Below are 69,495 nucleotides of genomic sequence, written 5' to 3' on the forward strand. Positions count from 1 at the left end.
GCCTTTGGCATGGCAGAGACTACAGTAAAAGACCAGAGTAAAAATGACGAAGTATCCTATTCTAACAAATTAAAATTATCATTAATATTTTCAAAAAGGGTATTGATTACATCCATAAAACAAAATGCTATTTTTGTTTTTGGAAATTAAAAAGGAGCAAAAGTTTTAGCAGCAGGATCAGACAACAGAGTTGAGGACATCTCTCAAAAAAAAAAAGACTAGGTCAGAGAAAGAAAAAAACGTGCTGAGTGAAAAACTTGGGAATTAGAGGACCAATTCAATAGCTTAGATAGCTCAAAAAAGAAAATGAAAAAGAGAAGGTGTGGAGACATCAAAGCAACTCAGGGCCTTCCCAGAACCGGGGGTGAGACTCGGGGTTCTAGGGGCAAAGCGCTCCGTCTGCTCAAAGACATAGCAGTTCTTGGCCGTCACACACCTACCTCTCGCGAGCAAACACCCCACCAGCTTCTCCCGCTGGGGAACACTCTGAGAAGTGAACCCAAACCTAGACTCCACAATCGAGCCATCAACTAAACCTAAAGATGGAGTAAAAACATGGAAATCCTCCCCCGTGCTTTCTCAGGAAACCGCCCTCCGGCATTCTCCACCAAGAGCAGGTGGTAAATCAAGAAACATAGAAGACACAGACCGCAGGAGATAGGACACCCAACAAGTAGGTGAAGGAACCTCCAATGTGATGTAAGGCTCTGGGATGCAGCTGTGCAGCCCTGTCCACACTGGAGATCTAAACCTGTGCACGACGCCCCAACCCGTCGAGACCATTCCCACTGCTTCTGATAGTCCTGAGATGAAATTAGACAGCCGGTGGCGTTTCAGGGTGGGTTAGTGACCAGCATGAAAAAAAAGACAACGTTCTCCAGTAAAAGACCTGTGAGGTGAAGTGACCACGTGTGCTCGCTGTGTGACTTAGCAGCTCGGTGCTAACACCAGGACATGGATCTTCCCAAAGGCGAGCCCCACTGACACAGTAAAAGGCCAGGCCTTAGAGTCTACATCCCCTAGGAATGGGAAGCCTGAACTGATGCCACGTGGATACAGGGTGCCGCCAGGACTTAAGGGGCTGGAAGGCCCGTTGTATCACCCTAGCCAATCACAGGGAAGACAGGGTCCGGGCCATATTAGGCCACATGGTTCCCCCGAAAAAAAGCCGAAACTCAGAGGGTCTGCACAGAACCCTCAGCTCAGAGCATGGCACCAGGTTCCACTTGACTGTGGCCCCCTCCCTCTTGTGAAGCCACAAGGTACATCTAGCAAGCCCTGAAGGCTGAAAATAATGTCCACTCCCTGATAACACACAGACTCCCTAAAAGCGACAGACATCCTCCAACCTGTTTCATCAGCTGTAAAGTAAGGGCCAGACCCGCTGCAGGTGTAGAGGACTCCACGTGCGCAAGCTGAGTATGGGCCTAATGTAAGCAGGAGACTCTACAGCGTGCCCTGACCAGTGGTCTCAGCCCTTGGGCACAGGCCAGGCAGGTAGAGGCTCACCCTGTCACAGGCTGGCTGTCAAAGAGCACCTTCCTAACATCAACTCTCAGGACAAGAACTGTCATATAGTTTGCAAAGCAACACGCTTCCCACAAACTGTGCTGACCAGGAGAGAGACAGTGGTTGAGACCAAAGAAACCAACACTGAGGATTTTTAAATGAAGCTGAGCCCCCTACACACACACACACCGCCCGCCACCCATCTGAGCAACCACAGAGCTAGAAACAATCGCAAGCGAGTCAATTCGCACAGGAAAACTGCAGCTGTTGAAACCGGTGAGTGTATCTGCATGTGCCACTGCTGAGAATGTCGAGGTTCTGCTGCTGTAAGGAAAGCTGCCAGTGCTACACAGTCCCCACTGAAGGACCGTGACAGGGGGAGTGAGGACCTGAAGCTGGTACAGTCCCCACTGGGTGAGATACTCTGTCTCCTAAGCACATGAGGCCAACCAGTCAGGATCCCAAATGCTTCCGATTTGAATAAACACCAGGAGAATGCAGTTCCTAAAAACTGTAGGCCTTTTATTGAGTGAAGAGGTAGACAGATGGACATGGCAGGCCGGCGCATCTAGCCTGCTTGAGCTCACACCCGCCTCCTCCTCCGTCCGCTCGGCCAGGAACCAGGACCACCAGGCTGCAGCGGCCTTTCATCTCGCTGCCCCATAGCACTGTCGGGACTGCTGGCGGAGTCACAATGCCCTGTCACTGCACCCAAGAACACTGCCCCCAAGTTCCCAAGGATGCCAGCAGAGCCTGCCCCCACTAACAGGCAGGGCGATGTGACTGCTTCTCTATGACTACAGGGAAGCTTCAGGCATATTTTTGTTAAGTCCTGTGCGTGTGCAGCAGAAACTGGTGACACCACCAAGCAGAGCACTGTCACATGGCTCTGAATGGTGTTTTAAAAAAAAAATCACAAGTTATCATTAGAGACAACATCAAAACACAATGGAATGGAAGCTGGATACAAAAAGTAGAGAAGTATGTACAGGAAGTCACAGCCAATGAGAACCAGTATAAACCTGGCTATTTAGCTAATTTTGAGACACATGGTATTTAGCACAAAAGCAATTGCAGCACAAGCAACACCTCCTCCCACAGGTCCCACACCTCAGAGACTGTCCTGAGGCCTTCTGAAACCCTCGTCGCCCCTCAAAGGTGCGGAATGCAAGGTGGCTCAGCATGGACACAGTTTCCGCCTCGACCTCAGGCCCTCGGGATGGCATACTTGAAGACCGCCATGATGGCAGCGCTGATGACACCGGAAATGGGGACCGTGACAAACCAGGCCACGAAGATGTTGCGAAAGAGCCGCCAGTCAACAGCCTTTTTGGACCGAAGCCAGCCGACGGACACGACCGAGCCCACCTAGGAGAGAGCGGGGCAGGAACCCGTCACAAGGGCAGTAGTGCTGAGGTGGAGATGCATGGCTTCACGGACATGGGGACCCAGACTGCCAATCAAGTGCTCATAGGAAGAGGAGGTAACATAAAAGCCAGTCCTCAAGCCTGCATGGACTGGGGTGAAGCACATCGAGAAAGAACACCTCCTTCCCCTTCCGAGCTACAGGGATTAAATGAAACTATTAGTTGCTTTAACAGCAAGTCACTTTAAGTTGTAGGTTTTCCAAAGATGATTCTAGAAAAAGCTTGATATTAGATCTCATAGCCAATCACTCTAAGCCCCACAATGAGCCAACTTAACTCCACCTCAGGTAGCATTTCTTCCCTCCCCCAAGGTGACCACATGGTCACCAAGCAACCTTAGGACACAGCCCCGTTTCTTAGACCTTCAGTCCTGAGAGGCTCTGAGCTTCTATGTTCTTGTAGTCACTTGTCCTGAATGTGTGGACTCGATGTCCCACTGCATAAACTTTCTAAACCAAAGCTTCGAAGAAAAAACCTCATGTCACAAACCATCTGAAGGGCACGGCGCATGACATCACTCACTTTACAGTGCGTTGTGCTGATGGGCAGGCCAATGTTGGATGCAATCACCACTGTGAGGGCAGATGCCAGCTCAATGCTGAAGCCACTGTGGACACAAACAGGTGACTTGTCAAGTACGACATCTGGGTTTGATGAGCTGAAGCCACCCCAAAGTCAAAGCTGTCTCGCTACCCCAATGGTAACAAAGCCCCCACTTCGTCTGCTAGAGCGCTAGGAGCCCACTCCGTTTAGGCCGTGGCTGCCATGCTCCCTCTTCTCTAGCATTGGAGATTTAAGGTTTTTGGAAGCCCACGAGTTCACTAAAGTTTAAATGTCAGTCTCAGCTCCCAAGTAAAACACATAAAGGCCAAGTACACATAATTCATTCTTGGCACACCCTTCCTTAGAATAAGTGACTGCACACTGAACCCACTGGAGTTAAATCCGTGAATGCCTGACAGACAACGCATGAGGGCCAGACAGGAAGTAGTAACTGACATTCACGGCAGCAAGGACAGCCTAAGGATCCATAACCCAGTCTAAGCTTGGGTTGTGTGTGCAGGTGGCTCACCTGGAGGGCGTGATTGGCGTCAGGTCCTTGCCCATGGTCTGGATGACTCTCCGGCCCCACACCCATAGGCCGGCGCAGATGCCCACACCGCCATACAACAGCAGCCATATAGGGGTTGCTACTTTTGAAGACACATCTCCCGTGTCATAAACCAGATACAGAGCAACCAGAGGGCCAATGGCATTACTGAAAGAAAACAAAGGCAAGGATAGCGTTTCAGCACAACTAGAACCTGGCCAGCTCCAGTTTGCCAGGCAACTTGCTAGTTATCTCAGTGAAGCTCAAAGCTCACCTGGCAAACAGGTCTGTTTTACAGGGAATGAACAGGCCCACATGCACAAGAGAAGGCAAAGGCGCTCATCAGTGGATGTCATACGTGCAACCTCAGTGTCCCCAAGGGAGATCATGAGGAGTTTACAAAGCACACAACCAAGTCCACGGCCTACAACCCCCTCCCACACAGCCAGCAGGTGTGGGCGAAGAACTGGTCCTGCCTAGACAAAGGCCTCTCTGAAAGAGGTCTGTGAGGTGGAAGACATGCTCTGTACTCACTCTAGGGAGAAAGACTTCACTGCCCCTTCCACTGTCAAGTCTATGCTCTCATCCCACCAGACCACTTGGTAACAAAGCCCCCACTTCGTCTGCTAGAGCACTAGGAGCCCACTCCATGGCCACAAGCACAGCCTCATGGAGAGCAAGAGGCATGAGAACAGAACGAGCACCGCGAGAGCCCACGTCACCAACCTGACGTCATTGCCTCCGTGGGCAAAGGACCCAAAGCAAGCTGTGAGGATCTGCAGGAATTGGAAGAGGAGAGACACCTCTGGCTTATCCTGGTCGTTCCACTCCTCCAGAGAGCCGCTGCTTCCCTTTCTGACCCCCAGAGCTGCCTCGGTATCGGTGCCCACGTCCACCTCAGAGGCCGAGTGGAGGTCTGCCACAGCGTTGCAGTAGCTGGTATAGCTATCCATGCGGGCCCGCTTCCTGCTGTCCGCACCTGGCCATGCCGGCTTCTCCATCTCCTCACTCTTTGGCTCACCATCCCGGCCACGGAGTGAGTCCAGGGGCATGCCACAGATGGCCATGGTATAGGAGGTGTAGCTGTTGTTGCGTCTCAGGGGCCTGTCCCCAGAGTCCCCCATGCAGTCGCCCACCTTGGCGAGATGCAGCTTGTGCAGCAGCTCCTTGTACAGGCCTGAGTCCTTATGCACAGTGTGGTACTGGGAGTGACCACTGACAGCCAGCTGGCTGCTGACAGCCTGGCTGAGCTGGACCAAGTTCCCGCTGGGCAGCTGCACCGCACCTGGCAAAACCCAGAGGACACTCAGTACCAAGTTCCCAGGTAGCCCCAGCTGCGCATGTGCCAAGCAGTCCCACTCACCATTCCCAGTGCCATCCACGCTGGTCTCCTCCCTCAGGTCTAGGCTAGGGAGCCGCTGGCGCTCTGGCACTTCCTCTAAGTCCCCCAGCTTGAAGGACACGGTCCTCTCCTCCACTACAGCCCGCAAGGGCATGGTGGCAGGCCCCACCTCAGGAGCAGGGCTCTGGGATTCGATGTCACCGAGAGACATCTTGGCTTCTTCATGGTCTTCCTTCAAGTTTTTCTTCTTCTCCATTAATGGGCTTTCTGAGGGACTACACTTGATTTCTCCTAAAAAAAGTTTTTTCTGTTACATACTAACCACAGTAACTTGTTCCACACCTGCCCTTCACCATCTCAACATCAGACAGACATCGATGACAACATCAGTGAACGTGCAGGACAGTCCTGTCTGCTGTGTGGCCATGTCTCATCCTTCCGGGGAACAAGCCCATAGCACAGAGCACTGCGTCAGGGCGGCACTCTCTCAGCGAAAGCCCGAGAGCAGGGTTACGTGGGCTCTGCTGTGTCCCCTGCTCTTACAAGCCTTCAGACATACAGGATACTCGGCTACCTCCCTGCTGACCGGGTATTGAAAATGTGGGCCACATCTGGTTCATGCTTAAAAAGGAGCCCAACCCCCCTCCGTGAGTTTAGGCCGAGCAACAGAGCTCAGTGCAGGCAGCTGGAGATGACACTTGAATTTCTGCCTCCAGCTAAGGTCACGCCACCCTCAACAAGCCAGATCTCGTCTGATCTCAGAAGCTAAGTAGTGTCAGGCCTGGTTAGTACTTGGATGGAAGACCCCCTAGGAATATCAGGTACTATAGATGTTAAAAAAATAATAATTTCTGCCTCCATAAAAAAGGCGTGCCTATGGCTCTCAATCGCAAGGCCAGGCAGGACTGTCTGCTGCCCATCATGCCCATGCTCAGTGTGTGCACAAGTTCATTCCAGCACTGGTGGAGCAAACATGAGTGAAGCCTGTCCCATCTTCCCCAGAATGAGGGCAATCAGGCCAGCAGGCCCGACCCTCCCTCCCAGGGCCTTGGGGCAGCTGTGTGATGCAGCACTGCCCCCAGTGCCACTGCAGCCCGCAGCCTCCCATGCGAGGATCTTGTGCACATGGGAAAGGTGGACGGTGGCCTGTGAGGCCGTAAGTGAAGGAGGAGCGCAGGGTCTACAGAAGATGGCGCTGCCATTCACCCAGTGTCAAGCGTGCAGAATGCCTAAGTGATGCCTTCACATGGCACTTGCAAATGTTCACCTCTAGAACTTGTGCTGTAATTCTGGAAGCTGTCAAGTCAGACACGTTAGCCATGGCCTCGCATGTCTGACTCCAAAGCTACACACAGAAGTAAAGCACACGTTTCCCTCACCACCACCCCCCAAAGCACTGTGTGCCCATCCCTTATTTTTCACTAAGGTCTCTTTAGTTGTCTTAAGTAGCTCATTTAAGGTAGGCCCCAACATCTCTATCATCGCTGGCAACCGCTTCAGATACAGTGAAACAGACCAAGTGCCTACCACGTGCCTATAGCACAGGCCATATGGCCCTCCTGACCAGTCTCAGGTTACTGAGTCAGTAAGATGACTGTTTGGACAATAAACTCATATCCTCAAATGTCCTCTTAAAATTTTTGATTCTGCCAATTTACCCCAACAGTGGGTGTTAATAGGTAGCCAAACAAAAACAAATAAGCACAACACTATAAATTAAGTTTCTGCTACATGTTACTTACGTTCAATTTTCCTCTTCATCCTGGGACAGACAAAGAACCAGACGGTAAGGGCACAGAGAACCGCACAGCCCACCGAGATGAAGACGGTACCCCACAGAGGAAGTCTGTCAAAGCCCAGCACTAGGAGATAAAATGGTGCATCTTGAAAACCCCAGGGCCACAGCCCCTGCAAAGATGTGTAAACCCGCCTGTGAGGACATGGGTTCCCCAAGCCAGGCCCGTCACCCTTCATGGAAGTTGCCAGCCTCAGGTTCACAGATCTACTGTGCTCGTGCAGATCTGGGAGAAAAATCCAGCAGTCACCTGAAACCCATGCCAGTCCTGCCCACCTTCAACAACCACTAGACTGCCGTCCCCCAAGCTGCTTCATAAACTAGCCTCAGCCTGGTTCTTGCCTTGCACAATGGTGGGATTACTATACCCTGAGAATCTGCAACTAGTTGTGAAAAACCAGAACCGCCCCAGCCTCTAGATGGTGGCCACACATAGTATGGGAAGGTGGTCCTTGTCCATCAGCCACACCAATTTGATTTTCTGTGCAGCCCTGGCAGCCACTGTAGTAGCCTCCAGCAAAATCCTCTAATAAGATAATCTTAAATTCACTATCAAACTAAGATACAGAAAACATGGATATTATTTATCAGAAGATAAAAGAGTTCAAAGGGCCATCTTTCACAAAAGGAAAATAGTTTCAGTAGTTTTATCCACAAGCCCTATCTTAGAGAGACTTATCTACTTCTCACATGGCTCAGGGACCATTACTATTAGTCACCATCTGCTTATCATTAATTTAAATGCCAAGCCTCTAGCCTGTATCAACATAGCAAAACACTATAGAATCCTGTTTAAGCCTAAAAAAAAGTTCTAAATTATAGTTTATCCCAGAACTTAATTACTTCTGGCTGTTTTGCTTATTAGAAATTAAATCACTTATAAAATAAAAACCCTACTGCCTCTCCCTAAAATGATTATTGTTTAAATATAACAGTTTAAATGGCTATATCTTCATTTTAATACTACTTGCAACAATCTCTCTCACAATTTAAATTTGCCAAGTCAAAAAAATCAAAAAAGAGAAATGAGACTGATTTTCCTTGTAAATGATCCACAAGGATAGAACAAAAATAGCCAAGTTGTTTTCAAAAATGATGGAAAATTTAAGTTTCTAATTTTACTGCTACCATATAAAACACCAGTGCTTGGAGCTTCACAGGACACTTCTTGGTTTAGCATCAAGACCCTAATTTACAACAGAATGGAAAAGCAGCGTACAAGCTAGTCCTTGCCTGTACTACCTGGTAAGGAGGCTGGTGTGCCCAAGGAAGACCAATATTCCCAAAGAGTTGTCCATTTTCTCTCCCGATTAGCCCAAGAATAAAGACAAGGTTAAAAATACTGAGCTAACTCCATTTCTGGTTCATGACGCTGCCTGGGTGAGCCTCAAGCAAGTCAGAAACGAAATTAATTTAGTGGGCCAAGATGAACATGATAAAACTCTAAAAAGAATATCTGAAAATGTGAGTGTAGAACACCCACTGTGGTTCTGTAGTCCCCATATACTACCCCAGTCCCCTGTCCTCCCCTCTTTGCTACATGCACGAGTGTCCTGGACATCTGGACAACAATGGACACAACATTCTTCCAGCCTGTGAACCTAGACAACACTGCTGAGCTGATGCCCCACAAGCTACAATGTGTCAGTCCTGGCAGTCACTAAATTAAACATGTATCATAACCCACAGCTGCCTGAGCCCAAACATAAAGTAACTGATATTTCAATCTTTACATTCTCACAAATTATTTTCCTCTTAGCTGCACTCTTCTTCCAAGTGCACTTAGACTAGGTGTTAAACATCCCAAGTCTTCTCGTTCAAGCAGATTCAGAGGACTAAATTTAGCACTTAGAAAGAAAAGGAATTCCATGCATGTGGAAGAGAAACAAGAACATCCAGCAAAGACGTCCTAATTGGTTGATAACCGAAGATCAAACATGACTAGGGGCTCTTCAGTGGTCAGCGGTGGAGACTAGGATTGAGTGCAGTGTTTTTAGCACGGACAGGAGAGAGGGAGGGAGAAGACCATGTACCGTGGGTCCTATGAAGACTAAAGAGTAAAGGCCTGCAGGGACTTAGAATCTGAGCAGGTCTCTGGTTGAAAGCCTATCTAGGTTAACTCAGCACACACTAGCCTGCAGCCTTCTGAAATGGGTGCAGGCCAGCCACCTTCTAGGAGATTTCAGCCCTGTAAAGCAAAAAGGGGTAAATTGGGCATTTAATGAAAGTTTTGTAAACAACTTTAAATTCACATCTAAATATTCTGACGTGTACTTACAAGGTGCTCCTGTATACATGATGGAAAACAGGTTTATCCCAACCGTGCAGGCATAAAACACTGGCAAAGCTCGCAAGCCGTTAGGGACTGGATCCGCCTGTAAAATATCATTGAGACCAAGACCGTAAAAGCTCTGAAAGCCACCGGGGACCTAGATCCTTGCAAAAGAGCATCTGTGAGGATCCCAGCACCAGTGACCGCCTCTCCACTGAAGCCCCCAAGGCTAGCTGGGCATCTCTGACACCTGCTCCAGGAAGTCTGACAGTCAAAGCAGATTTCTACACCTACTTGAAGTTAAGTGTGTGTTTGGCTTTTTGTTTTGTTTTGTTTTTTGGGTTGCTTTGTTTCGGTCTTTTGCAATTTTTAACAAGGCTACCTACACCAGGGACTGGTGGGTAAAGAGTTTCAATGCCCAGTGTTCTGAGGTGCCTGCCATCCAGATGTAAATCTGAGCACACACCTGAAGATGATCTAGACTCCTGAAGAGCTGTCAAGAAGAGCCCATCAGAGTTATAACGTTCCTGACTTTTATTACCTACAAAGAATTCTTAGTAATACAATGTTCAGTAGAGTATACCTGTAGCCACCTTGCCTAGATACCTGATAAACATGCCATTATCAGTAACTCATCCAAGCACTAAGTTAAAAAATCAATCGTGCACTGGTTCGTCCCTCACTCAACAAAACACCAAGCACGTTTCTGAGCACTGAAATATGGGAGTGAATGAGACACAGGCGCTGCCCTTGAAACTGATATTTACATTCTAGTATGGAATAACATAAAGTTCTAACAAATGCTATGAAAAAAACAAAGAAGGGTAAGGGGGCGGTGATGGAAGGGGGTTCGGGAGCAAGTGTCAGTGGAGGAGAGACATGTATGTGTAAGTCACCAAGCATGCACCACCTAGGGGTAAAGAAGGAACCAGCCACCTGGCTACCTGGGGAGCATAACATTCCAGACAGATGTTAGCAAGAGCAAAGGCCCTGAGGGAAAAACTTGAAATACTTAAGGAACAGCAAGCCAGCTTGACTAGAAACAAAAAGAGTCTGAACTGTAACAAACGTGTATTAATTGTATAAGAAAACAGAGGTCAACACCTAAAGAACGAGAGCCCGGACCCCAACACAGAGGAGGGCTAAACTACAAAGACCACAGCCTAATGTTTACTGCTATCTTGATCACAATCCAGTGGAAAGTCCTGGGGAGGACGAGACAGAGGAAAAGGCCCAAACGTGATTCTAAAGTTCTGACAAGAATAACTAGTATATTGAGAAGACGGTGGCAGTGGCTTAAGATCCACAAAATAAGAGAAAGTACAGGTGCCACTCCCAATCAGCAGATGCCCTCCCACCCACCCCCGCCCCCACCCTCTTGAAAGGCTGAGTTGGAGAGACTGCTAGACAGACAAGCTGTGATAAGAACAGTAAATGCCCTACAGAACCTAGGCACCTGAGCGATTCAGCCATGTGGGTCACACCCGAAAGGTCATCAACGGTATGAACCTGAGGTACTTATACATTTTCCTTCTGAGGAAAGTCTCCAAGGGACCTGAGAGCTCCTTTAAGAGTCCCCAATATCAAAACCCAGAAGGACTTTACAGACAGAAGTAGGGACTTCCTGTAACAGATTTTCAAAAACGATTTGGTGTTTTGTTACCAGAACAAATTGTAATTGGTTGGTCAGCGTACAGAGAAAGTAGGCCAGGTGTTAATATTTCTATACGGCCTCCTCACATATTCCAAGGTACCCAGTAATAAATTAGCTAGGGACAGGGTAGAGAGTGAATGACACTAAATTTACCATAAAATACAGGCTCCTGGCTTTAAAAAGTTACAGTTCGTCTATGGCCATGCCACCCTGAACAAGCCCAATCCCATCTGATCTCAGAAGCCAAGCAGGGTCAGTCCTGGTTAGTATTTGGATGGGACCACCTAGAAAGACTAGGTGCCATAGGTGCAAAAAAATTTAAAAAACAAGGGATTGTAAGCTGACAAGGTCCTTGCAATCTGTGAGGTCAACCAAGGGCTGACTCGCCTAAAAATAAATAAAAATAAAAAAATAAATAAGTCACAGTTCACAAGAGTCTAGGAAAAAGAGAAAACATGAGTAGTCCCTCTCCCCTTCACTCCCTCCTGACTCCTCAGTCACTTTCAAGAGGTAACCAGGGCTGACAATTTAATGAAATACTTACTACCATAAGACCCATCAAACACTTTATCTGGAAATAACGTAGAGACCCACCCTCCATTTATGTGCCCCCTTCTGAATTCAACCAGAGCAGTTCATGTTCCACTCACTCAATGCTCCAGGGAGCTTCGTCGTAAAGAATCTGAGCTTGAAAACATGTCCTAGGTCTACCCAGTATGCTTCCTGGCAGAAGGAGCCACGAAGGCCATTTTCTCTGACTGGATCTACTGCTTATTCCCTGTCCCTAACAGAACTACCTCGCCTCCATTCTGCCTTTTGTGTGCCCTAACAACAGACACTCGGAAAACAAAAACTAATGTTAACTTTAAAAATGGACACTTACGTTGGAAGATTTTAACAGCCAGGACCCCAAAAGTTACTAGTCTAAGGCTATTTTCTTGAGATTTAAAACCCAACTAACCAGAAACAGTCACACTCATGGGCTGAAAACTCACTTGCTATTGAAAGGTTGGCCTGCCCCATCCCCCAGGGCGGAGGGTGAGGTCGGAGGACTGAGATAAGAAAATCCTCAGTCAATATTGTGGCAAACACTATTTCAGTCATTCTCAGTCCTGCCCACCCTCATACCCACATCATGAAGGGAGCTCAGAAGTTAACATATCTAAGGAAGCACTCAGGAACTGGGGTAAGGTACCTGGCAGGCCTTCCTCAAATGAGAGGTCTGGGCATCTCAAAATCACCCTCTGCACCATCTTCCTCCAGGAAAGAAGACAAGTTTGTTTAGCACTGGGACACACAAGGCACCAGGACCAAGTGCTTCCCAACAACAACGGCACAGAAGCCCAGGACGAGGACTTGTGGGCAGGTGGACCCCAGCAGGACCCTATCAAGTCCCCCAATTCTCCAGTGTGAAGCAAGCTGTGTGGCTCTGCTGGTGGACCCCAGCAGGACCCTATCAAGTCCCCCAACTCTCCAGTGTGAAGCAAGCTGTGTGGGCTCTGCTGAGAATGCTGAAAGGCCTGGTCTGGGCCACTAGTAAGCCTGCCACTGAAGCACCAGTGTCACACATGACAGCTCTGAGGAGTGGGAGGGCCAGTCTAATCATACCCCTTCGCTGAATAAACATCACCAAACTCTGAGTCAGTCAAGGTTCATGAACTATTTACTCTCAGTCGCATTATGTCAGGCTGCAAATACATCAAGCTTTCCAAGTATTAACCTGCTTTACTTTGCCAGACTCATGGCACGGAGAAGGGGTCGACAGCCAGTTTTCCAGCCAGTGTCTATGCAGGAGAGGAAGAGTCCTGTCCTGAAGCAGCAGAACAAGAGCAGAAGTGGATCTGTGCAATCTTATCCCTGGGGATCAAGCTGCCATCGGCCTTCACTCAAGATTTCTATAGTTTAGGAGCATTTTAAGAACTTACAATGGACAGTTAAGAGCCATTCACCTCAGAAAAAGGACAACTCTGTTTTCTGAGAAAAATGCATTTATTCTTGCTGTAACTCAGTCCAATGACAACACCCCTTGTTGACCACTTTAGAGCCAGTATCAGACTTCTTGATAAAAGAAATGCTATCAGGTCCCTGAAAAGGGATTTTCAAATGGACAGGAAATTAAATGGTTGTCTAGATTATTTATTATTTTGACAAAGAAAAACAAAACAAAAAGTGCTTTTGCTGGTTCTTTTTTCCTACTCTGAGAAATCAGTCCCATTACTGTGAGAGATGGAGTCCTCATCAGAAGCTTATAAACGGGTCATGCTAATCAGCACTACCAAATCAACTAGGCAGACCCAGACACTCCATTTCACTGGCACGGGGGACATTGTGACTTGCTTAACCCCAAGCTTACAATTCAAAACAGTACGTGTGATGGCGATTTAAAATAGCACGCAGCTAGACAAAGCTACCCTAATAAATTTCCCTAATTTTCCACTCCCAGTCTCCTCTATTCCTCGGGCGCAACATGTTGTTCAATTTTCCATCCTGAACGCCCTCTTGAGTAGTGAAAACTCGCTTTTTTCATTCAACTTAGCACACAAAAAAGGTGTACAGAGAACATAAGGAACTATTTAACTTTCCAGGACCACATATGTACACACCAATCACATTTGTAAGGGTGCTATTTCAATGCCATTGACTACGACTCATTAAAGGCCATAAAAGGGATCTGGAAAGAAAGATTACCTTATGAAGGATGAATGCCCGAACGAGGAAGAATAAAATTCCAGACATGATACCAGAAAGCAGTGGAGAGACGAACCAAGACATCACTGGAAAAAGACACATTAAAAACAAAAGTCAACTAAAGAACTGGGTACCAAAACACACTTTAAATTTCAGCAGTCTGCCTCTCCCTTTCACATAACACACTCCCACATGTGATGCCATGAACATACCAAGGAGAAAAATTAAGACGCCATATACTTAGATGCCATTTAGAAGTATACGTACCAATCTTTACCAGCTCAGACCACCTGACACCCTCTTGACCCTTCGCCACAAGGGAGAAGCCAATGGTGGCACCAACAATACAGTGGGTCCCAGAAATAGGAAGCCTCAGAAATGAGGCCACCAGCTGCCACGCAGCAGAGCCTGAAACAGTCAAGTTTTAGAAAACAATCAAGTTTTAGGAAAGAAATAGCAAAATTCCACTATGCATTCTAAAGGAATCCTGTGAAAAGTAGAGCCGGCAACTGCTGCCCACCCCTAAGGTGGGCCCACTGCAGCCCAACAGCCCACCACTCACCGAACATGGCACTGACAGAGCCCGCCATCAGCAGATCCTGCGTCGAATTATACATCTCCACGTCGATCAGGCCCTTCCTGATGGTCTCGCTCACTTTGGCCCCGAGCAGCACGGAGCCCACCGTTTCAAAGATGCTAGCCAGGACGCAGGCCTGCTTCAGGGTCACCACTCCCGAGCCCACGGCCGTGCCAAATGAGTTCGCTACGTCATTGGCGCCCACGGAGAAGGCCAGAATGAAGGCGATGACGAAGCCCAGGACCAGCATCCACAGCGGGCCGCCGGCCGCGGCCACCGTGCTGGCCACCAGCGTGGCGGCGGTGGACGCCATCCCCACAGCAGCGACCTGAACTAACAAGCACTGCTGCGCGGCTTTCAAGCGTGTAAACAGGATGAGAGTATGAGGTATCACAGATGCTCTAATAAATATGTATACTATATGATATTAAATACTGTAAACGTAAACTGCGGCAGACATGACTGGTCACTGCTATACGCTGCGCACGGGCATCTGCGGTCCGGGGCGCCTCGAGCTCCGGAGGGCTAGCGGCGCGGCGCGAAAGGCCATGGCAGGGACGCGCGGGGACGCGGACTCATCCTGAGGGGACACGAGACCACAATGGCGCGCGCCCACCGCCCCCGGCGGGACGAGCGGATCGCACGTGGCAGACTCTCCCCGCACCCGCCCGCCCGCGCGCGCCCTCGGCGGGCGCCTGAACAAACCTCTTCTGTTCCCGCGCGCCGGAGCCACCAAAAAGGCTCGCGAGCGCGGGTAGGGGGGACGGCACGAGGCCGGAACCCCGCCCGCCCGGGGAAAAAATGCCTGTTCCCGCTGTGCCCCACTCACCACAGGAGACGAGGACCGAGAGCGGACAAGGAGGTCCAGGCGGTGAGCACTCCGTGCACAGGGCAGGGTCCTCCGGGGAGCAGCGCGGCGCCTCAGATACTGAAAAGAAAGAACCAGCACGGACCGGCAACCATCACTCGGGCGGGACGGGCCACCGCCTCTCCTTATAGCTGGCGGGCGACCCACGTGACGCGCCGCGCTCGCGCGCGCGCGCGCATCGGCCCGAAGCCCCGCCCCGGTGACGCATGCCCGCGGGCCCGACGTTCCAGGCTGATGAGCCCGATGGCTGTGCTCATTGGCCTGGCGACCGCTAGCGGCCACGCCCCCAGGGTATCTGGTCACGTGGGCAGGAGACCAGCGGCCGCGCCTGGGCGTTTCCTCTGGGTCGGGTCGCGCCCCCAGCTGACCGCGAGGGTCGTTGGTGAGATCGTAGAAGCCGCGACCACTGTCGTTCCTGGTTCTTCCCACAGGCCCGGATAACGGAGCCAGCCGCGCTCTAAGCCGCACTAGGAGCGCATCTGGAGTCTGCAGCGCCCGGAGATCACACCCGGCTAGTGACGCTGCGGGGAGCTCGCACCCGGGGCTGCGGGTACAGTCCCGTCAGGCTGTCGCCCCTGCGATGCCCTGACGGGCGCTGCCCTGAGCTGCGGTAGGTAGGGGCTCACACGGCGGCCTCGCTCCCACAGTCGCCCACCCAGTGGAGGCAGAGTGGACAGTCACGAGAACTAAGCTGTTCCTTGGAGGGCACGGTGACCCAGGACGCTCCAGATCACCGCCGCCCCGAACGCCTGCGATGCCTGCGCCACGGCGGTGCGCGGGGTGGAGGACACCAATTGCGAGTCCAGTCCTGGCTCCTGATCGCTGCAGTGCGTCACTTAGAGCGAGTCCTAGAGCTCCGACTGCGCCCTCCCAAAAGTGAATTGTTAGCGGGAATTCATTCCCCCCGTGTGTGTGTGTGTGTGTGTGTGTGTGTGTGTGTGTGTGTGTGTGTGTGTGTGAGAGAGAGACTAACTAGAGCTCAAGGTATTCAGTTCAGCAAATGCTGACTCCCTATTTAGCTCTTTTCGTGAATATTCCTGTTTTAGAGTGCAGAGAAGGATGTAAGGGCTTGTTCTCTGCATCCCGGAAGATGAATTGTTTTCTGGTTCCTACATGGTCTGTAATGCAATTTCGGTATAAAATTTGCTCTGCACATTTGGGGGCATTTCATTATACAGCTTGAGATCAAGATGAACCGATCAGGCCACGGGGAATTATGGTCTGGTTTCTTGTCAGGGTTGTAGTGAGATTAAAGAATTCCAAACAGAAAACCCCACCATGCTTAGAATGTTCTGGAGCCCGCCCCTGCTATCTCTAGCTGCAGAGCATGGACTAACAGAAACCAAGGTGTTGTAAACCTCTAAGTCCTTGCGATGTCGGAGTCTTCTGTGGAGACTGAGCCTCCTCTGACCTACCTACAGTGGAGTTCTATGGGTAATTTACAAAGTTCTGGGGCCCAAGGTCATGTCAGAAAAAATGCGTGCCCCAGAGCATTGACCCTGAAGTGCAATTTGGATGTAATTCTGGCACTTTTGAATGTACCCCTCTCTCTACCCTAACTTTATTCCGAGGTTATGAAAAACTTGACTAAGAGGACTCACCTGTTAAAGGTCCTTAAGAGTTCCACTATTTAAAATGATTTTCAAAGTAGATGTTTATAGGGAAATTGCAAGAACTTTTCCTGGTATGTTTTCTCATCCCGTCCAAGGGCATACTCTTGCCTGTCTGTGGTACAATTTCTTGGAGACAGCCCATCCCTCCTGAAATCAGTGGGGCAGCTGAGTTGCTGAGAGCTGGGGAAGCAGACAGGCCGGCCCCTGCAGGCCCACAGGGTGGCCAAACACAGGAGGCAGCACCACTGTGCAGAGCTCAGAGAGACTTGCAGGCCACAGATCTGAGGTCGGCACTAGATAAGCATGAGGCCAGCATCCTGAAGATAGTCCATGAGGAAGGAGCACTGTGGTGGGGACAGGGACACAGTGAAACCAGACCGGGATCAGAGGCCATTTCAGAGGCCGTCCATAAGGACTTGGGTGGGAGCAGAGGAGATAAAACCCAGGGAGGAGCCTTGGAGCAGGGAGAATCGCCTCCGCGCCACCCTCTCTGCCCTGCACCTGGCTACAGCTCCAACAAGCAAGGCGGTAGTGACTGCCAGGCACAGTTTCAGGCGCTCTGTACCTATGACAGTCTCAGTGCACCTCTGATAACGTGCTCTCACCTTAATTTACAGGTGCAGAAACAGGCACAGACAGTAAAGCAGCAGTTAGACCAGCGAGGGACCTAGGGAAGTTCAGCCATCTGAGTGCCTTTTCCCTGACTGTCAGTAAGTGCCAGGCAAGTGTGATGCCCTTAGGTGCTAACTCTCATTTGCATTTAACACATTTACTTCCCCTTCTTTCCTCCTCATTTTTATTAACTTGGGTTGCTTTTACAGCCTGTATTTTAAGCATCCTCAAACCCTGTTAGGATAGAAAAAGACATTTCCAGGAGACCTGACTCTACAATTGTACCCAGTTTCCCCGGGGTGAGAAGAGGCGGGAAGCTAGGGCACATGTCCTCTCCAGAAATAAAGCTGACGAGTGGCCTGACCACGTCTTAAGTTTATGGAAAAACTCTGTTTTCTTGAGATTTCTTAAAAAAGGAAATTCATCTTGCACCCCCTGCAGTCAATTCCTACAGGCAATAGGTTCAAAATAATGCCTCAAGGACTACATATCACCATCACTGCCACCCTTTCCCGCCTGCTCCAGATATAGCCAGCCCCTGTCTTCAAACTTTCCTTCACTCCCCATCAAACAGCACTGGACACCCAGTACCCTTGGCTCTTCCCCCAACAAGGTCCACATAAAGTTCCAGAAAGAGAGAGTGTTAAGAGGAGGGCACTTTCAAGCAGCCAGACAACCCGGCTTTGGCACGGAGACTCAGTGGTTGCAGTGGTTTCAGACCAGCGTCCCACAGCAATAAAGACCTGGATTTCAGTTATGCCAGGCAAGCTGGGTCGTCCCTCCACCAACACAAGCGTGGGGACTGGCCCACCCGCTCCAGACTTTATGCGCCTCCCCCTGACAGCTCATCACCTGGGCTCTTCCCTTTGGTTTTGAGGTCACGCACATGGGAGCAATGTGGCATGGGACTCAGACCTGGGGGTGTGTGGGTGGCGGGAGTCAGAAGCACAGCTCTCAGAACTCAAAACAGCCCCCGCGTCTCTGGTTCCCCTCTGAGCCAGCCCTGTGTTCTTGGCCACTTCTTCAGAATGACCTCTCTGGAGGCTTAAACCAAGACCCCCGTCTTCTCCAAGGCCCAGCTTTTCGGCTCATACCACGAAAGTGGGGGAGACAGGGAATCTGCTGGAAACCTAGGAGCCTTGTGTAATGACAGTACTGCAGCAAAAGGGGGTGGAGTTGGCCCACTGCCACCACCCCTGGACATGTGGCTGTAGACTGAGTGGACAGCAGGACATGAGTCACTCACAGAGCCATCCGATGGGGTGGAGGTGGTGGCTCTAGGTATCCCGTCACTCCCTGCTTTTCCATTCACTCCCTTGACACACGGTCTGCCATAAACCCGGTGAGTCAGCAAGACTGACCAACCCTGCCCTCCAAAAACAGACCCCTTTCCACTAGAATCTCACAGAGGACTGGCCACAAACACCAACATGGAGGAGCAAAGTCGACTCCCATCCTAGCCACACAACCACGCTTCCAGGAAGTCCTTATTCATCACCAGCTGTCCCAGCAAGCCTTCCCAGAGCCCCTGACTCTGTGCCAGGACACCTGTCCCACAGCCTAGCCCCAATGCAGAGCCTCCTGCTCCCACAGGATGTCCACCCCGGCCAGCTCAGGAGCCCCTGCTCACTTGTCTAGGCCCTCAGCATGGGAAAGCTCTTTGAGAAAGCCTGTTAGGGCTACTGGGCAAAGTTGGGAAGAGCTGTCTGTCTCGGGGCAGTAACAAGTGCCTGGGCCTGCACCTCAGCTTTGCAGACCCAGAAATCCAAGTCTTTGGGGGCTCAAAGTGAGGCTTCCACTGTTGGGGGCTGCTTCATGGGAGACTGAGGTTCTGAGCGGAACCCACCTTCTGTTTTCAGTGGAGAAATCTGTTTCCAACGCTGGGGATCCCCTTGCCTCTGCCTAGGGCCTTGCTCCTCCAAGTGTGGTCAGCTAGCCAGCAGCCAGGCAGCATGCAGTCCCTGACTAGAGCCTTTGGGGCCCACCCAGACCCGTGTGTCAACATGAGCCCCTGCGACTCACGTATGTTACAGGTGGGAACACCATCACAGCCATGCTTAATGATGGGGATACGTTCTGAGAAACGCGTCATTTGGCAATTTTGTCATGCAAACATCAGAATGACCTACACAAACCAGGATGGTCTGGCCTACTGCACACTCAGCCTGTGTGGGACGCCTGCTGCTCCTGGATACCAGCCTGTACATGTGTTCCCACCCCGAGTGCTGTAGCAGCTATGACACAACATAAGTAAGTACTTGTGTGTCTATACACATCTAAACATAGAAAAGCTACCGTGAAAATACAGTGTAACAGATAAGACACCCGCAAAGGGCACTCGCCATGGATGGACCTGGCAGGACTGGAGGTCGTCTACTGAGTCAGTGGGCGAGGGTGACTAGAGGTGATGGCCTAGGACACGACTGTGCACAACTGCAGGCTTTCGACGCACTGCACACCTAGGCTGCACTACATCCATAAAAAATATTTCTTTCTATAAATTAACCTTGGTCTACCATAACTTTTTTTACTATGTAATTTTTTAACTCTTTGACTCTCATAATAACACTTAGCTTAAAATACAAACACATTGTACAGCTGTAAAAAATAAAAAGATATGTTCTTCTAAAAGCTTTTTTTACCAAAAGTTTTTTTTTTCTTTGCTTTTGAAACTTTAAAACTAACACATACACATTGGCGTGGGCCTGCACAGGGCCAGGTCATCAAATCAGGGCCTCCCACTTCCAAATCCTGTCCCAGGAGAAGGTCTCAGGGGCAGTAACAAGGGTGGAGCTGTCACCTCCTGTAACAACAATGCCACCTTGTGGAATGCCTCCTGAGGACCTGCCTGAGGCTCTTCTCAAGGTTTCACTCTTCCCAGAAGTATGTCCCTGGTGGTTGTTTGACTTTTTTGTTTTCATCACAGATTTGCTTGTAAGCAGACAAAGCACGGTGAACATTACTGTCTATTAATGAAAACCTTTCTGGGTTGGATCCATGTTTTCATGCTTTGTAAGGAGCTTATCACGGTCTGCAAAGGCTTCTGCCAACCCCTTCACTGTGCATTTTCTTGGGGGTTCTGCAGTTTCCTTCTCTCTTGCCCCATCTTCAGTCAGCAAAACACGGCACAGTTTCACATCACGTTTTTTATACATAAATAGAAGGCATACATGCTAAAATCATGATAAAGTTATAGTAAATACACTAACCAATAACATGGCCACTTAACGATCATCAAGTACTACGCACCGCACAGAATCATACGCACCATACTTTTATATGACTGGCAGCACTGAAGGTGAGTGCACACCAGCATCACCAAAAACACGTGAGCAATATGTGGACATCACCAGGCGATAGGACTCTTTCAGCTCCTCTGTAACTCTATGGGTCCACCATCACGTGGCAGTGATGACATGACAGCTGTGACATTGCTGTGCAGTTCATGGCTGTACAACAGAGATTCTTGTTATCTGGTAAGTTTAGAAACTATATTAACATGTACTTTTTTCAGTCGGATGCTGAAAAATCAGCACCTTTTCTTATCGAGTCCTATTTTCGTGAGCAAGCACTGCTACTACTTTGGCCTGGGCACGTAGGCTTGGGCAATGGAGGTGGAGCTTTGGCTCCATCATTTACTGCTATGACCTTGGGCAGGTCACTAAACCTGTCTGAGCCTCTCATCCCTTCTCTGCAGTTGTGGATAGTGGAGCCGCAACGAGGACCAAGCAAGCCAAGTGGTTAGCACTGTACCTGGCGTTTGGCAAGCACCCTCCACCTTGGACACTAACTGGGGTTGGGAGCCCCAGGTTTCCTATAAACTACACTTGCCATCTTTTAGGGTGAAATGCTCCCGTGACTGCTGGTTTGTCCACATGTCCTTCCTAGATTTACTTTCCGAAAGAGACTTTATTCCTGGGGGCAACTTATTGTGACCCCATAATATATCCATTTCAGGACTGCTCCCTTAATTTTTTCCATACCCACCATCTGCAGGAAATTGAATTTTTAGGTAAAAAAATTCTGTGTGCCCCACGCTCCTTGTGATAAAGCCTCTGACCATAATTCATGAAAACCTTAAATTTGGGAATAGGGCTCTCATCCTCCTAGTTCCAGGCACCTTCAACACATTGTTCCATTTCACTTTCACAACTGGATTAGACAAACCGCATGCTCGAGTGTTCTTACTGGTCTTAGGTAAGCAGGAGTGGGCCTGGGGGCCTGGCACAATCCAGACACAATGGTGTTGGATGAACTAGACCACAGTCCTTCCTGCCCCCTGTTGCCTCCAGATTTAAACCACAAGAGTGACTCATGGGGCAGAGGTGTCTGGCCAGATAAGGGTGAAAGAACCCCTCTCAACAGGGCAGCCTCACTGCAAACATTCTGCTCCATTGTCCCCATAAGAACTGATATTGACCAGATATAGATTCTGAGTACTCAGTTCAAAATATGGTCACACAGATGATCCGTGCTCGTCGTGAACGACACCACACGGAGGATTATCTGGTCAAAAGTGACCTTCCTCAGGACGCTGACTTTCCAACCTAATACTCAAAACAACCACCGCTAATCGTTCTGTGAGCTCATCGCGTTGTATACATTAGATACATAAAAATGGTCGCATGTCAGTCACGCCTCAATAAAGTGGCTTATAAAAAATTCCTGCAATGGGTACATGCAAACATGTAAGGTGTCAATGCTGCTTTTCTTGTGTTAGAAATGGGATCATGCCGTGCACAGACATGTGACTTGCTTCCTTCTCTTGACCTCGTGTCTTAGAAACTCTGCACATAAGAGCCCTGATTCTCATCTTTTAACATGTGCACAACAGCCCAGAATGTGTGTTCTAGCGCGAGGGACCTGCTGGGCCAGGCACTCTGCAGAGGTTTTATTTGTGTAACATCACCAAACTGTACCAGCATAAACACTCAGCCAGCTAGCGCAGGAGAAAGTGGCAGTTTCAAGGCTGGGGTGCTCAGATCTGCCTCAAGCCACACATGGTGGGGGTCTCACAGCCTGCCCACAGCTATCAATGCCAGCCCCTACTTAGCTGCAAAGGCATAAGGCCTATTCCTTCCAGCTCTGTGCTTGTCTGCTTTCCCACTATCCCTCCCAGCTCCATCAGATCATCTTTCCTCACTTTGCCATCATCCTGCCAGTCTCCAGAGTCTCCTCGCTCAGCCGCCAGCACCCCCTTCCTTGAGGCCTATGTTTGCTTTTCCAATGAGGTCACCCTCACAGCCACCTCCTGGCTGTGCCCAGTTCTCCCTCCACAAACCTGTTGGCATGGTGGTTGCTGGTGGGGCCAGCGTGGGTAACCTGGCCCTGAAGAGCCAGCCTTGGCCACTCAGACCTTTAATTCTGTGGTAGCTCAACACCTCAGTGAAGGCTGGCGGAGTGCCTGCGGCCAAGAGCTGGGATGACTAGGCCAGCTCTCGCCCTCCCTTCCTCCTTACCCACCTTCACTTCCATCTGTCTGCTTGTGCCTGAGGCTCCTAAAACAGCCGACAGAGGGCAGCACCACGGTTCACAGCCGTAGACCGAGGACTACAGGTTCTGATGGACCTTTGATGGAGAAAGACAGGCCCCAGGGAAGAGGGAGGGGAGTCACTGCTGGTGGTCTGGGTCCCAGACAGTACCCAGTCTGGCTGACGGTCTGGCTTCCCTCTGCTGCTACCACAGACCCAGGGCCGGGGCCAGTGGGTGCCAGGGCCTGGCCCCAGACTGAGGGGTACAGGCATGCCCATCTGTACCGCCTCCCGCAGGGCCCTTCTCATTTTCTCCGGTCTTCTTGGCCGAGTCAGCACTTCTCTCACTGCTGTCTCCATCCCTGCTGCCTTCAAACCCATGTGCTTCCTCTTGTCCCCACTGTCACTTCTGTGTGCCCCACGCTCCTTGAGATAATGTGGGCATCAATCACCTTCCTTGCTCTCCTACTGTCCCTGGCCCTATGAACCCCTCCCGCAGCCTCTGCAATAGAAAGTGCTGGTCGTGGCCTTAGGGTCATTCACAGGGAACATGTGCTCCCCCTGCCACTCCCTATGCAGACTTCCTCCACACCTGCACCCCCAGGTCTCCCTGGGACCCTGGGTCCACAGTTCTAACTTCATCGAATAGGACATGGAACATGTTCAGACCGAAGACCCTCTGCCTCTCTCCACCAGGCCACACCTTCCCCTGACTCAGGGTCACCAACTACAGCATGTCTCTGAGGCACCAGGGGCACCATATCATGTCCTCAGAGCCCTTCTGTCCTTCCTGGTGCACTGGCCCCTCCCAGATGGGCACCTCATTCCAACTCCCGTCACCACTTTCTCCGCTTTCCACTTTCTGCTTCCAACCTCACCAGGGTGGAGGGGGAATAGCGGCTCTTATCTAGACCCCACCAAGACCACGGTCTGGTCTGCCCACACCCAGTCTGAAGCACTCAGTTCCCTTTCCTGCTTAGGCAAAACCAGGCAGTAGAAACGGAACGAGGGAGGTTGGGTGTAGCATCATAGGAGGCTGTGTGAGCCAAACCAGACCCCGCCCCTCCCCCAGGGCCACTGCCCTGAGAAGTCTGCCCAGCACCCCCACCACAGTCATTCCATGACCTGCTTTGGGGCTGACTCTTCAGAGGAAGTATCTGGTGGTGTGGGGGCAGGTGACCCAGTTTTCTTGGCCTGGAGTCGAGGGAACAGCGGGCCCCAGTGCTCATAGGTGTCATCTCCTCTTCTCGCCCTGTGGCTGTGCTGCCCCTGCTGTCAGGTGCTCCCACTTGCTCCAGCTTCCTGTGAGGTCTGACCTGCAGCAGCTTTTCTCACTGTATCTAGAGAGAGGGCTCCTGACCTCCAAGGACCATCCCGTTCCTGACCGCAAGCCTCTCTCACTCCTGACCCCCCAAAATCCCTCCCCTCCTAAGCCCCCAAGGCCCCTCCTACTCACAACACCCCAAAGCCCCTCCTCTCTTAACCGCCCTAACACCCTTTGCTCCTGAGCCCCCAAAAGGCCCACTCACTTATGATGCACCCCAAGCTCCTCCCATTCCTGACTCCCCAAACCCCCTCCTGCTCCTCGCCCCCAAAGCCAGCCAGACCAAGTCAAACCGGGCTGCCCCTACCCCACACACACCTGCTGGAAGCATCTGTCATCTGAAGTACTTACATAGCCCTTTTAGGCACTCCAGTGGTAGGACACCAGAGGCTGTGAGGAGGTGGGAACAGAAGACATGGAGGACAAAAACAAAGACACAGAAAGACGGGGGGGGGGGGGGGGGCGGGGAACCTTGGCCAGACCCCTCCTGTGCCCTGCCCTTGTCCTGCTTCCCAAGTTCAGCCCTCACTCCCTGACCACTTAGCCTTCCCCACCACCAGCTTCACCCCACTTCCAACCAGCCTCACGGGGGCCACACCCATCTAAGCCATCACTTTCATGAAGTCTCCCTGCCACCGCTGTTGACAGGATGCAACATCCAGGGACCCTGCAGCAGGGCCTCCTCTGTCCACCGGCTTTATTCTCTACCAATTCCCAATGGAAAAGAACACTCTGTTCCATCTGGCTTGTCACCACCCCTCTTCTGTGTGCTGAAGCCAGTGCGCTTGTGCGGTCACCCAAGGTGGTTCCCACTTTCTCCTACATATCAGCTGCTCCCTGCACGTCTCCTTGTTCCTGCCTTGCTGCAGCCTGGGAAACAGTTAGTCATTGCCCAAGACAACAGGGCTTGCGGGGCCAAGCCATGTCAGTCAGCCTTTGTACTCTACCCGAGGGGCGTGCTTACTGTCCCTCCTTAAATGCATGGGCTCTGACACAAAGTTTCCCACCTGGAGTACTGCTCTGCCGGAATGACCTGTAGGAATGGGGTGACCGCCCTTCCCCATGCTGTGCCACTCACTGTGTGCTCAGGGCGGAGCACAGCAAGTGGGTAGGCGCTCCAAGGCCCCAGGGTTGGTGGCTGGGAGCAATGCAAGTCACATATGGGCTCTCAGTGCCTGGCCCTGGGTTGGGTGTCACCTGCAATTCTTATGGTTTTCCAGGGAGTCCAGTCATGAGAACCTCTTCTGAGGGCCCAAGTTGTCCCTGAGGCCAGGTTTGTTGTCTTAGTTTTTTAATTGTGAGGTTCTATGCAACGTGAAGAGATAGCCGGGCTTTGTTGAACCGGTCACCACTCTTTAGCCAGCAGCTCCTGCCACCTTGCTCCAAAGCAGCTTCCCAGGCTTGCCTCTTTCTGTGGCCCTCTGCCGAGCAGTGATGGGGACAGAAGGATGCCTGTGGACCCAAGTGCAGCCACTTAGCCACACAGAAGGCTCCTGCTTCCCCAAGGCAGGTGCCTTCCAGGATCTCAGCCAGCAGCGGCCATACAAAGGACCTCCATGAGGATCTAGTGCAATGAGAGGTTTCCTAGCAGCAGAGAAGGATGCTTTGTGACTTGGGCTGGCTGTGAGCAGCGGGGAACATAAGGGGCTAAACAGGAAGAGAGCAAAGGACAGGCACTGCGCTGTGGCCTGCAGCTGTGGCCCAGACTGCACTCTGACTTCACAGGTGGGGGCTTCCTTCCTTTGCAGCTTCTCCTAATCTGATCTCCTTGAGGGGAGGTGGCAACAGCTCCCTTTGTGCTTTATGACCTGGGCTTCTGCCTTCCACTCCCAACAAGCACTTACAGAGTGCAAACACCATGTTATTATTCCTTGTCACTTTTGTTCTGTGAAACCTGTGTGTACAAATCTGTGTCAACTGTGTCACATGGCAAAACATTTCTCATGGAGGGTTGTGCTGAAACAGTTTTAGAAACATCGCTGTAAAGGAGACTATGACATTGTGACAGGACGTGAAAACCATGACAGAGGGGACACTGGGAGGAGGTGGCTTGTGGCAGGTCCCTCAGGGTGGCTGGGGACAAAGAGGGAAGTGGTGTCCTGCTGGGTGTGAACCCAGGGCTGCAGGGCCCATGGTGAAGGGCAGGGGTGACAAGATCAGAAGGGACCAGACAGTGGCTTTATCCTGTTGAGAGTTAACTGATGGTTTCTGTCACCTCAAAGGGGGTGACACAGAGGGCAGCACCTTTGGGCCACTGTGGTGTTTGTCTAGTCCGAAGATTTTTTGGGTTTATCTGAACATGGATCCTGATGAAAACTTAGGACGCAGTCTGACATGAATGTCTATCCTCCTACCCACTGTCCAGAGGGCCCAGCTCCTGGCTCTCTCATTTCCTCTCACTGTCCCAGCTGGGGAGGGGACAAGATGGGGAGAGGCACTTCCCCAGCACCTCTTGTCACACCTGGAGCAGCTGGCAGGGGGGAGCTAGTTGTGGCTGGTGCACAGGGAGGTGGGCAGAAGAAGTGGGGCGCCTCATTGGGGGACCGGCTGGGCAGTTGGTGGCTGGAAGGGACTGTCTTGGAGTCAAGCTGCTCATGAGCTAGCAACAGGAGGCCCCGGGTGCTGGAGAAGGCAGCTTTCTCCGAAGGGTTGTCAGTCAGGGATGGGAATGACGTGACCCAGGGCTCATCAGTGACAGTTAGGTTGACCTACAAGGCCAAGCCACTCAGGACCACTGCTCCGTGTCTGCCCTATGTTCCCCGCACTCCCTTTAAGGCATAGACATGAAAGAGGCCAGAGTTTGGTGGGGGAAAAAGGGAGCCTTTCCTGGATACCAGTGTCCCAGCCCATGCCCACGTGTCCTTTCCTCACAGTTGGAGAAGCGCTGGAACCCAGAGGCTTTTGCATCTAACCTTCAGCAGACTTTGTGACTTTGGGGTCTGCTGTGTGGGAGATTGCTTGAAATGGGGGTTCCTGGCCCAGCAGCTCCCAGGCCCTGCCAGGAGCACCTGCCTCTAAGCACAGATCACTGAGTAGACATGGGCGCAACAGGTGCCGGGCTGGGAAAGGAGTGACCCTGTGTCCCAGGAGACTGGCAAGGTGTGCCTGGGAGGTTGCTGCGACCTAGGGTTGCCAGGCAGGACCTTGCAGCTCGCAGACTTCAGATGATCTTTCCCTGGTTTCCTGTCTCTCTGGAACAGGTGCCACCCGCACAAGGGCTCTGTGTCCATCTGTCCTGTCCCTGAAGTAGGTGCTAGCATGGGAAATGTTAGGGATTGGGGTCAGCAGATAATCTCTGGGGAAGAGGCACCCAGTCTAGCTCCTCAGCTTTGCTGCCACCTCCCAGGAGGCCTGGCATCTCCTCATGGTGTCAGTGTCCCCAACAGGTCTCTGGGCAGACAGTCTCAGGCCACTGAAGTCTTCTGTATCAAAGCAAAGTGGCTTTTCTGGCATAGGTGGCTGGCAGGATGTGCTCGGTGCACATTTACTTGGTGATTGAGCAGCTCAGCAGTGACTGTGGTAAGGGCTGTGGCTTTGTTCAGGACAGCAGTGACCAACTGTCAGCTCTTCTCCTGAAGTCCCCCTAGAGACATGTCCTTCCTAGCTCCCTTGCTCCAAGCTTGTCCAATGGCTAACCAGCTGAAGCATCTGCTTAATTCCTCTAATTCCTCCCATAGATGTGCTGGCAAATCAGTCAGAACTGGTTCACAGGCTTCTCCCTCTTTGTGAGCCTGTCCTCTTGTCTCCCTTAGGATACCTGGACTCTCATTTGGCCTTCAGTTGTTGGATATCAAGATGGTCTCTCTTCCTCCAAAAATACTAACTGCTGTTACTTGGCCCTGGTAAATGAGGGTGCTGGTAGGATGGGCGGGAGCCTGTAGGATCCCTAGGTCAGCCTGGGAAGGGGCCTTGGGCCTAGGACACGGCTGCCATGGCCACACCAGGACCTCGACAGACATGATCATCTCCTGGGCTGCTCGGGCTCTCACAGCTTCACCAGCAACCCAGCCGTGATGGGTTTGAAGTTCTATCTCTGGGAAAGCCGACACCAGGACTCAGTTATGTCTTGGTTTATGAAGTGGGGCTTAGCATGACAGACTCCATTTTGGGGCTATTGTCTTGTTTTTAACCACTGGGAGGCAAAGTTCAAAGGCAGAACAGTCTGTGAAAAGTATGTCTGCCCCCACTCCTTCCCTACTTTTCTGCCTCTTCTGGACTCTTATAGAACGGTGTCCCTGGGGCTGGGGGCTGGCCTCGCAAGTCAGCATATAGACCCTCTGAAGCAGGTGTGGGGAGGCCTCGCCCACCCTGGACCAGAGTCTGTGACTATTGCTCTGGCTTTATTCAAATATGCTGAAACACTCCACCATAATCGTCAGTGCACCCTGTGCCCAACACCACCTGTGGGCCAGGTGGAAGCACAGGCCTTAGGCCCCACCCTGGTCCATGGTCAGAGCCTAGAACACAACTCTAACAAACCTCAGCCCTGGCTCCGCAGATGCACTCACAGGTTGCAGCCTGCCTGCCAGGGTCCTGGTCCAGGTCTGGTACAGTCCTGCTGGTGTCTGAACATCTCTTTCAAATTAAACTCAGACCAGGGATGCAGGTTACATATTACAAAAGAAGTGATAAATCTTATAGCTCAATTATTTGAAGATAGTATCCGGCCACCTGACCCTCTGGCCTGAGACTATCCAATCTATGGTGGAAGAATGTTCACTCAACCCCAATGGCTGACCTCATCCAAAACTCCTGTCCCTAAATCGTGTGCTGTTAAAAACAGCAGCCCTTGGAAATAAAAGAGGAATCATGAAAAGGCACAAAGCGAGTAACTGAGCTACTGACAGTGATCCATACTTCTGTTTCTTGTTAAGCATTTCAGAAGAAGTAGATGGCATTGGTGGCCTTGGGCTGGACTGTGGGTGGTCGGCAGAGCACTCAGCGCATAATCTTCCCATGGCCGCGCCAACAGCCAACAGTTGGAAGACTGTTTCTGGCTTTAATTTACAGATGACCCAATAGGCCCAAGACCTTGAACGTCCTGCCTGATCAACGGCTGGCATGAGAGAGGGGCAATCAGGCCATCTCACTGACAGCCACGTGTGTGGGAGCTGTCCCTGAGCCTCACCCCTGAAGCTCTGTGACACCAACCAGAGTGGCCAGGGGGCCAGAGCCCACCCTGCCAAGGTTTCTTCCCCTGACCAAGGGGTGAGGTCTGTTACGGTGCAAGTGGCTGAATGTGGTCCTTGAAAGGGCCTCCTGCAGCCACAACAATTATCTCAAAGCAATTCTCAAACCAGTGCCCCTGGGCTGCTGTAGAAATGAGTGCCTTAAAGATCTGAGAGACCTAGGACAGGTAGACTCTACCTCTGACCGACCTTGCCTGCTGGGTCAGCATGAAAAGCACGGTGCTGGGTGCGGGGGTGTCAACACATACTTCAGGGTGGACCTGCTCACCCTCCGACTGCACTTCTACATCTTCAGAGGGGCCCCTCCACGGAAAGGGGGACTTGGGCTACTTGGGGGTTCACCTCCCGGGTCCTCCCCTTTGGGGCACAGCTGCAGCCTCCACCACCCATGTTGCTGTCATGTGGGCCCACGTTTTGTTGTCACCTCTGACTACTCATGTTGCCTCTCGCCACAGAAGTGGCGAGCTGTCTAATCTAGAAAAGACCCTTTGTTCCTCACTGGCCTCCACATCCTCCAGGCCCTGCCTTGTGCTTGACCCTTGGCAGCTGTAGTGACTGTGTCCAGGGCCGACTTGGCCACTTGACAGGAGGGTCCTGGGCCAGTCAAGGGGGAGTATATACCAAAGAAACAAAGGAGGATGCGTCCAGGGTGACCAGCGCGTGGTGAGGGCAGACATAGGACTGGACTGTCTTTGCATTGTGTGGAGGGGGACAGATGCAGGTCTGAAGGGGAGGGTATTGGTGTGGGGATGCCATCCCATGGCCATGACACCGCACTGGGGAGGGCATGGCCCGCATGCCTGGCACAGAGTGCCCTGGACCCACCCGTCACTCCCCATCCACAGACTAACTGGGAAGGATACGCTTGGCATTGGAACGACCCCACGCGGCCCTTGGCCTGTAAGGACAGGTGAAGAAGAAGCCTTTAAAAGTGCCTCTCGCAGAAATAATAGGCCAAAGACAGTACCACATGGGGGGCACAGACCAGTGTCTCTACAGGTGGGACTGCAGAGGTGGCCGTGCCCACTGCCTCACTGAAACTGCATCTGGCTGCTGCACAAATGGAAGCACAGGCATCCTGCATCCCTCCTTCTCTGGGTCTCACCACCCATGGTTTGTTACCTGCAGTCAACTATGGTCAGAAATCATTAAATAGAAAATTCCAGAAATAAAAAATTCATGCATTTTTAAATGTGTGCCATTCTGAATGGCGTGAAGGAAACCTTCCTCCCAGAACGTGGCAAACTTGTCATCCAGTGTGTCCATGACTGTGTGCAGGACAGGATGATACTGAGACAGCACCCGCATACCCTACTACGGCAGAATGTCACAATCATCCTCTTTGAGCATCAGTTATTCCTGTTACTTTCCTACTGTGTGCTGAGTTATACGTTAACCTTGATCACAGGTATACACGTGTAAGAGAAAGCAAAGTACACATAGGGTGCGGTACTGCCCAGTCTCAGGTGTCCGCGAGGGGTCTTTGGACAAGGGGCAACCACTATCCTAGCAGAAGACATTGGGCAACTGTAAATGCCACTAAGAGCAGCCCCAGGCATGATAGTGGCCTTGCCCAAAGCCACACGGGATGGCTTTCCCATGGCTTCAGCGGCAGTCAGCAGTGGCCTGGACTTTGCAGCCCTGGCCTGGGTGGAACTCTCCCTCCCTTCGGTTATGGCCAAGGAGAGGGGGGAGGAAAGAGGGCCCTAAGAGCAAGTCTGGGTAAGGGAGAAAAATCTCAAAGGATCCTCGGCAGTAGACCAGCCAAGGGTACGGAACTGCATTCAGATGCCACACAGTGGTGCCACCTCCATTTAGGAAACAAGTCTGGGTGATGTATGGAGGGAGCCAGAGAACTAAAATGTTATCGCAGCTACACTCAGAGACTGGATTGTGCTGGGCAGCCCTGCAGCTGGCTGGGAGGACACCTGTGAAACAAAGGAAGATTTCTGCTGGGATTGCTAACAAGCCATTCCCCAGACCAGGGAAGGGGAAACAGAATCCTTAAGTGGAGCCCTGCACAAAATAAAATTGTTCATCCCTTCAGCTAAAACCATGGGGAACCTAAGGATTAAAGGCTGGGAACTGCCAGCAGGCAGTTCACACTAGACATTCTTACCTTTTCCTGCTATACACTCTCCCCCACCCCTTCCTACTGTGTGTCCACACCAAAGATGGGTAAGCACGGTTTTATTTTTTAAGCAGTCTTTAAATGTAGCTCACGAAAACTAAGAATGACATATACACTGAATTCCCCAACACTCAGTCCCTCTCTCTCTTAGGCCTTCTCACTCCCTGCCTAAGAGGAGACCACACTGTCTGTGGAGTGTCACTCCTTCTCGAATAAACTCCCCTTTTGCCTCTAACGTTGGCGCATGTGTTGAACTCTGCATTCTCTACCAAAGGACTCTCTTCCCTTGGCGCAGGGATTGTTTCCCCCAACTTGAGAACCTGCCCCTGGGGACTACTGTTCACCTCTAACACCCCCAACCTCCCACCCCAGACAGACCAAGCAGGAGACCTGGAAGACATAGAAAGGCTACTTCTGTGAGCCTCAGCCCAAGACAACATCCTCCCTTACCCCACCCAGCCCAGGCCTGCCCACCCTCAGCATCTTCATTTAAGTAGAACCCACTCCCCCGATCCTGGTCACTCCAGGGGAAGCCTACTCCTTCCTACCTAAAAGTGAGGGGACCTCCGGCCTCTTCTTCGTCCCCTCCCCCACAGCCAGCATCCCAGGAGTCCTGACCCTCAGCCCCTCAGCCCCAGCCTGGGCTGCCTTTCAGCTGCCCTGGGCAGCAACGTGAGCCTAGCAGACACAGGAAGTCCCCAGAGCCACCCAACTCCTTCTAAAAGGACATTTTAACCTTCCTCTTGAGATGGCTCCTGGCTCAGTCTCAGGCCTGAGTGACCCTTCAGGGTAACAAGTTATGATGGCCAGGGCAGCCTCTGGTTCTAACCAGCTCAGGTCTCTCCTACATATGCGCTTTCTCCGTCACCTGTAGACAGGTACTTACACCCCTCTCCACACGATTATCACACCACATTCTGATGTTGGAATGACATATGACCCTTCGTTGTTTTTCTTTGTCAAAAATGTTTTGGCTGCTCTTGGCACACCTTTTTTCACCTGAACGAAACTGAGAATGGGTGGGGCGTGTCACCAAACACTATTAACGTCTCTTCCTGGGTGGCTGCACTATGTTCTACTCCACAGGTGCTCCCAGGTATATGGACCCAGCCCTATATGTAAAATAATTACAACCCTTCCTTTGCCACGGTTACAAACCAGAATGTGGTAAAACCCTTACAGTTGAATCTTTTGCTGATTTTTAGAATTATTTCCTTATAATGGATTTCTAGATGGTGAATTGCTGAGTTAAAGTTATTGATATTTTTCTTGCTGGGGTGTTTTCCCAATTCATACTGTCCCCTGTGCTTCTTTCGCATTTCATGACACTGACGTTTTGGCTGTTGGGAGGTCAGTGTATGAATAGCCCCCCACCCCTTGAGTGCAAAGCAAGCCTCCTATCCCCAGAGAACCACACTATTACCCGCAGTGATGACTGCCTGACAACCCTATGTCATTGCCCACCACCCTCTAATACCACCTGGGAGCATCTGCCAAATCCTCGTGTATAGTCTGTTTCTGAGGGCCCTGAGTGAAGACGGTGGACCACAAACCAAGGATTCACTCGAGCACATTAACAAAACTGACCAGATGCCATGAAGTCTCAAGGTATTTCAAAAGATTGGAATCATAAAATACGTTCCCAACTAATTGCAACTAGACAAGACAGATAGAAAAACCCTCATGTTTAGAAATTAAGAAATACAATTTCAACCCTCCATCTGGGAATCAGTGAAAAAAGAAAAATAGCAAGCCATGCTCTGTGGGACATGTGGGTGCAAATATTAGAAAAAAGCTAAAACAGTGAGCTAAACGTTCATGTCAAAAAGGCAGAAAACAGAAAATGAAATCTGAAGAAAAACAGTAACAAAGAAGAGAACTAAGATAAAAACACCCACAAACAGAGCATCAACAAAACCAGCGCAAATACTGCAATAAGAGTAATAAAGTCAATAAAGCCTTGTTGAAACTGAGGAAGGACAAAGGAAGAGGGTACAAACAAGCAACACCAGGAACGCAGAAGGGGCTTTCTCTAGATTCTACAGATCTTAATTGTGGTATTCTCAACAAATTTACGAAAATGTGAAAATTCAGATCATGGGAAACACTCTTAGGAAAATACAACGTACCGACACAGACACAGGAATGGACATTAGAAAGTCTTTGTGATAAAAAGGAGTAAAAATTCCTCATGGTTAAACGCTGTCGTGAGGTGCTGTCCCCGGTTTGGACTGGCCTGGGACTTGCCTCCACCAGCAGTGAGCTCCCAGGCACCAAGCCCCACACAGGGAGCTGGTCCAGCCATCAAGTGGGGCCTGGGTCTGGTGTTTTCTTATCACATTTCAGAACCTGCCAGGCAAGGTAGGGCTGGCCGAAGAAGCAGACCAGGGAACCCAGCCTTCTAGGGACCACAGGCCTGACCTGTGCTGTCCCCAGCGGACATTTGGACTTCCACCTTCCTGCCATGTGTCTGACTGCCGTCTTAGTCTCGAAGACCAACCCTCCTCCTCGCCGCAGGGCAGACTCCAGCTCATTTCTGAGTGAGGGCACTGGCCTCAGGTCTCAGATGGCCAGTCCAGTCAGCACTGGCTGGTCACTTCCAACTTTCGGAGGTTTGGAGTCAAACCTCTGGGCGAGTGGCTGGTCTAAACAATGGACCTCCCACAGACCTGCCTCTGCTGGAGCCTGTGCATACCAGCTGTGGTACAGAACCCGTCACCTGCTGAGGGACGGGAAGAAGCCACCGCCCGGGCTGACTGCGCACTTCTGTATGCTGAGTACAGTGTATTCAACCTCCTGCTCAAGGCAAGAGACACCGGACCTCTGAGTAGGTGGAGTGCTAGACAGTCAACACCCACGAAAACAGCCCTCAGTGACAGATTAAAAGCTGCCCCCAGGAGGCTGACTAAGGCATGTCCTGTGAAGGCTCCCAGAAGTCCCAGTGGGACTGGGCCCCAACTGTCCCATCTATTGTTCAATTGGCTCTGAATTCATGAAGAAAAGCAGTGTGTTTTATTGTTCCCAAAACCTCGAGGAAACACCTGCAGACCTGGCAAATCCTGGCATGGCAGGGAAGAAGGGCCTATCCCACATCAACGCAGCAAGGGGATAGGAGATGGCTGTTGACAGAGTTAACAGGATAGAAGGATGGTCTTAGCTCTGGAAAGAGGCCCTTTCTTGGAATATTTGGTGACTCTGGGGCACAGAGGACAGGCTTCTGCCCAGGCCACCTCCCAGGACCCTCGGGGCCAAACGCAGGACTCAATGTCTGGGGATCCGCGTTTTTATTTATTGTGGATTCTGATGTCCAGAGGCCAGGCCCACATCTGGGGCCTTCAGGATGATATCTGGCCACTCCTGGGGGTTGGGAGCATCAAGCACCAGACACTCCTGCCCAGTTTGCTATAGTCCGAAGTATCCTCAGGTGCCAGGAAGTGGCTCTGTCTGTGGGAAAAGCACATCAACATCTACCAGCCTGTTCTGTACCCAGGACCACCAGGGGGCTGTGGACTCAGCAGAGGCTGCCCTTAACGCACACCCGCTAGGGAAACAGTGTCCGGTGACAGCCTTGGCCATCTGTCATGTAAACATGGGATGTAGTGAACTGTCACCAGCAGCTCTCCTGTGTACTGAAAACCTGCCGTGTGCTAGCCACTGCACAGGTATCAGAAACCAGCAACGGATACAGGAGGCACACCTCCGCCTCTAGAGAGAGGTGGACAGCACACAAACAAAAATATGTCACCTAATAACATCTATGAAGAAAGCTGTCAGAGAAAAATGCGAGTGTCTCAGTGACACTTTGACTGTCGCTACATATATCGTGTTTTGTGAGATGGAAACAGGAGGAGAAGGAGCAACTGGCCCTAAGGTGGGAAGGTGCGGTCTTTGCTGTTCAGATGCCAAAGGCCTTAAAGGAAAGAAACATTACCAGCACGATAGGGAACATGCTAGTGTGACTAGCATGTGGTCACTGTTGAATGTTTCCTGGGGAGGATGGAGAATCCTTACCACTAGTGGCTCTTGGGTCTGAGCCTTCTCTTATCCCTGCCTCATGACACACGACTATGGGTCCTGGTGACAGGACCTCTGAAACAAGAGATAGGAGGGCAGCAGTTACAAGGCGGTGACACATAAGCCATGGTGAAGGAGCTCGGGGACTGTGGAGCCTGGACAGGGCAGGGCCATCAAGGAGGTTTTCTGAGGAAGATGACAGGTACGCTGGACAAGGATTCAGCCAGAAGGACCAGTCCAGGTGGAAAGAAACATTTGGATAAAAGCCTGGCAGCTGCGGACATGCAAGGGACTGCAGTTCCCTGGGATTGGGACTTGGGACTTGAGGTGAGGAGGGGAGAGGGGGCCATAGGAGCTGAGACTGGACCTGTGGAACACGTCGGATTTCCTTGGGGACTCTCGGGAACTGTCACAGACAACCAATGAGTTGGAAGGGGTAAGAGAAGCAGGGAGGCCCCAGAGAAGATGGGGCTGTAGGAACAGGCATGGCTGATGACAGGGTGCCAGAGGGGCTGGTGTAGAGCCAACCTTTACCTTTACAGCCATATCCACGAAAAAGTGACACTCTTAACTCATGGTCACCTTCTGCCACCAGGCTCAGGGGCAACCCCACAGGGCAGGTGACAATGAGGGAGGGGCTGACAGGTCGCCTGGGGAGAACCAAGCGCTATCGCCAAGCCTGCGGTTTTGTTCAGAGTGGACGGGAAACAGTTGAATGCCAAGCAAAGGAGTGGCATCGTTAGTCTCAGTCCTTAATGCTCTCCCACCACTGTAAGTAGGAGGCTTCAGCACAGGGACTCAGGAGGCCGAAGGTGGGGAGGGTGGGGCTGAGAGTGACCCCAGGTCTCTACCTGTATGGTGGGTGGGCCTGGTGGTGGCACCTGCTCCGCACACTGAAGAAAGCGGCGCACCTGCTCCGTGCAGTTGCTGGTGGCTGCCTCGTTCTGTCGGAGACACTCCTCGAAGGCCTCGAATGGCTCTGCACAGGCCTGGCGGATCCGACGGATGATGGGACTACAGAGAGGGCACCACGGGTGTCTAGGTTCTACTGAGCAGCTCACACCTGCCCTATCTGCTCTCTACTGTCCTCCCTCACCCCCACACTGTCCCCCGCATTATCTGCCACTGTACTGCCCACCCCGCGCTGTCTCCTGCATTACCCACTACCTGCAGTGCATTGAGCAGGTGCCGCAGTCAAGCCCACCCACCTTGCAGGGACACTTGGGGTCACCTTCCGCCAAGCCCTCCCCAACACTCTCCTCCCCCCAACTGTCCTGCACTCACTGGGAGGACGTGCATCGAGCAATGCTCATCTTGAGGTGGTGACAGTCCCGCTGCCAGGACTCGGGCTTGGCCGCCACACACTGGCCATACTGGTCCAGCTCCCGGCCACAGTGGCGAGCAGTGATCTCCAGGGCTGCCTGCCTGCAGGGCACAAAGGGGAAGGTTTTGACCTGGGTCCGCGTGGGGTGAGAGAGGTAGGGGGATCCTTAAACAGGTGTACAAAAGCCTGTGACCCTGGCAGAGGGCTACGGAGCGCGGTCACCCCCCCACAGATCTTAGAAGCAAGGACCCAGAGCTGGGGGGAAGGGGCGCGGGAAGCGCAGGTGCGTGTAGGGATCCAAGAGGTGGGGTCTGGGGTCCCAGGAAGGATCTCCTGACCAGTCTTAGAGTGGAGATCTGAGAATGGCGTAATGGGGTGACACCTGAGGCCCTGGTGGGTCACGATGTGGAAGAGCGAGTGGCCCTACAGGTGAATTTTGGGGACAGATCTGGAATGAGTCTATGGGCCTGTCACTAAGGCCTGAGGTCCGGGACACATACCGAGGGGAAGGTGGAGTGACCCGGGGGGCGGACGGTGGAGTTCCAAGGCTGGGCCTGGATTCCTGGGGGCAGCTTGGGTGTCAGTGGACCTTAAAGTTTTCGGTTCCTAAAGGGGGAGTGGATCTGGACACGCGAGGGTGGGGAACGGAGCGAGTCCTGAGGATCAGAGCAGCAAGAACAGATACGACTCCACCTCCTGGGTTCCGGCCTGGGTCCGCGTCACCGGAGAGAAGGCGTGCACGGCAAGCGCAGGGCATGCACTCCCGTTACTCACATGTTGAGGCCGTTACCGAGGAGTCAGTCAGGGAGGTGTGCCCGCCTTTTCCGGTGTTAGATTGTCAAGGAGCCTCCCAGGCCAGCCCTCCTATCTCGCTTCTTCCGGTCGGTCGCACAGCTGACAGACGACCAAACCATCATGGCGGCGTCCTGACTGTTCTGCCCCGATCTGCCATGGCGACGCCCTGCTGTACTTCCGGCCCCCTCTTGCAACGGCTGCTTCCCGCTAGCCACTTCCAACAGTAGCCTGTAATGGCGGCGCCTGGACAGGAACTTCCGGCCCGTCTGGCTCGGTCGCCTTATTCTATTTCCGGCTTGCTCTGGCGGTCCCCACATTCAAAGGAAATAATGGGAAGTACGGCAGTGCCTCGGCACGAAGGCGAGCGTGGGCACTGTAACACACGCTCCATCACCCGACTGTAGCTAGTGGCCCGCACCTATCCTTTGCTGCAGTCCCTCAACACGTGTCTCTTAAGTCTTGGCGGGGTGCCCAGCTGCCGTCTGCTGTGCGCATGCACTCACTGTCCTTGCGCCAGACACTGGCTCTTGCGCGTGCGCGGAGCCAGCCGGAAGGGGCGTCACCCCAGAGCCGTTTCCTGGTTTGCGTTACCCAGATGCGTCCCCTAGCGGAAGCCTAGAAACCGGGGACGGGAATTTTCACCCAGGCTCCTCTGCAGTGCCTCCTGCTGTGGTGATTAATCCGCAGTGAGTCTGTGTCCAGGCTGCTCCGCGGTAGGAGGTGGGGCGTGAGTGTTCTCAGTCCGAGCGGGGCACCGGTCCCGCAGCGAGCACGCAAAGGCCCTGGCCAAACTAACCCACGTGCAGTTGTCGCAGCGTTTCAGACAAAGCTGCTTGACAGCCACTGACACTTGGAGCTTCTGCGTGCCCGTCTGTGAAATGGATGTGACAGTGACACTTTTCCCTGGGGCACAGAGCCAGGTCTGTCCTTGAGCCTAACAGCTGAGCCGGCCACGGCGACAGGTTTGGAGACACATGCACGGAAGTCCTTTCACCCAAGGCCCCTGCCTTCTCCTTCCTGCAATACCTTTCAAGTATCTTTTGGGTTGGAGGAAGGGATAATGGACATGGGACTCTGTGGCATCGAATGTAGACCGAGTCTTCAGCCATCCGTCCCTCTCCTGGGACAAAGAAGTCAACCTGGCCTTGTCCCTGAATTGCATTCTCAAGTCCAGGTACATCACATGGGTTCCCACAGGAAGTGGCTCACAGAGCTGGGCCCGTAAGTAGGCACCATGAAGTCCCTAGCGTGGGGACACTGCTCTTGGGAAGGGTGACATGCGAGCCCGACTTCTGGTTGCCTTTTGGCCTTTACACTCTGGAGATCAGGCGTCTAGGTGATGTAGGGTTGAGGATCCTGTGTGTCCAGAAAGAAGGCAGACAAGCCACTTAGAAGATAAGCAAAAGATGCAAGAGTCAGTCACTGCCCAGATGCAGATAGCCCATGAGACGTACAACATCATCAGCCGTCAGGGAAATAGGAGCACTATCAAGTGCAGGTCAGGATGGTTGGGTGGACAATGGCACAGCCACTGGGAAAAGTTTGGTGGTTTCTTCTAAAACTAAACTTGGCAAGTTCATTCCTGGCCATTTGTCCCAGAGAAATGAAAATGTCCTTTCACAGAAAAATTGTTCGTGAATGTTCAGAGCAGCTCTGTTTGTAGCCACCAAAACAGGGAACCACAATGTGTTTCTACAGGTGCCTGGTTGAACACTGCCACACCCACACATGGAGGACACACAGCTGCAAAAAGGAACCAATGCCTGATACATACAATGGCCTGGATGCACTGCAGGGAATTGTCACATGGACAAGGCATCTTAAAGGTTACAAACTATGATTCTATTTATATAATACTCTTGGAATGACAAAATTACAGCAATGGAGGGCAGACTCATGGTTACCAGGAGTTAAAGATTGGGTGCAGACAGATATAAGGGATCAGCACACGACAGCCTGTGGAGACGGAGCAGCTGTCTCGTGTTGGTGACAACAGTGAACAGACCCCCTACAATGAGAACGTGTAAAACTGATGAGGACTCAGCTCTGTAACCTGTCCCAATATCAGTCTCTGTTGTGAATCTGTAATTAAAAAGCTAAAAAATTTTGTTTTCACTATTTTTAGTGCTGCTGAAAAATACTGGAAGAACCTGGACAGACAGCTGTGGGGCTGAGGCATGATGACTGGGGTGGGGTGGGGCAGTCCAGATTGGGTTCTGATGGGAGCATCAACCAAGAGTCAAAGTGTTTTTCCTTGTTTTTTTCAAGAGTTTCAAGAAACAAAGCCAGGATACATCTTGGATACTTATTTCTGTCTAGTCTTATCTGCCTATACTTAGTGACAGACACCTAAACCCAAACTAAGAAAAGAGTGATCTTAGGAAAGGTCTTCACAAGAAAGAGCATTTGACACTTACACAAGTATATGCAACAGTTATTGCCAACACTGTGAGAGTCAAGAATGGGACAGCCCAGACGTCGCACTGGACAGTAAGGTACAGTGGAATACAGAAGAAACAGCCACTGGTTTTGAGAGACTGTGAAAAAATGTAAAATATCTCCATGCATTTTAAATATTTACTATATGCTGAAATGGTATTTTATAATAGCTATATTAAATAGCTATAATACCTACATTATAGTAGCTATATTAAATAAGGTGTATTATTAACATTATTTCTAAGATAAACTACCTTAATGTCCCTCAAGAGGGGAATGGATAAAAAATGTACTACATACGTATGATGGATTATTCAACTTAAAAAATGAGACCCACATGGATGAGCCTTGAGGATACTAGGCTGTAATAAGCCAGTCACGTCAGCATCTAAAATAGTCACTCAGCAGAATGGAAGGGTGGAAGACAGGGGCTGGGGACGGGAACACAGTAACCTGCTGTTTATGGGTGTGAAGTTCTTGTACAGGGCAAGTGTGTACAAATCTGCTTGCAGCATGGTACCTGTGACAGCGCTGCACTGTCCACCTATGAGTTCCCTCAGAGAGCAGATATCAGGTTCACACACATTCCCCAAAGGGGCAAGGACACAGAGGCTTTTGGAGGTGGTAATCTCCCAATGGTGGGAACTTGTGCATTAAACATGTGCAGTGTTTTGTACCAATTCCTTCAATAAAGCTGTTAAAAATAGTTATACTTTAATGTGGATGTAAGAAAATACAAAATCACACATAGCTTGTGTGACATTTGTACTGGACTGCTCGGCTCTCGATGACAGTGACAGCTACAGCCTGCTGAGAGTGACAAACACCCCAGGGTCGGACTATTTACCATACACCCTCCTTGTCCTAGGAGGGTCCCTATGGGACATGAGAACCACGAGTGGAACTCAGCCTTGGCAGTCCCCACTCCAGAGGCCAGGCCTGGTCAGAGCACAAACCACCTGGGGACTTCACAGCGACCTGGACATGCATCCAGGGAGTTTCCTTTCATTCCAACCTGGCAGCTTTGACCAGAAGGCACACCTGGTCAGACCACATCCAGCTTCACTTTGATGTTCATAGCCGCCAGTTCTGCTACAAAGTATCGGAAGACATAGGGCACAGACACAGTGTCGATGGTGTCACTGCGCTGACACACAGTGCAGCTGTACTTCCTGTTGCGCATAGCTGACCAGGCAGGAGGTGGCTTCTCCAGTAGCGGAGACAGCAGACTGCCACACCTGACACACACGTGGGCCACTGAGCGGTCAGAGCAGTTGAAGAGGCGGTCGTGGAGCAGGAAGGACGTCCCGTGGGCCAAGAGGGCGTCTCGCTCCATCTCCCCAAAGCGGATCCCGCCCTGTACATTCCGGCCCCCAACAGGCTGGTTGGTGGCTCTATCCCTGGCCCCTGTAGTTCTGACCTGGAACTTGTCAGAGACCATGTGGCGTAAGCGCTGGTAGTAAACCACACCTATGAAGATGTCTGCCTCCAGCTCCAACCCACTGATGCCGCTGTACAGCCTCTCGGTGCCATAGAAAGCATAGCCAGCAGCCTTCAGCATGTCGCCGAAGTGCCGCAAGGCTGAGTTCTCCTCTGAAAAAGTGAAGGGTGTGGCATCCTGGCAGAGCCCATGCAGGGCCGCCGACTTGCCAGCCATGCTCTCGATCAGCATACCAATGGTCATGCGCGATGGGAACCCGTGAGGATTGAACAGGATGTCAGGGACCATCCCACTCTCAGTAAAGGGCATGTCCTCCGCCGGCCACAGTCTGCTCAGGATGCCCTTCTGCCCATGGCGGCTGGCAAACTTGTCTCCGATGGTCGGGTTCCGGGGAACCCTCACTGTGATACAGACACACTTGAATTTCCCCGTGCCGGCGTCGTTACTGCACACTTTGATGTTGTCCACGATGCAGCTCTCCTTGCTCCTGGAAAACATGGGAGTGACATTCAGATGGTCAGTTCCTCGTATGGGTGTGTGCAAGATAGGCTGAGCTCCATTTTCCAGTCTCAATAGAGCTGGAATCCCTGACAGTGCCCAGAAGTGATGGTGCTGGCTCCGTTCACCACAGAACTAAAACAGTATTTTCAGTGAGAGGCCTGATAAAACCAACGTGTTGGCTAGGAAACTTTCCCACATCACCGCTAGGGGGAAGACCAAGTCTGAGTAAAAGTTTTAAAATAAACTGGGCCTTACATCAGCTGTTAAGAGTAACAAGTAGGAAATCAAAGGCAGCATGACAGATAACACATGGTCTCACCTTGGAAAAGCACACTCAATCACCACGGAGTCACTAACAAGTGTCACTTATCCCCCTAAATGCCCTGCCAGACTCCTGCGACGACTCACGTGTAGAGCACCACGGCACCATCCCCACCGTGCAGGCTCACGTAGCTGTAGTACGGGTCACCATAGCGAAGCCATGCGCCCACGAATGGCAGCCCGTCGCTGTCCAGCTTCTGCGCCGTGCGCGGGTCCCCCGGCTTGACTCCAAACACCAGGCTGTCATCCCCCTGCTTGACTTTTTCTGTGAGGTCTATGAACTCAGACTTGTAGACACTGCCGTGGGCAAAGCCCCGCTCCCAGGAAGCCTTGCTCACAACCTGTGGGGTCGCAGGGTTGTTAATCTAAGGGCCTAGTGCCAAGGGAGGGCTTTCAGAGATGGGTCATTAGTGCGCTGGGCATTGGGTGACTGACCAGCTTTCGATTCAGGGCCCGCACTCCTCGCCACCTGGGTGGACTACCAAACCCACCTCCAAACGCCCTAAACTCTGACTGTGAAGGTGCGCCGAAGGCGATAATACCCAGGAGCCTTGCACGGACATGACTCAGCTCTGCCTGGAAATGCGCAGGGCACATGCGCGTCCCAACATCTAGCGCCCACCCGCAACGCTACGGCTGTGACTGGGACATGGAAGGGCTACGTGACATTTGGCTGCATGGCACCCTGCGGGGAGATGCTCTTGGCACAGAGCTCACCATGGCATCTTCCATGTCGTAGCCAGTGTAGGAAATAACAGCGACGATGGCATTGGTCCCGATCGGGTAGTTGTCCATGTCGTAGTGATCATACATGCGTGGCCTCACCAGGGGGCTCTGCGGAGTCTGCAGGCGGTACAGCTTGTTATCTGACCGGTCCCGGTACGTGAGGAGAGGGAAGCCCATGGTCTGCTTGCCTACAACGGAGAAAGCGCCTCAGCATGTCTTTGGCCTGGAGGTGAGAGGCACGACTGGAAACTACTAGATATGTATGCACCACAGGGGAGGCACAGACCCATCCTAGGCTGCCTGCAGTGTGACAACGAAGCAGGCCTAACCAGGTCGGCAGTGTCCAGACAAAAAAGGAAAAGGGATGTAAAGAAAGGGTATAGGATATCAATGCTGGGGGCGGGGTGGGGGGAGGGAAGAGGGGAGGGCCAGTAACCATATCTGATCGCTTTCTCACAGGCATAAGGCAAAAGATCAGCATTTGTTAACCCTGGACACTGGGTAGGCAGGACGCTACCATTTACAGAGAATCACTTCAAGAAAAATGATTCTAGGATGTGGTTCCATAGTGTAGTAGTTAGCATGTCTGCTTTACACGCAGAAGGTCCTGGGTTCACTCCCCAGTGGAGCCACGGTCCATGTTCTACAGCCATGCCACCCTGAACAAGCCCTATGTCTTCTCTCAGAAGCTAAGCAGGGTCAGCCTAGTTAGTACTTGGATGGGAGACCACCTAGGAAGACCAGGTGCTATTGGCATAAATAATAATAATTTAAAAAGGAAAAGAAGATTTTAAAAACTAAAGTATATATGCACAGTGGAATTTTTTAAATACGGAAGACTTCCAACTCCCAGTAATAGCTCCTCCTATACAACCGTCCTCAACACACAAGACCTAGAAAAAAAAAAAAACCAAACCACCATACACACTCACACATGAACACACCCATCATATGGACACATACTCCTAAGAGTGCTGAACAGAAACCAGAAGCCGGAGGCATTTTCACTAAGGCAAAATAACTGCACTGGGTGAATCTCCAGTTCAGTTTTGATTCTTCTGGCCTGATGGCCCAGTCAGTGTGGTGGCTACAACTTAGAAACGCAGTCTCACTGGCCTGAAGAAGCAGGCACAGAGTTCAGCACAACAGCCACAGAGTTAAGGGGTTGGAGCGGAGAGCCTTCGAGTCTGTACACAAACCCAGTCCAGGTCTTTGGTGGACCCCAAACGACATATGCAGTGTCGCTCCCCACAACCCCAGAGAGCGTGCTTCAGCTGCTGTGTCCAGCTAAGTCGTCTACCAGTTAAATTACAAAACCAATCCGCTTCAGAGGAACATAATGACGGTCCTTAAGGCATATCATCCCCAATATCTATGACATGATCCATTATCATCAGACATACAGTCAATTGATGAGCCATCCTGAGATGGCCCGACCAATGGAATTAGCAGACAACACTCCTTGGAGAGCTGTGCTCAAAAATGTAAAGGAAAATATGTTCACAATGAAGACAGGAATCTCAAAGATAATAAAAATGATAAAAAAGAAACAACTGGGAATTCTAGGTTGAAAAATGAAATATCTAAAATAGAACAAAAAGGCTGAACATGATGATGGATCAAGTAAAATGATCCAGTCCAAAGAGAAAAAGATAGAAAAAAGAGAACAAAAGCCCAGCGGCCCACGAGGCATCAAGGGCCTAAAACTATGTGAGGCACAACTGAAATCTCAGGAGAGGGAATGGGCAGAAGTGTTATTTTTAGAAATGGCAGAAAACTTTACACGTTTTATTAAAAACTATTTTAAAAAACAGATTTAAGAAGACCAGCAAACCCCAAGCAAGATAAACACGATATCGCATTTGGACACACTAGTCAACCTGCTGCTAACCAAGAATAAAGAAAAAAATCTTAAGGACAGAGGAAAGGTAACACTGCATACAAGGAAACGACCCAGTGGCCACTGACTTCTAATGAGAAACAAGAGCCCAAGAGGATACAGCTAACATCTTTCAAAGGCAGGAAAAAAACCCTGGTAAGTTAGAATTACATATCCAGTTCAAGTGAAGAGAAAATAAAGATATTTCAGAGAAATAAAAACTCAAGAGATTTTGTAGCCACCAACCTGCAACTGTAACAAATGCTGAAGAGTTTTCAGGCTGAACGGAAATAAACTCCCTGAAAACTGAAGCATCAAGCAGGAGTGAACAGCACTGGTGACAATGTCGTGAATGCTTGTAGTCATCACAAATGGAACCACAAGACTGCAGACAAACCCAAGTCACAGAGTTCTACAACATAAATTACCTGTTTCTTAAAAAATGTCAAGAAAGACAGAGAAAGGCTAAGAATTTGTTCTAACAAAGGAGACAAAAGAGACACAACAACTAAATATAGTGTGTGTAACCCTGGACTAGGTGCTACATAGACAAAAACTGCCATTAACATATTTTGGGTACATATGGTCAACATTAGAATAAAGACTATAAAATGGTCTTATAATATCCATGTTAAACTTCCTGATTTGAATTATAACTGTCCCTGGTTACCCGGGTAACCAGACCTGTCAGGAAAAACACAGTGAATTCCCTAAGGGAAAATGGAGTGCAGGCCTGCACCCGACCTTCCAATGGAAGACAGTACAAAAGAACAAAACATGAACAGAACAAGGTCAAGGGTTTATGGGAGTTCTTTGCCGGGTCCTGTGACTTCTCTGAGCTGGGAAGGACCCACAGACAGGCCAACAGCACTAGGGGTAGGAGGCGCCTCCCCATGCTCACCCATCTGGCACTGGTACATGTTCCGCGGACTCTGGTTGTGGTCTGAGAAGGGGATGAAGTTGGCAATCACGCTGAGCAGGCTGTGAGGGAACAGCTCCTGATGTGTGGTCACCCCCGCCACCACCTCGGCCTCAAACACAGCAATATTCAGGAAGACCTGTGGGGGTGGGGCGTTACATGCTCATGGGGCTCAGTGCGACTTGTAGGGACCCACCGGAAGCCTGCAGCTGGTGACCTCCACCCCTACATTCCACCCTCGCCTACCCAGGCCAGAGTGTGACCCGGACAGGGGCAGGGGTGTCCATGCTGCGCAAGGCCCAGTCTGCAACTTCGAGGGCTGTGAGTGGGTGGAGGGTGGTGATACAGGAGTCGGGGGCAGGGAGGTAACCCTGACTCCTCTGGCAGCGCAGTGGGCAGGGACAAACTGCCCCCAGCCAGGGGAGTGGTGAGTCTCGGCTTCTGCCAAACACCGAGCTGTCCCGAAACCATGTGGACAATGATAGCCAACGAGCGGGCTGGCACAGACGTGACAGGCCGTCCTGTAGCCTCACCTGCTCCATGGTTCCGACCAACTCCTCGTGGCCCAACTCCACATTCTGTACTGGCCGCACCAGCCTGCAGGGGTTGGTGAAGAGGAACAGTCCCGGGTACAGGCTTGGTTTCCCTGTCATGGGGATGAGGACCACCTCCATCCACGGAGGGATTCTTTTCTCTCGCAACACCTGTTTCCAAAAAAGAGAGTGGTCAAACCAGAGATGCTTCTTCACACCAGCCCTGCGTGGGAGGTGGCTATGGACAAGGGGGTCAAATAGGCATAGCAGCATTTTAGGAAACTGGATCATTTACCAGGACAAACCCAGCGCCCTGCTGGTCTGTCCCTCACGGATGCCAGTCGCCTGGACCAAGAGCTAGCCAACTCCTACTTTCTTGGGGTCTCTGCCCCACTGTCAAAGACCAGTAAGGGCTGTGAGAACAAGAAAATGTAACCAAGCTCATGGCTGGAGACAGGATGGGCAATTCTCTTGTCTAAAACATGCTGGATTACTGGTCTTATGCTAAAGTATATTTAATGAATAGACCTTCTACCTGGGAATTAGAAAACAAACCAACCAAACAAACAATTCATCAACTCCTGGGTGATAGAAAAAATAAAAACTAACACCATGGAAATTTAAAAAAAGTAATGAAACCTCCTGCCAAACCTTACAGGGATTCACAAACACATTATCAATAAAAATGAAACAATGCAAATAAGTGACCTAAATGCTTAAATCAAAAGTTAAAAAAACAAAATAACACCTCCAAAAAACACAGGTAAAGAAGTTATGAGGAAGATAAAACCTGAAATTAAGAAATACAGTATAAAAAGAGAGTCAAATAAATAAACCAAAATTCTTGGTTCTTAAAAAAAAACCTCCAACAAACCAATAGTTAACCTAATCAAGAGAAAAAAAAGGGGGGGGGGGAGCCCACAAATACACTAAGAAATGACGAAGGCGAAAAAAATCCACTGAAACAAAATTTCAAAAACATAATGGGTCTGTTTTGTATATCTCAAAGAAACCAAGATGAAATACATAAAATGGAGGTTGCCTAAACAGATCTCAGCAGAGGTAGAAAGCTTAGAGACAACCGACTTCCACATTAGAAATAGGAGTGTCAAGGCCCAGAGCCAGATGGTGTCATGGGAATTCTTACAGACCTGCCACCAGACAGACCAGTGCTGTCCAAACTGCACCAGAGCATGGAAAACTAAGGCAACTTGTTCTTTTTCATAAAGCCAAGATTTATGTGTCGATTTTTAAAGTCCTAATAAATTATTGATATTTAAGAAAGTATTAGCATTTCTTAGAGAAAATAACACACTGACCAAGTGAGGTTTATTCCAGGAATTTAAGACTTGTTATTCATCACTATTATTCAAGAATGGTCATTATTAGGGAATTACTATGCCTAATATCTAAGGGAAAAATCTTATAATTTTCCCCAAAGACGGCAATAAATTAAACACAGAATCAATGTACAACCACAATCACACTTCCAGGTGGATGCCCCAAAGAACTGAAAGCAGGGACGCTGACAGATACCTGCACATTCAAGTTCATAACAATGTGAGTCACAGTAGCCAAAAGGTGGCAGCAGCCCAAGTGTCCACCGAAGGATGATGAATGAACACAACGTGGTCTGTGTATATTTATATACACACACGATGGAACATTATTCGGCTGTACAAAGGAATGAAGCCCCGACACATGATACAACATGGATGAACCTTGAAAACACTCTGCCGAGTAAAATAAGCCAGACACGTGAAGACAAACACTGTGTGGTTCCACCTATAAGGCACCTCGTAAAGTCAAGTTCACGCAAAATGAAAGTAGGACAAGGCTGCTAGGAGCTGGGGAGGCCGGACGGGGACTTGCTATGAATAGGCACAGGGCTTCAGTTTGGGAAAACAGAGAGTTCGAAGGATGGATGGGCTGATGGCTGCATGACAATGTGAATGCACCTAAAGCACTGAACTGTGCACCTGGGCATGATTAAAATGGTAGATTCTGTTACATAGATTTATAAAAACAAAACAAACCCCACAAGGACCAGTCTTGGAGGGTCAATTTCTGACACAACAGGCGCATCAGAATGAACACTTACAGTAGAATCCTCACGAAATAAAACTATCATCAGTCGGTAATCTCTGCCAATGTGAATAAACAAGCAAGTAAATAAAAGGGAAACTCTCCCTACACAGCACAACCAACACACACAGAACAACTGATGGCCAGGAAACAGCTATCTGGCAGCCATCGCAGCAATAATCAATCAGCAAAGACCATTGATGCAAGAGTCACCATCCCCCAGAGCATTCATCCACTGGGGGTGACAATTTGATGAGGAAAAGGGCTTTCTCCTAGCTTCCAAATATCACTCCAGAAATCACTTATTAGGGAGAATTTGTAACAAACGGTTTAGTAGACTAACCTAAAGAACACAGTCTCGATCAATGCTGACATCACCAACCACAGGACAAGCCAAATGTCACTCCAGAAATCACTTATTAGGGAGAATTTGTAACAAACAGTTTAGTAGACTAACCTAAAGAACACGGTCTCGATCAATGCTGACATCACCAACCATAGGACAAGCCAACATCACATGCCCCTGAATCTCACTGTGAGAAAGTGACACAACATAAATTAAGGGGACAGTCTATTACACAGTAACTAAGAGAAGCCAAGATATGGAAGATGGAGGGACCGTTCCAGATTCAGGAAGGCTGTGTGACACAACTACATGGAAGAACATGGGATCCTGGACTGGGTCCCAGACTCAGAAGAAAGGCACAACTGTAAAAGCCACCATTGAGACAGTGGCTGTGCTCTGGGTCTGACCATGGTCCTGGCCAACCTGTCGCCTTAGTTAGTAAGTGCACTGCAGCTGCTGAAGAGGAGAAAGTCCTTGTTAAAGAAAATACACTGAAATCTTGATGAAAAGGGGACATGTCTGCACAGTCCCCTCAAATGGCTCAGAAAAAAAAAACACATGTAATTATTTATAAAGTGCATATAAATGACAACAATTGGGGATTTGGGTGATAGGCAAATGGAGTTGTCTGTGCTATCCAAACACCTTTTAAGTGTGAAATTATATCATAGTACAACAATTTTAAAAACTAAAAAAACCTCAAAACTAAACAAATTAGAACAGAGCACGAGCGCAGTCCATCCCTCTGCCAAAGAGCCTTCTGACACCACGGCTGCTGGGAGAAAGGGACACCAAAGAGTGTCAGTCTACTTGACATTTTAAAAATGTATTTAGAGACCTAGAAGGCAAGAGGGTCTGACTTATATCTTGCATATCTTTACTAGTACTTGAAATGTGAAATCTGTATTTTGAGGCCCCTATGTGCCACTAGTATTTACAAAGAAAAGCTCAAATTTGTTGGGTAACAGACTAAGGCCTCAATGAAACTACTAAAAAAGGTGCACAAGTCAAACACCTGTCAATGGCCCCGGCAAATGACGTCAGTACCAGGGGGTGTAAGGTAGTTTCAGAATCAGCTTCTGCCTCCCTGGCCCTAGGCCCCAAGCACTCTGGACTGCCCTGGGCTATATATACCTCATGACTACAGTAGGATGGAAACCCAACATGAGGGGACAAAACAACTCACATAGACCCAAGGTCACCTTAAAACGTCGAAGAGAAGCCGAAACACTGGGAGCAAGGTCCTTGTCCACCCAGCCCACCATGATGCCATCCAACAGGACAGGGTAGCACTCGGTGTACAGCCGGTGTGGCGCTCCATCCACTGGCGTGACCCCTGGGGAAGGGAGGACAGAGAGAGCTAGCATGTCAGGACACCTTTCCAACAACGGGACTCCCTCCAGACGGGCCCATGGCCACGTTGCCACCCTAGATGTCCAGTGGTCCTGTGTCTGAAGCAGAATGGCCACACAATGTGACATTTCCCATGTCACCCATCACCTTGGAACCTCTGTGGGAAGTCACATTCCCACTATGTCTCCTCCCCTGTGTCAGAGCTCTTCTCATCTCTCCTGCAGGGACTCTCTGACTCTCCACATTTTCCCCTCCTTTCTAGTGTGTCCTGCGCTTTGATGTTTTAATCACTAGTGGCAAACAAAATGATTCTTTTCCTTGTAAAGCAAGAACCTATACGTTACATCACCATATCTTATGACTCTCGAGTAATTTCTGAGTGACTTCCTCTGGGGCTCCCTTCTCCAAGGCCACGCTTTTCTTGGCAGAAATACTTTCAAGCAGAAATTTCTCAGCTCTTGACTCAACGGCTTACTGGTTGCTTGAGTATGCTACCACCTGAATCCTGACATTTCAGTGTATGGCTATGAACCCCCTGGAGACCCTACCCACAGACCTTCCAGACACAAAACACGCTGTCTCTCAATCACAATGGGAGACCCCCGGGACCAGAAAACTGAAAGGGACATCGTGATGTCTGACAATAAACCCAGACCCAGCACCAAAGCTGAGGGACAGCACATAAGACAGCCTGCCAGCAAAGGCAGAGAGAGTTGCTACCTGGCCCCTGGGAACAGAGGCTCTGGCTCCAAAGACCTTAGGGTACACCCTGGACAACCTCCTTTTTAACCATCTACCTGCACATTGACAATTTCCCACTGGGTGACTCAGTGGTCAGCCCAAAAGGTGCAGGTACAGCAACCCAGATCTTCCTACCCACATCAATGCTTTGACCTCTTTTTTCAAGAACAAATCTGCAACAATAGGAATTTCCCTTCTCTCCATTTGCAAACAACATACTTGAGCTTCTACAGGGAAGCCCCACCCCAGCCCCCTGCATGAAAGGGCAGGCTAACCCTCTGGGGAACCCCACTGGCCCCAGGAAGCGTGCCCCACATACCCAGGCTGCACAGCAGAGCTGGGACGGATGCTGTGTACACAAACTGCGTGACAACCTCGCAGACAGCAGTCAGGTGGTTCATCAGGCCGCAGGGCTCCCCATCTGGTGTATGCACAGGGCACAGGAAACCCCAGGACTCAGGCAGCAGCCTGCGCACCGTAGTCGTTCTCATCTTGGCAAAGTCGGCCCCTCTGTGCACGCAGCGGAAATGGGACAGGTAGCGGACAAAGTTCAGCTTGTCTGCCACAACGCAGAGTCCTGAGTCTTGCAGGAAGCCGAGACCTAGATAAAAGTCATTCAAAATTAGGCTATGCTTAAAAAAAATAGTCTTTTTATTTGCAGCTCTGATGAAAAAACCCCAGCGCACACAATAAATCACAGAGTGGGTTATTATCGAGTTTACTAGCTCTAATGAGTGATAGAGCTTACAAAAAGTAGGAAGGCTCCAGATTTCAGACTGTTAGCCCCAACTAGGTCCCTCCCTCCCTCCCTTAAGATACGACCCTGAATCAGCAACAACGTAGCAAACACTCAAGCAGGGTGGGGGATGAGGTGGTGGGGAGGGGCAGCCACTGTGAACCCCAAAAGAATCTGCGCCAGCATCCTGTTAAAAAAGAGCAGATTTCTGGACCCTCAACTGCCACTAGCAAAACTTCTCCGGGCCACTCTGACACAAGCATTTGAAGGATAGAATGTATAAGAACCGCACTGACCACCTGCACAGGTGACCTTCCCTGAGAGAGCTGAGCTGTCTTTAGTTTTCTGAAAGGAAGCAGAGAACGTGTGTGTGACTGCCAGAGCTGGGTGTGAGCTGTACAGGCCCCCTTCTCCAGAGCCATCTGACCACATGGAGCCTGTCATGTGGCCTCACCTGTCTTAGAACGCAGATTCCCAGTAGCAAGAAGGTATTCAAATGGTTTCGTCAGGTCTGTCCCCAGATTAAAAATCTTCATCAAACTCTCATTGTTCAGGGACACGTTGGTCTTCTGAGCCTTCTTGTCTATGGCTAGTTTAATAGATACTAACCAAGCTTCCATTTTTTCCTGAAATAAGAAAAAATTTAAATTATACATTTACAAGACCAGGTGCTGTAGGCATTAAATGAATGAATGAATGAATGAATGAATGAATGAAAGATTGTGAGATGACAAGGTCCTTGTAATCTGTGAGGTCAACCAATGGTTGACTTGCCTAAAATAAATAGATAGATAGACAGACAGACAGACAGACAGATAACACATTTACTTGAAAGGTTGTAGTGAAATTACCAATAACAGAAACTTCTGCCTAATCTCACCTTTCATCAGGGAAATCCTAGACTATGGAAAACTTTCACTCTAATTTTATAGATGAAGCGCACAGAAACAAGTTTTTGCCCTTCAGTAAGGATTTAAGTAAAAATTACTGACTAGATAAGGAATTAGGAGAGTTTCACTTGTCTTTTCTGTCTTCCATCCCACTATACAATCTCTTAGATTAAATCACTTTTAAGGATAACATTTGAAATACAAAACACCACCAAATCGAATTACTCACAGCATCATTTCTGTGCCAACACCTTCTCTGCACGCACACATATACACGCAGAGCTCTGTGCTCTAGGCCACAGCAGTGAACACTGACTCAGCGGGCACTGGACCACTGCCCTTGGCTACACGGGGTATCAGGTCCTGCAATTCTCAGGTTACCTGTTCTCATCAACTGACCAATACACAAGCTTGTTCTATGTGTGTTTCTATTGAAAGACGCCTATTTTATGCTGCTGAAGCATCGCCATTGAGCGCTTAGCCAGCAGCACCATAACTCAGGCCTGAACAAAGCCATCTAACGTTACATTTCTTCAGAAGGCACATCCTGGCCTGTGTGCTCTTAGGAACCTCACCCAGCAACTCAGCACCATGCTTGGGGTCACTTTTAAGAGTGAAATCATCTACCCAGAGCATAAAAATGTGAGAAACACAGCACTCAACGGACTCCTGCTCAGAGCTTGAGCTGGGACAAGAAGGCTGAGCATCACCTCCCAAACTTGGCAGGGAACAAGGGCATCAGGAGACCCCGGTTTGTAGTGCTCCACGAATGTCAGTGAAGGCCCACAAAAGTGTGGCAGTACTGACATCAGGGCCCCAAGGTGTCAACAAAGTGAGTGGCAGTGCATTGTGTGTACAGGCCACTCATGCGTGATCATCCACATCATGGCCAAGACGTGCTGCTGTCTTTACGCAGCCTACATAGAATATCAGACATTTCTGACCTGATACAAGAAGGTGTTTGGTTAAGTCCCTTACTGCTGAGTAATCGAACAATAAACCAACCAAACTAGAGGTTGTAACTGTGCAGAAAACAACACTGCAGGTGTCACCGCTCTATGCACAGTTATAAGGGCCCAGATGAAGATAGCAGGCACCCACCTTCAGAAACATAAGGAATAGCTGCCCGGGAGTGAGCACTTCCTGGTTCACTAAGCTATCAGGATTCTCTTCCATGCACTCTCCTCTGGCCAAAGCAAAGAGCTTCCGGGTCATAAAGCAAAGCACATAAAACTTCTCAGTATTGGATTTCAAGTGGATACAGATGCACTGGCTGTCAAGAGAGACAAAAAAAGCTTAATATGATTCCATTGCCATTCCTTGCCACCCTATTCACCAATACCCCTGGTTCGTGTTTACTTAAGTCTTTGCTCATTTTCAAAAAATCGCTTTCTACTTTATACCAAGATCAGCAAAGAACAGGATATTGTCACAAGGCCCAGAGCTGAGCTGGGTAACTTGGCAGTGACAAGTCACACGCGCTATTGAGATTTCTGAGTTCGCCCTGGGCAATGCAAGGCAAAGGGCACTGATACCTGCACAGTCACAAACCTGTGTGCAGCTTTTCACCCCCAAAACCTTAACTTCCATTGCCCCTTGGTGTCCTGGGGGATCGGCTCCAGGATCCTGTGAACACCAAAGTCCACAGTCTCTCAGGTCTCTCACATAGGGCACAGAAAGGCACCTAGGTGGCCTCAGGCACCCATGGACTCCCAGCCCAGGACCGAAAATCCTGTTTTCCATCCACAGCTGGCTGAATCCACATATGTGAACCCAGGAAATGGACAGCCAACTACAGTTACAGAAAAAGCCCACACGTAAAGGGATCCATGCAGCTCAAACCCGTGCTGTTCAAGGGTTGGCTGTAATTAAAGCGGAATGAAGTTCAGAATTCAGTTTCTCAGTCACACTAGCTGTGCAGGGGCTCGGCATGGCTTGTGGCTGCGTATGAAACGTACTCGTCTAGACCAGGGCTCCTTCAATAGCAAGAGTGGTCACATGAGACAGAGCCTCTGCCTCAGGAGACAAAGACATAATGTCAGCAACTCTCAAATGTCAGAAGGAAAAATACTTTTAAGCACAGAGAGTAAAGCAAATGTAGTGAAAAGTGTTAACTTATGAACAAATGTAGTGAAAGTGTTCACTTGCGCCCAATGTACTCTTCTTCTAGCAATTTTCAATGTTTGAAATTATTTCAAAATAAAAGGTAGGAAAATCCAATAGAATAAAATGATACCACCACAAACAAGAGGATGGTGAGGCGGAGCGCCAAGCTCAGCGGCCCCTGCTTCTCCAAACCAGACTCTGCCCCCAGGTCATCCAGCTTCCTGGATGGCCACCAGCTCAACCACAGGTATACCCTTCAGCCCCAGGAGATGGTCAAGGCCAGTGCACACATACTTAAACAGAAACTCCGCAGCCTGCTCGCTAGGGTACCAATCAGGAAGACTGAGTTTCACTCTGAAGCGTTCGCCGAGGTAGCTGAGGACCTGCTTCTGTGTGGAACAGCCCTCGTCCATCACAACCCTCAACATCTGAGAGACAGCGTTCCTAAAAAAGGAGTCCCCCTCTTTCCCTTTGATGAGCTCCTGAAAAATCTGATAATCAGAAAAGCTGACAAGTGCCTAGAAGAGAAAAAAGGTTTCCTTTTAAATCACCAGTAATAACTAAACCATCTAATTCAGTAACAATTCTCTCCTACTTTTTTAAAACCCCAGAACAATGAGTTTTCCACTATTGTTCAGGTGAAATGAAACTTGCAAACTAGGGCAGTGCTTGTCACACAGATGCCACAATGACTTCCTAATGGTCCTGGCCTCTTGGAATTCACAGCCTGTGCAGTGTCCCCTGCCACAGGACCAGGGCTTGCTGACTCTCTGGAGAAGACGAAACCCCAGGGAGAGGAACCAAGTCCCCTGGCCACAGCCTGTGCTGACTTGGGAGCCACCTGGAAGAGGGTCCTCTAGCCCTGATTGGGCCTTCTACATGATCGCAGCCCCTCCTGACACCCACTGTGACCTCTGGAGACCCAGCCAGATGGCCCAAACTCCTAATCACAGACACTGGGATTAATGTTCACCGGTGTGTTTTAAGCCACTGACTTCCAAGGAAGCACATCACAGAGCAGCAAGCAGCCAGGACAGCATGCACTCCAAGAGCCCTGTCCGTTCTGCACCACAAATGGCCGCGTCACCAGAGAAACACACTCAGCAAGTCACACCTTAAGTGCAAATCCCAAAGGCAGGAAAAACAGCTCTTTCCGGTAGATGAAGTTCAGCATGACTGTGCCGTTCTCTAAGTAGTGGAGGTTCATATTGGTGGCGGAGTGCTCCCCCCTCACACAGTGCATGGACACTCCTGTTGACACAGCGACACAACCACAATTCAGTGATCCTGCAACTGCTTCAATCTTTATTTTTCCCATAATTCTTTTACCCTCTCAGACATAATTAGAGCCAAATCACTAAGTTTAGCCAAGACTGGCAATGAAAAATATCTCTGGATCTTGCCAATGTCTCCTGGGATGCAACATCTCCTTCAAACAGAGGGCAGGTAGCTGTCAGCGGAGACGCCAAAGGGAACATGGTGGTAGCTGAGCCAGAAGGCTCTGGGGCCTACATGGTCTCTGGCACATCAGGCCACCTTCAGCTTCAGATGCAGTAGCACAAACACACGTGTTCTTTCAGTTTGAAATAAATGGAAGATAACATAAAGTAGGTTTCCTATTATGAAAACTTTACACAGAAATGCTTAATAGAAAAACAAACAAAAATGTACATAAACAAGAGAAAAAAACATCAAAGACTACTTAGATGCATTTCCTTATAAAAAAAGGCTTAAAACTTCCAAAAGAATGTCCCAAAACCCACTACAACTTACCATACTGAGTATAGCCAGGCCCCCTGGCTTTCCACTTCGGTCTTATCATGGCAATGGGGAAATTTCTCCGAGGCATAATCAACAGTCGAATGACCTTTTCAATGCCATTGATTATAAAATAGCCTCCCATTTCCTGTCGAAGAGATGAATTATAATGTTAAACAAAGATACACAAGCTGCTGTGAATGTGAACAAACTAACTGCACACATCCACCTCACTGACACAGATGTGACGCAATGTGCAGGAGAGGTACATGAAGGTAACAGGGGCCATGGGTCCCTGGAGAACTGTCAGAGTGCGAATTAAGTCTTCTTAAGCACACAAAATAGGTCAGGGGCCTGGGAGAAAAGTATGGAAGGGAATCAGGGTACTTTCTCTACTAGACAGGCTGGAAGTAATTTGCCTTTCTGTCCCCTAAAATGACTTCATCTTCGGACGACATTAAAACCAACCAACCAACCTTACTCCAAAGAAAAGTCTAAAAGAGAAAACGATAACCATTTTGCTTTCTGGTGAGTACCATTTCCCAAATAAGGTAAAAAATTGTTGACTGTATGAAAGCTCTGGAAACCAGAAATTCGGATTAACAGGAAAGTATTTTCAATCGCTCAAGTCAATATCACATTTCTGATATAGTAGGCTAAGAGCCTACTATGAAGCAGGCACACCAGGTGAGGAGCTCTGTGATCACAACATCTAAGCCTCACACTGCGGGGCTGGATGGCTACTGTGCCCATTTTCAGCAGAGGACAAAGGCTCAGGGAGACTAAACTTTCCCAAGCTGCACAACTGGTAAGTGCAGCCTCTGAGTGTCAAACTCAGGTCTGACACCAAAGCTTCTTCCCACCAGATAACACAGCTTCCCCACTGTAGGCAGAGTCTGCGTGTCTCAGTTACTTCAACTCAATACTGCAAAGCCACCTAGCACAGCTAAAAGGAATGCCATAGGGAAGGCATGTGAACCATTTGATATGCTAAGAGTCTTAGTGTTGGTAAAGCAAACATTTTAGACAATAGTTTTGTGGGTAAAGATGACTTAAAATAAACCAATACACACCATTCAGAAAATTAGGGGAAAACCCACCAATTCTTCCCCCATAATGAAATTCTCAAATTGCACTCAAATTCTCAAATTCACTTTTTCATATGTGGTCTCACTTGAGATTCCTTAGGAGTCATACACAACATGCAGACAAGGACTAAACACTCCATTTCACCTTCATAGAAATTGGAGCAGAGAAAAACTGTCTCCCAGTGATAAGCCCCATCTTCCCAACTCAGGCCCTTTCTAACGCCACCCAGCCATGAAGGCCCAAGACCCCCAAGGTTACCTCTGGCTCCTCATGATGCTCAATGAGGGCTTTGGGAGGAAGGCCATGTAAGTTGCACAGTGTGGACTTCACCATGATGGGCACATAACCAAGAAACTGCTTAATGACCCCTTTTGAGACTCCATTCACTGCCCAGCTGATGTCGGCCTAAATGAAAAAAATTCCTTAAGAAAAAAGAAAATACCTAGAGCTACAAGAACAAATGAGTGTTTTAAAACAGGTAGAAGACCAATTCTGGTTACACTCTTTTAGGCACCAGCCTTATTCTCAGGCACATACAGTGTGCAAGTCACACACTGTCACCTGCACTCACTGTCAACTTTCCCCGGTAGGTGCTCCTGCGGCCTCGGCATTCAGCTGGATACACACTGAGCTCTTTGCAGATGCTCCCTTTGGGAACTGTTGGGGGACTGATGACAGCATCCACAATAGTAAGAGAGATACGCTCATCTTTGAAGGCAAATTCAAAAGGAGGTATGGCCTGAAATACAATTCACACTATTAAAATAATTGCCTGCACGTCTGAGGCACTTTTTCACTAAGACCCTTCCATATCCCATGAGTTTTCCACAAACTTTGTTGCCCATAATGCTAACATGCCACATCTAAAGAGATTTAAAGCTACGTCCAGTCTCCTCACGCCCTCACTACATACCTAAATTTATAAGGCATTAATTCCCATACCTGAGTGTCTGCCATATGTCAGATTCTTAGATGGCTCTAGGAAAACGAGTGTGTACAGAACAAAGCTGTTCTCTGAACCAACCGCCAGCCTTCTCTATTCCTACCCTGTGCCCTCCACATGCATAGCAACACTAACAGGACAGCTGCTAACAAAGTAGGGATACGGAAGCATCTTCTGGCTCAGGATTGAACACTCTAATGCCACTTTTTATTTTTTAAAGAAAGGCACGCTGCCACATGCAGTGCCTCATTTGGATGTATCTAGAGTCTAGGAAGCTTGACTAACTGACGTTTTCCTACAAATGGGCCTTGAGAGATTGTCTGGAGGTTCTAGCAGGGGAGCACAGCTACTCGTATACCCTTGACCAAAGAACGGTCCTCTCCTCTATCGGGGAAGGTCGTTCTCTTCCACGGAGTTCGCAGCTTCGGGAGGGACTCACATGGAGTACCGAGGAAGGGGACACCCGCCCAATCAGCCAGATTAGCCGAATCAATCCTGGCGATCAATGGGATGACAGATGTTGCAGCCAGATTGCCCTCACATCCTCTAACATCACTCTTTAGTCTGATACTTGCACATTTCATTTCGCGACAGCAAGAGCCATACAAAAAGGAAGGTGGTGACCATAGTGGTTTTTTCCCTCGCACAGCGCTTGTTGGTGCACGGAGGAGGGGTCACCACTAAGCTCTCCTACATACTAACCATGGACAGCCTACTCTCACAGGGAAGCACAGCGCACACGGGTCATTTCCTCGCCCTCACAGCACTTAGGAACTGTCCTACAAAACCCTACGGTCCCAGTCCTATATGAATTGGGAGATCACAAATACATCCTCCCCTGCTAGACTCAAGCCTGGCACGATCAAGGAGCACAAGCACCATGTGAGATTATACTGTGACCTCCCAGCCATCCCTCTGGGACTCTGTCCCCAGCCTGTGCCCCACTCACCCTGCCTCCCGAGTTTTCCCCGCCGCCCGCCTCCAGCCCGCAGGGCCCCTCTCGTCCGCGGGTCCGAGCTTGGAGGTGCCGCACTAACCTGCACCGCATGGCCAAGCCCCTCGCGCACCGCGTAGTTGAAGGACTCGACGTGCGCCTGCGTCAGCTCCTGCAGCGCTGGCTTCTGTTGCGCCTGCGGGACCCCATAACAGGGGTCAGTCAAGTGCTTGAGGCTGGGCCCCGGGGGCAGGCCCCGCCACCGGCCGCCAGAATCCATGCAGCCCTCGCACGCCGGACGCCAGCGAGTTCCCACAACACCGGAAGGAGGCGCGACGCCCACGGCCTGCTGGGAAATGCTACTCCACCGCTTCTGCCGGATCTCGGCCCGTCCGCTTTATAGGGTCGACTGGGAAGCGAAACGGTGGAGTAAAGGGGCCGGCGTAAGACTGTACCGAGGCGGAGCCGCCCCGCCCCAGGCAGTGTTGCTCTCGGGTTGTTGTCTGCTCTGTAGCCGGACCCGGGGATGGTGGTCTTCTAAGGGCCCCGCCCTCCCTGTGACCGCTTTCTGATCATAGCTTACGTCCCCTTCCCCCCAGACAGACCTCAGCCGCGTCACGGCTTCGCCAGAGAGCTGGCTGGCTGCTCTCCACCTGACGAGAGTCGCGAAGGCCTCTCAAGAGGTGGTCTGCGCTCGCTGCCCCCTTCCCACGTCTTGTGGGCCGGGCGGCCTCCAAGGAGTCTTCCAGCCGAGAGATCCTTCGTAGCTGAGTCCTAGGAATCGTCGTCTCCCCCCGAGGGGGCTTACCTGCCCGCAGACGCCTCAGCTGCATCCGTCGTGTGTCCGTAACGGGGCGTACCGGGTTTGTCCGGGGAGTGGACAGACAGCAGACACGCACCGAGGCTGTACCCGTCGGCAGTGTTAGCTGTATGCACGCCCGTGGCGCCATTGCCAGGATTCAGATGAATTAATCCACCAGCCTCGCGGCCCTTGGGAATCCCTCCCACCCTGCGGTTTTATCTGCGTTCCTAAGAGACTGATCTTTTTGCTTTCGTGGTGATGTCTCTGGTTTCGGCATCAGAGTAGCATCAGTGGCTTCATAGAATGATTTGGGACTGTTCTCTCCTTTTACATTTCTTGGATTGGTGTTAATTCCTCTTCAAACACCTGGTAATAATGTTCGCCAGTGAAGCTACCTGGTCCCGGGCTTTTCCATTTGGGAACTTTTTTTATTATTAATTCATTCTCTTATTAGGTCTATTCAGATTTTATCTTCTTGAGTCAGTTTCATTAATTTCGTTCTTTCTAGGAATGTGTGCATTTCACATAGCTTATCTAATTTTTTGGTATACGATGGTTCATCGGATTCCCTATAATCCTTTTCATTTGTGTGGTAGTAATGTCCCCTCTTTCATTCCTAATTTTAGTAATTTGAGTTCTCAATTTTTTTTTGTTAGTCTACCTAAAGTTTTTTCTATTTTGTTGATCTTTTCAAGGCACCAACTTTTGGTCTCTTTGATTTGCTTTGTTGTTTTCCTATTCCCTCATCTGTCCACCCTGTAATTTATTTCTCCCTTTTTTGTGGTGGGGAAGGAATTATTCTTTTTCTAGTTTCGTAAAGTAGAAGAAACTTAATGGTTATTGACTTGAGATCTTTTTTACTGTAGACATTTAAAGATACAAATTTACCTTTAGCCACAGCATTCCATACGTTTTATGTTGTGTTTTTATTTATCTCAAAGTACTAATTTCCCTTGTGATTTTTTTTCTTTGATCCACTGTTTATTTAGGACTGTGATTTTTAATTTCCATGTATTTGTGATTTTCCCATATTTCTTTAATGATTTCTAATATATTCCACGTGGTCAGAGAACAGATGTAGTATGATTTCAATTGTTTTTAATTTACTGAGGCTTGTTTTATAGTCTAGCATATGGTTTATTCTACAGACTATTCCATGTGCACTTGAGAAGAATGTGTATTTTACTATTGTTGGGTGGAGGGTTCTATAGATATGTTAGATCTAGTTGTTTTATAGAGTTTTCTACTTCCTGTTGAGCTTCTGACTAGTTGTTCTATTCATTATTAAAAATGGAGGATCAAAGACTCCAACTAATATTGTTGAATTGTCTTTCTCTCTTCAATTCTGCCAGTTTTTGCTTCATGAATCTTGGGGCTCTCTTGCTGGGTACATATGTTTATAATTGTTATCTTTCGATGGATTGATCCTCTTAGTTAAAAAATGTCCTTCTTTGCCTGTAATAACAATTGTTTCTTAAAGCCAATTTTGTCTAATTTTATTTGTCTGTTATTAGTATGGCCACTCAGGCTCTCTTTGAGTTGCTGTTCACATGGTTTATCTTTTCCTATCCTATTTGTGTCTTTGAGTCTAAAGTGGGTCTTTGTTAGATGGCATAGACTTAGATCATGGTTGTTTTGTTTTTCTTTTTAAATTCATTTTGTGAATTTCTGCCTTTTGACTGGAGTGTTTAGTTCGTTTACATTTAATGAAACTATTGATAAGGTTGGATTTAGTCTGCCATTTGATGTTTTCTATTGCCTTATATTACCAGCCCCCCGCCCCCTTCCTCCATTCTTTCATTACTGCCTTCTCTTTTGGTAGATATTTTCAAGTGTAACATTTTAGTTCTCTTGTCTCTCTCCATGTGTGTGTGTGTGTGTGTGTTATATTTAAAGTTATTTTCTTAGTGGTTGATGTGTCCTGGTGAGGGTCTCTTTCAGTCGGTCCTACTTAGAGATTGTTGAATTTCTTTCATGCATTTTAACACTTTTCATCAAAGTGGGAAAGTTTTTGGCCACTATGCCTTCCAGTGTTTCCTGCCTGTTCTCCTCTGTCCTCTTTTTCTAGGCCTCCTATTAACATGTATGTTGAACACATTCATACATGCCTTGGGACAGAGCTCTGGAGCACTGTTCCTGTATTTTCATTCCTTTTTATTTCTGTTCTTCAGATGGGACATCTCAGTCGACTTCAGATTTGTGATTCCTATTTTTGCCAGCTCAAACCCGATTTTGAACACCTCTACTGGGTTTTTTATTTGCATTGTTTTACTTTTCAATGCTAAAATTTCTACTTAGTTCCATTTAAAACACAATTTGAGAATGACACATCATTCTAAACCTCAATTAGCTCTTTAAACATATTTTACATAGCTGAATTAAAGTCCAATGCCCAGGCTTCCTCGAGAAATTTCTGTTGACTGCCTTTTCCCTCTAGGGGCCATACTTTTTTTTTCTTTGCATGTCCCATCATTTGTGTTGAAAATTGGAAATTTTGTGTAATTGGGCAACTTTGGGAACCAGATGCTCTCCCATCTCTGGCATTTATTGTTGCAGCTCTTTATTTAGTGACTTTCCTGAAATAATCCTGTAAAGCCTGTATTTTTTGTTGTTGTTGTGTGTGTGTTCATGGAAGCCTCTGCTTAGTTATTATAGTGGTCAGCTCGTGATTTTACAGATTTCCCTAAATGCCTGGAACCAGCAAGTCTCCCCATCTTTGCTGATGTGTGTGTATTTGTGTGTGTGTGCGCATACGCATGTTTGGAGGGCACACCTTCATGCGCAGGAAGGCAGCTGACAGCTCTGCCTTAGTCTGTACTTCCTGCTTGTCAGGAGTGAAAGCTGAGGGAATTCAGGTTGCCCCTGGTAGGCACACAGCGCTATGCATATGTGTGGCCCACTATGTTCTTAGGAATGTGTTGAAGCTTTTCAGAACCTCCTATGGACATCTCGGTTAACGAGGGACAATCTGTTGGCTTATGTGTTGGGTGACATGCTGGGTCAGCCTCTGATGGCTACATCTGGCCTATTTTTGTATATCACCTATGAGCTAAGAATATTTTGCATATCTTGTAAAAGTTGGGGAAGAGACGAAGAAAATGCAACAGAGACCTTGTATGGCTTGCAAAGCCTAGAATATTTACTACTCGGCCCTTCTCAGAAAGTCTGCCTATAGCTGGGTAACAAAATCATGGATTTGGACCACCAGTGATATCCTAGGACAGTCAAGAGAGACAATAAGATGAGAGAACCAAATGGGACAAAAGCACTTGAAATATTACTACTTTAATGCTCTAAGTATTTAAACATTCATATAATCACTTTGTTTCCAAAGTCATTCCCCCTCAGGTACAGAGCCTGTGTCCAGGATCCGGGCAAGTGTATCACTGGACTTCCTTCACAGCACAACATGCTGTGGGGACTGCCCTGCTGCCCTGTCTTCCTGTTGGAGTCCCCACCACCCACAACAGGGATGGATCTACCCACCTGGCACAACCTCAACTGTCAAAGAAACACACTTTATCGCTTCTCTGCACTGCAGGTTCTGTGGGTCCTCGGCCCTCCTGGCACCACCACAGAATCCTAGTCTGTGACAGTTGCCCAAGGCATGAAGGAATATGGTGTCAGCTGCTCAGGATGCCAGCACATGCCCCACCATATCGATCAGACACTGAGGCACTTGGATGTCCTGCGTAGGATGGAGTTCGTCATCTCCGCAGGAGTTACGTGTGAGGAAGGGCTCTCCTCTCAATGAGTTAATAACCTTAACACATGTTTAGCGATCTATAAATTCCTGTCTGTTTACATTTGTTGCCAAGGCTTCATGAACTGTGTAAGCAGATGAAAGCATGTTTGACATGAAGCAAAGAGAAAACCTGCTTAGACAGCACTTGCTTGTAGCACAAGTACACATGCCAACATCTGGTCATTCTCAGAGAAATGCCTGTCCTTCCAAAAGGAGTTTTTTCAAAAGCCCTAGGCCTTATTCGATTCTTCCAAGGTAATAATAATGTGTTTGTCCTTCCTTCTCAAGCAACGGTTCAAGGCACCTCAAAGCACGCTGATGCCTGAGGTTCTGATTTGATAGGGCAGGGCAGGGGAGGGGCGGTGTGGACACCAACACTGAGAAGCTTCCCAAGTGATGTCAGCATATGGTCAGCACCGAGACCCTTGGTAACAAGGGTTCTTGAGTCTTCTCCATCTCGCTGTCCTCACTGAAGCCTGTGAGGTAGTCCCGGGTCCGGAACGGTCCTTTCCATGGGACAAGAAACTAAGGCACAGAGAGGTACAGCTTGTCTGACACTGAGAGCCAAGACTTGAGCAAACACCTCCAGAGAATGATGCCCCCCGCCCCAGCAATGGGCGACACGACTCAGACACGCGTGACAACTGACTGGGCAGCGAAGCAGGGCGGTCTGTGCAAGGACTGCCCAGAAGGAACAGTTCTGAGCCACCCACTCCCCGATCAGAAACCACGTGGGGAACAGTGCGCCACTTTCTTTTTAGGGCCTCACTTCCCTCAGTTACATGCTCAGGTGCCTGAGGGGATCTCTCTGGGTTCAAGCTTCCTGACATCTGAATGTTCAGCTCTGCCACGTATCAGCTGGAAAATTCACAAACGTTCCCGTAATTCAGGTGTTCTGCATTCACATGAAATAGTGCTGCAAAAACCTCCACATCTCCCTCCTGCCTTCTCACACAGGTCACAGGTGTAGGACCCAGGATCCCACTCTACATAGGGGTGCACCTTGCCCTGCTCTATTAAGTCCCCAGACACCAGCCCATCAGCTGCACTGGGCCTCAGGAGTGACCTTCGCCACCGACTGTTCCATCTGCTCTGCATACGGACTTCAGGTCTATACCCTGGGTCACCACCTGGGCTTTAGTTTACAATCCTAGATCCCCATGTGAGGCAACCCAGCTGGCCCTTTCTCCATGTCACCCTGATGTCACACCCTCACATCCTACAGCCATTGCTGCAATGATCCCATTTTTATCATTCCCTTTTTTACTGTAAACTCCCACATCTCATCATGTTTGAGTAGCTGCTGCTGGTTTCTTCCTTCTTAAAAACATCTCCCCACAAGCAGAATTGCCCTTTTCTGCGAGTAGAATGGATAATGGAGCACACACACAAAAAGGAGCTCGCACTGTTTTCCAGGGGAGACACCTGTCCGTGGGTCTGCCATGATGCCCAGCACTGTCATATAGGCGGTTCTCAGCTCAGTAAGTACAAGGGCCACCTTGTTCTTCCCACTGCTAGTGATGTTGCCTGGAAAGCCTGCAGCACACCCGTTGACCCAGTAAGTGGAAACCACACCCAACAGGACCATCTGCTGCCCTACGAGATGCTGTGTGGAGCTCTGAAACCATGTCTTTCCCATCTGGGGACAGCCTCTCCCAGAGACAGAGACTGCTCACTGGAGCAGAACCCACCCGTCCAGCTCCTGCAGAAGGTGCAACGACGATGAGATGGTGGGAGCTCCCTGTGCCCAGGCAGCGCCACCTGGGGAGTGGGGAATTCTACCTTCTAAAACCCAGAGGGCCTTTCACACAAGTGAAAATTTAAATAGTGAACAACAGTGAACTCTGCAGAAGGCCATATAGCTTCTGGTTAAAATAGAGGTAACTGAGAATCATCATATTTCAAGGATACCCAGCTATTAAGTAAAGCAAGACATCGTGCTTCCTCTCTCATGCTTATCTGATGCATACGGCTTGCAGCAAACGTGCTGTTGGGTCTCTCAAACATGCAGAGAGCAGACGGGAGCAACGTGTGCTGTGTGGGCACCCAGCCCACACCAACCCTGACAGATGACTGACTCGACGACATTAGGAACGGTGCCAGCACGAAACCTAGGGCTGTCGGTGTGCATCTGTCCATATCGGCACGGACAGTGTGTTGGGGCGGGGAGATATGCGAGTACACGTTAGCAACCTCCCAACACTCTAGCATCCAACCCCGTACAGATGGAAGGCAGCTGGGCACAGCACTAAGGCACGAAGGCTGCAGCAGGTGGAGATGTCAACCAAAGGTCCGCTGGGGCCCAGAAGGAGAGGCCGCTCACCAGGCCACCTAAGGGGAGGAATCCGAGTCTTCAAAGGGTGAGAACATAACACTGCCAAACGCCCACGTTCTCCCCTTAGGGGAGCACTATGCTCTCCCCTTGGGGACATTTGCTGCCATTTTCACATCTCAACAGCCACACATGCTCCACTGGGAGCCCCAAGCAGCTACTGGGAACATCCCTTCGATCTCATGCTCTCCTCCATCACACTTTGCCAGCTGCCTGCTTCCCTTTTTGGCTTGACCTTGAACAGTTGTACATTCTCCTTCCCCTGGAGCAGGACCCTGTGCTTGTCACTCCGTCACAGCCTGATGAATGCAGTGGGCAGGCTCTGCTGCTGCTCCGTGGCATCAGGGGGTGGGAAGACGCTGGAAATGGCTAAGTCCACGATGCCCTGGCACAGCTCAGGGTACAACTTCCTGAAACGTGTTTAAAAACACACAGTTGAGGACACTCATCCAAGTGCAAGGGAAAAATTGAAGTTTCTCCCACCGGGACCTGCCCTAGAAAGGCCACCTCAGGGTCACATCTATTCAGCTGCTTTCACTGTTTGCCCAGGTGCTGCAGGAGGCACTGCAGGAAGATGAAGCAGACCCTTAGCATGTGTTTCTGGAAGCCCTGGTGGTGAACAGACCACTCCTGCTCAGCCATGAACTGCAGGGAGGAGTGTAGGAGCCATCCTGCTGCCTTGGGTGGGGACGTGAAGAGGGGCAGGCCTCCCCATGGAAAGCGTGGGCTCCGTGGAGTTGAGGGGACAATAGGAAAGACTCCCCGGAGGGGAAGCTAGGCTGAGAACTGGGGAATAAGTAAAGTGAGACAGTGGAGCACAGGGTAGAAGGAAGATAAAGGGGAGGGGAGACAGACACCGGACAATGGGGGCAGGCTGGGCTGGGGATGTGGATGAGTACAGCGCAAGGCTGCAGACAAGGCAGGGGCCTGGTGCCATGTCCAGAGATTGGGACTTCATCAGGGGCCAAGGAAACCATGCCTATGCTATGTGACTCAGAAGTCCAGAGTCCAGTAGGCCTTTGTCTCCCTGCTGGATGCCAGCCCTCCCCCCACCGGCTCTGTAGCCCCTGCCCCTTCTGTCTAAGGAACAAGTCTCATTGTCAACAGTTCGATGTGGCCCAACCACTCAACCTCCATTCTAAGGAACAGTGATGGCAGGCCTGTGAGGCAGTGATAGTGGTTGGGACTCAGCACATCACCAACAGTCACAACTGTCCAACATGCCATGTTCAGTTGTTTCATGATACTCGTCAGTAAAAACTTGGGAAGGCTTTTAACAAAGGGTGTGCCTTAACACAGGCGAGTCAGCTCGTATCTTAGGCAATTCTGGTACAGGAGGCCACCATGTACTTTGCTCATTTTCCTACAACAAAATGAGTGAGCTGAATTTTAACATGCAGAACAATGACAATGGCTCCATGAATATACTGTTTTCAACTGCCGCCATGTCACCAAATCTACCACCCCTCCCCCTGCCCCTCTTTGAATACGCAAATAGAAGAAGTTCATGTCCTTCAACACAAGAACAAGACCCACCTGCCTCTCCATGTGGCCCAGGTCCCTCATGGCTTTCCAGGCCACTTCACAGTAAATGCCCTGCCCCCCCTCCCCCCACAGAAGCCCTCCCTCCTCAAAATCATGCCCTTAAAAGAGAGCCTAGGTTCATTTTCTGCCACAGACTACAGCACAGTATGGCTCACACAGCAATTCATTGGGCAGTGTCTGTACCCTCCACTGGGCCTCCTTGAGGACACCCCTTCACGTGACCCCCAACCCTGTGAGAGAGCACCTTGGGTTCCCCAGGATGCTCCATGGGGAGCGCAATGAGTAGAGGTCTCAGAAGGACCAACGGCCTTTCAGGATCAAGTCCAAATGACTTTCCCACACATGTAGGGCCTTTCCTAGTGCTGTCCCAGCCCACCCGTCCCCTTCCTTGTCCCTTACTCCATGACCCTGACACCATGCTCTAGCCAGGCTTCCCTAGAAGGGACAGAAGCTCCTCAGGGAGGGGACATAGGATTGGCTCATCTGTGCTATCTCACAGAGCCTGGCCCTGAGCAAGGTCCTGCTGGACACTGTGCCCTCTCCTTGAAGGCCCTCCCCTCCCCTGGGCTCATGTCACACTCCCAGCTCCAGCTCCCCTGCTTCTCAGACCACTGCCTGCCCAGGGAGCCCTGACCTCCCTAGTTATCACTGTTCCCTGCTCCGGGACCTTGCTCTCTCCTGTCACACAGGAGGGTCTCCTCTGGCAATCACCTGCTCAATTGGAACTCACAGCAACTGCCACCCACCTGAGCACAGCTGGCTGCTCATCATACATGGGGGTTGGGGACAGGGCAAGCCTCAGCACTGCCCAGCCAGTAGACTCCTCCCCAGAGACTCCTGTCCTGTCACACCCTCCCGCATCCCGGCCCTGTGGCATCAGGCTTACTGAGCGCAGGCAGGGGCACCGTTGACCTCGATGAGCCAGACCTTCAGCTGCTCATCCACCATGAAGTCGAAGCCAAAGAGCTGGAAGCTGTGGTATGGGAGGTGCCTTGTGCTGATGGCAGGCTCCACGCTTGTGAGGCAGCTCCTGTGGCAGAGGGCACACCGGTCAGGGGCCGAGCCGTGGGGACTGGGTACCATGTGTGCCATCCGCCGGCTCTGACTTAACTCTCTTTTTTCAAGTTACTGCCAAGTTACTGAGAAATAACTCAGAACGATGCTACTCACAGAGCAGCTTTTAGGGACTCTGCAGCCTCACATACCTGCACAAGCAGGGGCGTCTCCCAGCTTAGCGCTGTCCCCATGGCCCCTGTGAAGATGGCTTTTCCCTCGGGGCTGCTGCTGCTGCCCCATCTGTTTGTAATAAATAAAATGCTGCTGTGTATTTTTTCCGTAAGAAAGGAATGACCACCATTCGGTGAAGAGCAGAATTTGCTCAAAGAACTTGGGCTCCTTTGTTTCTTTTGCTAGCTGCTGTCCGAATGCCAAATAGTTACTAATTAGGAGATTGAAGACTGATGGGTATTGAAACTAAATGTTGAAACAATTATATTAACGTCAACTGGGGTTTGAAAAAATTGGGAAAAAAAAACACAAAATTGAAAATGCTGAAAAAAAAGTTGAAAGTGAATCTCAGAAATATGGTAAGTCCCTGAAGCCCTGAAGTCGGAGGACAGAGGTCAGAGGTCAGGCT

General features: G+C 50.0%; 4 protein-coding genes and 1 long non-coding RNA gene across 10 annotated transcripts in view; 1 reads left to right on the forward strand and 4 right to left on the reverse strand.

Annotated features, from left to right (window-relative positions):
• Positions 1 to 2,010: 2,010 nt before the first annotated feature.
• SLC20A1 (solute carrier family 20 member 1) lies at positions 2,011 to 15,306 on the reverse strand. The gene is made up of 11 exons (XM_016153203.2): positions 15,184 to 15,306; positions 14,340 to 14,708; positions 14,045 to 14,185; positions 13,778 to 13,863; positions 9,442 to 9,538; positions 7,111 to 7,230; positions 5,390 to 5,659; positions 4,753 to 5,311; positions 4,009 to 4,194; positions 3,459 to 3,543; positions 2,011 to 2,877 (listed from the first exon to the last, which is right to left on the reverse strand). The coding sequence occupies exons 2-11, from the start codon at positions 14,665 to 14,667 to the stop codon at positions 2,716 to 2,718; spliced, it is 2,034 nt and encodes a 677-aa protein (XP_016008689.1). The 5' UTR covers positions 14,668 to 14,708; positions 15,184 to 15,306; the 3' UTR covers positions 2,011 to 2,715.
• CHCHD5 (coiled-coil-helix-coiled-coil-helix domain containing 5) lies at positions 14,779 to 38,169 on the reverse strand. Of its 4 annotated transcripts, none has more exons than XR_004952044.1 (5): positions 37,675 to 38,169; positions 36,861 to 37,001; positions 36,428 to 36,590; positions 15,184 to 25,694; positions 14,779 to 14,934 (listed from the first exon to the last, which is right to left on the reverse strand). XR_004952044.1 is itself a non-coding variant. In XM_016153224.2 (5 exons), coding segments are annotated over exons 1-5 (513 nt in total). In that variant the 5' UTR covers positions 37,677 to 38,168; the 3' UTR covers positions 14,779 to 14,826. The 4 variants fall into 4 exon arrangements, 3 of the variants coding, with proteins under 3 accessions (XP_016008710.1, XP_016008729.1, XP_036080580.1); XM_016153224.2 differs by having other exon boundaries at positions 15,184 to 15,282; positions 37,675 to 38,168; XM_016153243.2 differs by lacking the exons at positions 14,779 to 14,934; positions 15,184 to 25,694 and adding an exon at positions 34,552 to 35,006 and having other exon boundaries at positions 37,675 to 38,146.
• A 21-nt stretch (positions 38,170 to 38,190) lies between these two features.
• Positions 38,191 to 40,907, forward strand: LOC118605295. Its single transcript, XR_004952052.1, has 2 exons — positions 38,191 to 38,869; positions 39,394 to 40,907. It is a non-coding gene; the product is annotated as an uncharacterized LOC118605295 (long non-coding RNA).
• Positions 40,832 to 60,509, reverse strand: POLR1B (RNA polymerase I subunit B). Of its 2 annotated transcripts, XM_036224684.1 has the most exons (16): positions 60,244 to 60,509; positions 59,539 to 59,844; positions 58,130 to 58,297; positions 57,817 to 57,963; positions 56,485 to 56,617; positions 55,826 to 55,962; positions 55,006 to 55,229; positions 53,707 to 53,878; positions 52,170 to 52,341; positions 51,299 to 51,580; positions 50,088 to 50,221; positions 46,455 to 46,625; positions 45,904 to 46,060; positions 43,115 to 43,311; positions 42,485 to 42,738; positions 41,180 to 42,062 (listed from the first exon to the last, which is right to left on the reverse strand). In XM_036224684.1, exons 2-16 carry the CDS (start codon positions 59,713 to 59,715, stop codon positions 41,180 to 41,182), a joined length of 3,408 nt encoding a protein of 1,135 aa, XP_036080577.1. In that variant the 5' UTR covers positions 59,716 to 59,844; positions 60,244 to 60,509. The 2 variants fall into 2 exon arrangements, with proteins under 2 accessions (XP_016008679.2, XP_036080577.1); XM_016153193.2 differs by lacking the exon at positions 60,244 to 60,509 and having other exon boundaries at positions 40,832 to 42,062; positions 59,539 to 59,715.
• A 2,994-nt stretch (positions 60,510 to 63,503) lies between these two features.
• Positions 63,504 to 69,495, reverse strand: part of TTL (tubulin tyrosine ligase) — a 22,248-nt gene continuing 16,256 nt past the window's right edge. The window contains exons 6-7 of one of the 2 annotated variants that reach the window (XM_016153209.2): positions 68,746 to 68,889; positions 63,504 to 66,724 (exon numbers count right to left, since the gene is read on the reverse strand). In XM_016153209.2, the coding sequence (XP_016008695.1) occupies positions 66,607 to 66,724; positions 68,746 to 68,889 (262 nt within the window). In that variant the 3' untranslated portion in view covers positions 63,504 to 66,606. The remainder of the gene's footprint in view (positions 66,725 to 68,745; positions 68,890 to 69,495) is intronic. The other variant, XM_036224686.1, reaches the window with a different exon arrangement.

This window comes from Rousettus aegyptiacus, unplaced genomic scaffold (assembly GCF_014176215.1).
Source record: "Rousettus aegyptiacus isolate mRouAeg1 unplaced genomic scaffold, mRouAeg1.p scaffold_m13_p_7, whole genome shotgun sequence".
NCBI lineage: Eukaryota > Metazoa > Chordata > Mammalia > Chiroptera > Pteropodidae > Rousettus > Rousettus aegyptiacus.

What these genes read in the sequence shown, in the direction of transcription:
- SLC20A1 (XM_016153203.2), bottom strand. Translation starts at nt 14,667, where the DNA reads ATGGCGTCCACCGCCGCCACGCTGGTGGCCAGCACGGTGGCCGCGGCC. An exon ending in CTCTGTCAGTGCCATGTTCG is followed by an intron (nt 14,186 to 14,339) that starts GTGAGTGGTGGG and finishes TGACTGTTTCAG; the next exon opens with GCTCTGCTGCGTGGCAGCTG. An exon ending in CACGGAGGCAATGACGTCAG is followed by an intron (nt 4,195 to 4,752) that starts GTTGGTGACGTG and finishes GTTTTCTTTCAG; the next exon opens with TAATGCCATTGGCCCTCTGG.
- CHCHD5 (XM_016153224.2), bottom strand. An exon ending in GCTCGATGCACGTCCTCCCA is followed by an intron (nt 36,591 to 36,860) that starts GTGAGTGCAGGA and finishes CCCTCTCTGTAG; the next exon opens with TCCCATCATCCGTCGGATCC. An exon ending in CTCGGTCCTCGTCTCCTGTG is followed by an intron (nt 14,935 to 15,183) that starts GTGAGTGGGGCA and finishes GTGTCCCCTCAG; the next exon opens with GATGAGTCCGCGTCCCCGCG.
- POLR1B (XM_016153193.2), bottom strand. Translation starts at nt 59,715, where the DNA reads ATGGATTCTGGCGGCCGGTGGCGGGGCCTGCCCCCGGGGCCCAGCCTC. An exon ending in TATTCCTTATGTTTCTGAAG is followed by an intron (nt 52,342 to 53,706) that starts GTGGGTGCCTGC and finishes TTCTTATTTCAG; the next exon opens with GAAAAAATGGAAGCTTGGTT. An exon ending in CATGTACCAGTGCCAGATGG is followed by an intron (nt 43,312 to 45,903) that starts GTGAGCATGGGG and finishes TCTCCGTTGTAG; the next exon opens with GCAAGCAGACCATGGGCTTC.